Source organism: Cyclopterus lumpus, chromosome 15 (assembly GCF_009769545.1).
Source record: "Cyclopterus lumpus isolate fCycLum1 chromosome 15, fCycLum1.pri, whole genome shotgun sequence".
Classification (NCBI taxonomy): Eukaryota; Metazoa; Chordata; class Actinopteri; order Perciformes; family Cyclopteridae; genus Cyclopterus; species Cyclopterus lumpus.
Genome location: NC_046980.1, coordinates 25,074,446 through 25,146,534, shown reverse-complemented (window position 1 = coordinate 25,146,534; position 72,089 = coordinate 25,074,446). Strand labels below are relative to the sequence as shown.

The following is a 72,089-nucleotide window of genomic DNA, read 5'->3' as shown; positions in this document are numbered from 1 at the left end:
ACACACACACGCGTGCACACACCAAGTACCAACAGAACAACTCCCCACTGGATACTCAATCCAGCGTCCTTTAACTTGCACGGTGAAATCCTTTATGACTCAGCAGGAACTCTTTAATAGTGACCGCTGCAGTCTGAACTCCCGTGTGGAGTTGGAGGGCTCAGCAGCGGCTCCTCCTCCAAAGGTCCGCTGAACCAGATGGGACCGGCCAAAGACAAGGCGGTGGTCAGCCTGAAGGTCCACTCTGTGCGGCGGTGGCCAGGAAGAAGCTGTAGTGGGGCAGCAGGGTCCAGCATGAAAGGACAGTCCCTGTAGACTGGAAGACTCCTGGTTGCAGTGACTCACTTTCTTAAAACACCTTTTATTGCATGTTTGTGCTTCCGTTGACTTCCTGCTGACTCCTCGCTCAATGCTCTTGACTACGAGTGATAACGCAGCGGAGTGCATAGCTGACTCCAGCCTCTGTCCTCGGTGGGCCAAACAAATAGACTGAATGTCTACATTGTTTTGGCTATGAGCTGATAGCTAACGGACCCACACACAAAGGAGGGCTTAGCCAATCACACAGAAACAGATAGACCTGCACTCTACTGCATGTACATGTATTGTTCTTGTTACATTCACTCATTTGCATCCATAATATCTGTCATCTTTATGGTCAGAATTCATCTTGATGCCACAATGTGTTTGAGTTTTGCTTCTCCAGTTTGTGGGTATGTTAGAGAGTTATTTGCGTTGTCTTTTATGTTTGCCGCTCGCCACTCGCCGCTCGCCTCTCTGCCTCTCTGGCTCTCCGCCGCTTGCCTCTCTGCCTCTCTGCCTCTCTGGCTCTCCGCTGCTCGCCTCTCTGCCTCTCTGCCTCTCCGCCACTCGCCTCTCTGCCTCTCTGCCTCTCTGCCTCTCTGCCTCTCAGCTGCTCGCCTCTCTGCCTCTCTGCCTCTCCGCCACTCCGCCGCTCGTCTCTCTGCCTCTCTGCTGCTCGTCTCTCTGCCTCTCTGCCTCTCTGCCGCTTGCCTCTCTGCCTCTCTGCCTCTCTGCCTCTCTGCCTCTCTGCTGCTCGTCTCTCTGCCTCTCTGCCTCTCTGCCGCTTGCCTCTCTGCCTCTCTGCCGCTCGCCTCTCTGCCTCTCTGCCTCTCTGCCTCTCTGCCGCTTGCCTCTCTGCCTCTCTGGCTCTCCGCTGCTCGCCTCTCTGCCTCTCTGCCTCTCTGCCTCTCAGCCACTCGCCTCTCTACCTCTCTGCCTCTCTGCTGCTCCGCCGCTCCGCCGCTCGTTACTCTGCCTCTCCGCCACTCGCCTCTCTGCCTCTCTGCCTCTCTGCCGCTTGCCTCTCTGCCTCTCTGGCTCTCCGCTGCTCGCCTCTCTGCCTCTCTGCCTCTCCGCCACTCGCCTCTCTGCCTCTCTGCCTCTCTGCCTCTCTGCCTCTCAGCTGCTCGCCTCTCTGCCTCTCTGCCTCTCCGCCACTCCGCCGCTCGTCTCTCTGCCTCTCTGCTGCTCGTCTCTCTGCCTCTCTGCCTCGCTGCCTCTCTGCTGCTCGTCTCTCTGCCTCTCTGCCTCTCTGCCTCTCTGCTGCTCGCCTCTCTGCCTCTCTCAGCAGCTCGGCTTTCCCTGTGGGAATTCAGCACTCATGTCTCTACTCTCCGGGCTATTCCAGGAGTGATGGTTAGCCTCCTCTGTCTATATTTGGAAGAGATCTGTTGGCAAAGTCAGTCCCTGGGACAAAGAGCCAGATGGGAGAAGAGGAGGTTGTGATGAAGGTGGAAATGGGGAAGAGGGTGAAGGGCAGCGAACAGAATGAAAACAAAGATCATTTGTTTGTTATGTTCAGTATAATGAGAATTTCATTCCACATTTTACAATCTTAGTTATGGGTCATGGTGCATCCTCGGTGTAAAAAAAAAAAGATAACATAGAAAGTGATTTATTCATGTCATGTTGTGCCTAAATTTAGTGGACCATAACAAATTGGGTATGAAAATAATTCTGCACATGCTCCAGTTCAAAATGAGACAAAGCTCCGAAAATAAGAAGGAATTATCCTTTAACTCTGGAAACAATTTGGTTTGCAGATTGTACAGGACAGACCACTGAGACCTTGGAAAGGACACCTGGACGATAGTATGCAGGGAAACAAAAAGCAATAAATCTATTGTCAGGCCAATCTGTCTCGATGACCCTCATCTCCTTTCCCGTCACGCGGTGACACCGGCAAGGATGCATCATGGATGACGAGAGAACGAGCCAAAACACAGCAGGTGGATGTAGAAGATGTTTTTAAAGAAGTACGGGGACACTGCAGGAGGTGGGAGGAGAAATGGATGTTGAACAGGCCTTCCTTAGCTTCAGCTATCGCACACATACCCACACATACCCACACATACCCACACATACCCACACATACCCACACATACCCACACATACCCACACATACCCACACATACCCACACATACCCACACATGTACATTAGCATTCATGTAATCTCAACAGAGACCACATTAATGCACAACTACATGCTTTCAGTTGTTAAGGGAAGAGCGTGATGCTCGGTGGAGAAGCCCACTTAATGCATTTTGAATATGGAAGAAAACGTCACGAGTGCCTTTGGAGATTTAAATGTGTGCTTGTGTTTGAACCGTAAAATTGAGCCTCTTTCACACATGGTTCCTGGAAAATTACTTTGTAACAAGGTTTTTTATTTGTCATTGTACAAAATAATTTATTTTGCAATATAAGAATTACAACAAAAACTATATTATATATAGAGGGAGGAAGACGAGTTAAGGAATCTCCTAGCCATGGTAAAGAAGCCGTGAAGTCTGGTGCTACATCAGCTGAGACTTCTGTTTCTCTTTCCAGGTTATGGCTGGGGTGGTCTTTTAATATCAGGCACCTCATGTCACCAATATCACTGACGCTCAGTATTTGGGTATCAATGATGTTTTGGGCAGTTTTAATTAACTAACTGGTAAATACTACTATTACTGGGATGAACTTGAACCGTAAACTTTATTACATTCACCATATTACATACATACATACATATATATATATATATATATATATATATGGCCTCTGTATTTAACCCATCCTTAGCACAGGGGCAATGGGCTGCTGTGAAGCAACTGGGGGGTTCAGACAGACAGACAGACAGACAGACAGACAGACAGACAGACAGACAGACAGACAGACAGACAGACAGACAGACAGACAGATAGATAGATAGATAGATAGATAGATAGATAGATAGATAGATAGATAGATAGATAGATAGATAGATAGATACGTTATTCATCCCCAGGGGGAAATTTCTTTGTAGCAGCAGCAAACAAGTTTACAATATATACAATACACTAAAATACTAAAATTTAAAAAATGCAAAATATATACAGTGTATATAAGTGAGTATAAAGTATATAAAGTGAAGCGGTGCAAGGGTTATTGATGTTGATTCAATTTAAGGAGAATCTGGCCAGAGGTGATTTATTGTAAAATCTTATTGCAGTGGTTATGAATGTTCTCCTGTATCAGGAATGTTCTCCTGTATCTGGAATGTTCTCCTGTATCAGTATCTGGAATGTTCTCCTGTATTAGGAATGTTCTCCTGTTCTCCTGTATCAGGAATGTTCTCCTGTATCTGCAATGTTCTCCTGTATCAGTATCTGGAATGTTCTCCTGTATCAGTATCTGGAATGTTCTCCTGTATCAGTATCTGGAATGTTCTCCTGTATCAGGAATGTTCTCCTGTTCTCCTGTATCTGGAATGTTCTCCTGTATCTCACCCTCACCAGTCTGGATTCAAGGCAGACCACTCAACATAGACTGCCCTCCTTGCAAAAAGTCTACAAACTCTGTGTAACAACCACGGAAGTATAAAGACAACAACAAACACATAAAAGCTACTTTGCCCGTCTGAAGTTGAATTGCTGTTGATTTGGTCATATTTCCCTGTTTTGTGTGCTTTTAAGCTTAGATATATAGAATCTTCCATGTTTGCGGTCATAGCTAAATATAAGAAGAAGAGCACTTTAGCAGCACTGACTGACATTTATAGCACATATCAGTAGGGAAATATAAATATTTTATTTCATCATTATTTGTTTTGCCATGGTTCTATAAATCAGTAATCAGTGAACAAATCATGACATCAATATCAGACAATTTGACATTGAAAGACATTTGAATGGAATGCAGCTATTTTTTCATTCTGTTCAAATTCTGCAGTTGCTTATACAAAATAAGAATCCCAAAAAGGTAATTTCCAGCTTCCTCCATATCCGTTGAAGTTTTTCCTTTCAAAAACAAAAATGTTGCATCTGTAATTTGCTGAATCTGCCATGAAGATGGCAATGTGCAGACACATGAATGGTTTAATTCATATTCTGACCAAACACATCTATGATTGACAGACTAAACACAACCCCTTTGCCCAGATTATGAGCTTTAACACAAGTAGCACCAAAGGACATGCACTCTGTTTGAAAAGGGCCCAACATTAACACAACCACAGCAGTATGGAACACGGCTCAGCCATTACAAGCACACACTGAGAAGGACACGTTGCTAAAGATAGAACAGAATAGAAGCTGAGATGATGCAGAAGGCCATAAATAGAGACGTGAGCTGATCTGGAAATCTGCCATTTCATCAACGGAAACACCTCGACAAAGAACAGCGAACTGAACTTCTGTTGTGTGTAGCTGCAGGACACTGGACCCAAACGCCGTCAACGTGGGAAAAGCAACTTTATTGCTCCACAGGATTCAAAACAAACAAAACAGGCTCACACATGATCTTCAATGATCTAGACCAGACAAACCGACAAAGGGGAATGACACCAACAGGACTTAAATACAGAGGGCTGGTGCAGGTGATTGGACACAGGAGGAAACAATCAGGGACAGGGCAGACAATCACAGGGACAGGAAGTGCAGAGAAACAGAGGACACGAGAGACAAGGACTTCAAAATAAAACAGGAAACACGACAACACTACAGATCCTGACAACTTCAAGGTAAGAATAAAGCTAGCAATGTAAAGTGAGTTGGTTAAACAGTCTTTACATGTTAGCAAGTGACCTTAAACTACCGTTAGCCGTAACCTATCTTGTAAATAATGTTTTTTTTAAAACCCTGAAATGTCCATTGATGTTTAGCTAGCTAATGTCCAGCTAGCTAATTAACAGCTAACGTAATAATAAGAAGCGACCGTGTTAACTGGCGACTTTCAACCAACGCGTCCGTTGTTGTCATAGTTAAGACAGCTGTTGAAAATAGGAGAACAGTAGCTGCCCTCGTGAATGCCGCATTGTTTAATTTGTATAGTATATATCATTATGTATATGAGAGGGGTTGACACTTTATTACACAATTAAACCAAGCGGTATTCACGAGGACCGCTATACGTGAAACGTCAACAGTTAACAGGGTCGCCTGTTAAACCGTAACACCGGCTTAGCTGCAAGCCAACGTTGCCATGGGCAGCCTATAAGAAATATAGTGAGGGGGGGAAGGGGGGGGTACATTGGGCTTTGGGTTGAGTCGGTTGGGTTGCCCTAATCGGGCAATGACCTAGAAGACCAGTTAGTCAGAGTGTAATCCGGCAACGGAGCCAGATTCCCGGCTACACATTCGCCGGTACCCGCGGTGGATCTCTGAAAGAAAAGGCTGATCCTCGGATATGCGTTGGCTGTTTCCCTAAGTCTTTCTCTGGGCTGAAACGGACGGTTTCAATGGAGTAAACTGAGCCAACAGTCAGTTTCTGGGCCGCCGTTTTTGAGCAAAATAGGCGGAATTAAACCCCCTGACCTCCGCCGATTTGTAGATCTGCCTTCTCCGCTTCCCCAGATCCATCTCCAGGCTAAATTTGCAGAATTTAACCGGGAGATCTCTGCCTATTTGCCTCAAAATGCCGCACGTGAACCGAGGTCCTGACTCGGTTCACGTGCGGCCTCCTGAACAAGGCTGATTTAAGCCCGCGAACAGTGCCGATCCTCGCATACTCTGCCTCTGTAAAGTGCGACATCAATAACCACTGTGCAATACAAAATAATTCTGAGTAACAATGGCTATCTGATGATCTGAGGCATGATAAGAAACTAAGTTTCTAACTAAACTAAGCACACATCATGTACTTGACTCCTGTCTCTAATTATTTTCTTTCTGTCCTTGTGATGTTTCTTCTCTCTCTTTTTTGGTCTCTCAGATTGAGGAGGAATTTCGGAGGATCACACTGAAGCCACTACTGTCCACATTCCTGGGGAAGTTGGACCAATAAATGCCCAAACTGTTGAGGTCATCAAAGCCAGGGAGGAAGGTCTTGACAAGCAAACAGGACTAGCCATGAGGGAGCAGAGGTGCTTTTTGGTATCTCTGATGTGGCACCTGCTTGTGCCTACATGATGGGCCTTATGTATGCTTTGGAACTCAGCTACCCTAAAAATCTTAAATATACCGTTGAGGTTTTTCAGATCTTAAATATACCTTTTTTTCAGATGATCTTTTTGGAGCAAATGTCCTCAAAGGTCCATGATCTCAAGGTCAGCTTGCAGACCTAAAGGTCAGACAGACATTGAAGGCAGGGAGTTTGAGTGACCTCCCTCTTGTCTAATTTCTCAGGTTCCCATGTTTCTCTTCACTTCATCCTGATTTTTTATCCTTGTGTTTTCTTTTCATTAGTTATCTTTACTTTAAAGGCACAGTCAGCTCAAACTTGTTACCCAGGGCTGGACAATATTTTCTGTGGAATAATATTATGACATTTATATATGATGTGCAGAGAATAAACGGTTTCAATTTGATAATTGAATGGCTTTTTCTATAACTGAAAACACCATTTTTCTAACAGTGGTATTATAACATGTAATAACTTGATATGATATGTCACTAAAAATATCTTGCTTGATCTACTTAACCAAATTGAGGCAAATTTTTGCATAAAATTATTATGTAGAAGAAGCAAAGCTCTCTTTAGTATTAATTACTCAATGTTTTGGACGTAACAAATTCTTATTTTAATGTATATCTAACTTAATTTTGTAGGTTAAGTCAACTAATATTTGCAAGTAAATTGTACTACATTTTTCGGATTACGTTACTTAAGTTTGTAAATTAATTGAACTTAAATTAGTTTGTAAATTTAAGTTGACTTTACTTGAAAAGTCAAGTTGACTTGACTGCACACATTAGGTTGACTTTACTTGGAAAATTGATTTGTTGCATACAAATAATTAAGTAATTAATACACAAACCAGATTTGCTTATTCTATGTAATAAATTCATGGAAAAAGTTGCCTTGATTTTATTAAGTAGATCAAGCAGGATATTGTTATCAGTGTATGTGTGTGTGTGTGTGTGTGTGTGTGTGTGTGTGTGTGTGTGTGTGTGTGTGAGAGAGAGTGAGAGTGTGTGTGTGTGACATGGACAGAGTGAGAGTGTGTGTGTCATCTGCCTTCTTGGCCAATCCTCCACCAAACTAATGCCTCATAAAGTCCATATCAACGCTGTGCACTTGCAATGGGACATAAAGGGCATCAGCTTGGCGTCCACTGTGAATGCTTTCCACTAACACCAGCGCTATGGTTTAGAAAGATTAAAAATCTCTCTTCATCTATTGGACGGATTGCCATGACACTGGGTTCAGACTCTGACAGTCCCCCCAGGAGGAGTGGTCCTCACTGTACTCCTTCGTCAGATCACAATTAGATGACAGCCCCAGGGGACCAAGAGCTCATCAAGTGGACCGTTGTGATGGTCCACAGGTCCAGTGGAGGCTTGTGTTCTCCTTTGAGCTGTTCTTTGTGTATCTAGCAGACACCAACACGTATGTTCAATAGCTGTTTGCAGTGTCCCCATAAGTCAGGCAAGTCAGGGGGCGACTCCCCTGGTTGCATAAGTCCTATTGTATCTTTATGCGGACAGGAGGATCAATGATATTAAAGTAAGTACTTATATCAAGTAAGACTAAGATTGACAAAGAGGACCGGTGGAGACCACCACTTTTGATTCTTTTATCATGACACTCATACAGTGAAACTGATGGTGTTTTTATTTTGGTTTGCCGAGAGGGGGTCGCACTTGGTCTTGACTTGGCCTCGCTCTGCCCTGGTCTCGATCTCAAACCGCCTTAAAGAACTTGTCTCAGGCTCGATATCCTCTGGTCTTGGTCTTGACTCGGTCTCGGTGAAGGTAGTCTCAAACACTGTTGTGTGTATTATGTGCGTTAAGTCCACAAAGTTGTTCTGCAGTGGAGAAAAAATTATTATGAGCTGTGTGTCCACACACGGCAACACACACACACACACACACAGTTCAATCAGGGAGAGACCAGTTAGGTAAAGAAAGGATGCATGTTTATTGTTAACAGATGATATGAAATGATGGAGTCTCAGTCTTTGGCGCTTGGACTCTACGGGGAGATTTGCAATTGAGGGCCGACGCCCCGATCAGCAACGAGATAGACCCCCCCGTGGAGTCCAGACCTGGTGCTGATGAGCTGATGGAATGATGAGTTGATGAAGCTGATGGATCCGTGGAGACTGGGCGGAGATGGGGAGGAGGAGGAGTTTGGGAGGTGGAGGAGATGGGGAGGTGGAGGAGATGGGGAGGAGGAGGAGTTTGGGAGGTGGAGGAGATGGGGAGGTGGAGGAGATGGGGAGGAGGAGGAGTTTGGGAGGTGGAGGAGATGGGGAGGTGGAGGGGTGCGTAACAGCAGCATAAAAGAACTGAAGGTAGACAGTCATATTTAAATGAGACAGCAGCAAGATGATTGGCTAGCCGTGTCATTGTTTCCTTGTGATGATTGGATAGAGGGGATCAGCTGATCTGCGCAGCTGGTGTCATGATTGACGGTGCAGGACGATGACAGCAAGTAAACAATGAGTGAGCATGCTGAGGAATGATTGGCAGGAATAGATGGCGGCTGAGGGGTCTGGTCTTCCTATCTGAACTTGTGCTAGAGCTCCATTTGAACGCATCAACATTACATCTTCTTAGAGCACTCTTCTCCACAGACACACACACACAAACACACACACACACACAAAGACTCACACACACACACACACACACACACACACACAAAGACTCACACACACACACACACACACACAAAGACTCACACACGAACACGCACACACACATACACACATATACACGGACACACACACACACACGTACAAACGCACACACACACATGCACACACAGACACACACACAGACACGCAGACTCACACACACACATAAACGGACACACACACACACGGATGTGACAAACCGACAGACATAGTTCAGATAGGTCTGGATGTATGAGAGGGGGACTTACAGTTTTTTACGATTGAATATACACTTCGATCTGTAATCTGTACCTCACGACCTATCCTGTTAACTCCCGACCCCCCCCCCCCCCCCCCCCCCCCCGCTGTGCACCTGTCCGAAAAGAGTGACAAAAGCGGAAATGCGGGGCGGCGCAAAAAAGGGGAAAAGAGCAGTGGTGTACTTCCGGTCGGACTGAGGTTTTACGTCCGTCAGTGTGCGCTACCGGGAGATCCGAGAGTCGTCAGGACATCCGGAGCATATTCGGACATCGCCGAAGGAGACGCTTCTTTAAAGAAAACACGGACTGGATTACCGGGACCGGACTCACCTGACTGACCGGACTCACCTGACTGACCGGACTCACCTGACTGACCGGACTCACAGACTGACCGGACTCACCTGACTGACCGGACTCACCTGACTGACCGGACTCACCTGACTGACCGGACTCACCTGACTGACCGGACTCACAGACTGACCGGACTCACCTGACTGACCGGACTCACCTGACTGACCGGACTCACAGACTGACCGGACTCACCTGACTGACCGGACTCACAGACTGACCGGACTCACAGACTGACCGGACTCACCTAACTGACCGGACTCACCTGGACTCACCTGACTGACCGGACTCACCTGACTGACCGGACTCACAGACTGACCGGACTCACCTGACTGACCGGGCTCACCTGGACTTACCTGACTGACCGGACTCACCTGGACTCACCTAACTGACCGGACTCACCTGGACTTACCTGACTGACCGGACTCACCTGGACTCACCTAACTGACCGGACTCACCTGGACTCACCTAACTGACCGGACTCACCTGACTGACCGGACTCACCTGACTGACCGGACTCACCTGGACTCACCTGACTGACCGGACTCACAGACTGACCGGACTCACCTGACTGACCGGACTCACCTGACTGACCGGACTCACAGACTGACCGGACTCACCTGACTGACCGGACTCACAGACTGACCGGACTCACCTGACTGACCGGACTCACCTGACTGACCGGACTCACCTGGACTCACCTGACTGACCGGACTCACCTGGACTCACCTAACTGACCGGACTCACCTGACTGACCGGACTCACCTGACTGACCGGACTCACCTGGACTCACCTGACTGACCGGACTCACAGACTGACCGGACTCTCCTGACTGACCGGACTCACAGACTGACCGGACTCACCTGACTGACCGGACTCACCTGGACTCACCTGACTGACCGGACTCACCTGACTGACCGGACTCACCTGGACTCACCTGACTGACCGGACTCACAGACTGACCGGACTCACAGACTGACCGGACTCACCTGACTGACCGGACTCACCTGGACTCACCTAACTGACCGGACTCACCTGACTGACCGGACTCACCTGACTGACCGGACTCACCTGACTGACCGGACTCACCTGGACTCACCTGACTGACCGGACTCACAGACTGACCGGACTCACAGACTGACCGGACTCACCTGGACTCACCTGACTGACCGGACTCACAGACTGACCGGACTCACAGACTGACCGGACTCACCTGACTGACCGGACTCACCTGGACTCACCTAACTGACCGGACTCACCTGATTGACCGGACTCACCTGACTGACCGGACTCACCTGACTGACCGGACTCACAGACTGACCGGACTCACCTGACTGACCGGACTCACCTGGACTCACCTGACTGACCGGACTCACCTGACTGACCGGACTCACCTGGACTCACCTGACTGACCGGACTCACAGACTGACCGGACTCACAGACTGACCGGACTCACCTGACTGACCGGACTCACCTGGACTCACCTGACTGACCGGACTCACCTGACTGACCGGACTCACCTGACTGACCGACACTCTGGGACACGCCGTGAGAGAACCTTTTGCTTTGGTTTCGGGATGTTGTGTTTCACCGTTTGGGAATTGGACTGAACTGAACTGCCTCAGACTGATTTGGGTTGAGATTGAGTAAAAGGGAAATTCTGGAATGGACTTTGGATGGAATTGTGTGTTATTTCACTATGTGTATTGATGTGCGTGTCCATGACCTGTTAAATACAAATGGAGCATTTTGAGCGAACTCTGTTGTGGTGTGTAATTGTTTGGTGGCCGATGCTAAATATTTTGCTTTTGGGAAAATCTACCTTGGAGGGTTCAATATGTGTGATTATTATCCTCTATACTTGAGCCCTGTGTGCGGTTGACTTTAAAGGACAAATAACGACTCCAACCCTGAAGAAACATTGTTAGGCACCGACCGGCTCGCACCCCAAGCAACTGTCATTACCTTTACACACTAAAATCAAAAGTATTACACAATTATCCAAACCGTACAGTCAAGGAGCCTCACACTGTTGGCAAAACAATACACACACTTCTATACAGTACACACAGATGTATATCAAGATGTCACTTCCTTGAAATTGCAAAGCACTGAAAGACAAATGACCACACCTCTGTGCCAATTGATTAAACACAGCAGTCAGGTGCGCAAACACAAGATTGGTTAATTGTAGACACACCAATCAGGTTTATAAGCACAAGTCTGCAGCATTGGTCTTGTGTGGTGTCTAATGTATACTGTTCTAGTGTGTTTAGTGTTATGTAAATCACTCTGTGTATTGTTTTGCAAAAAGTGTGATCAGACATTGTGCTTATAGTCAGTGGCGGATTTAGCAAATTGGGGGCCCAAGGCGAAGGTATGTATGGGCCCCCCATCCGATCTTTAAAAGAGAACGAAAAAAAATGTTACCGACTGAATGGTGGATAGGAAGGTAAAGCTAATCTACAGGGAAGTAAAAACCTTCCCCTTTAAACCCTGCAGACACTTCTTTACTCCAAAATGAAGATGGAAAGCAGAGAACACACAAAGTGTAGCACTACACAAACTAATAGTCACGATGGAACCGAACAGAGAATAAAGTTTCAGATAACACCTGTCTTTGCCAAAATGCCAGGAAAACCAGCACTGTTTATTGTGTGAGTGAGAGAGAGAGAGAGAGAACCTGTAAAATAATAATGATAGTAATAATAAAAAACATTGTCACCAACTAACAATATGGTCTATGAACAAAATTAGCTTCTTTCTTCTATCGTGAAGTGAGAGGATAACAAAAAACAACAGCAGTCCATCATTGGGATTAAGAAATATGATTTTTTGCATTGTTAAATGATTACCTTCTCTCTTTTGTTTCTCTCCCTCATGTTTCTCTTCCTCCGTATGCCTGTTTTTACTCTTTCTCTTCCTCTCCTCCTTTTTCTGCTGTTCTCCTGTTCTTCTTTATGACTGTTAGAGTGCTGAGTGTTCCATCTGCTTTTGTCTCTGTCCCTTCCTCTCGTCCTCCCTCTTTTCCTCTTCATGCATTTGTTTTGTCTTTCTCATCATGTTCATACCAATCTTACTCTAGTTCTGCTAATAGCCCTGTGCTCATCTTTGGCAGCGTTTCTAAATATTTATCGGCGTCTTTTCTTTTTTTTCCTTTAATTGAGCCACTTGGATAACTTTGTTTCATTTGTGCTTTTATTCTTGTCTTCTGAATCGTCTCTGTGTAATTTCCAGTCCTCCTGTCACTGTGTTTATCTTTCGCGCCGCGCACCGTTACGGACTAGTCCATTTCATGGTGAAAGTAGGGGGTGTAGGGACACGACAGATAACCATGAACTGGACATTTTAACTACTACTTCAACGTTTCAACGTATTTCTTAAGAATATGAATACAATTGACCATGTTTTTGAAGCGTTCATGATGATAAGGGGCTTTTTCTTTTCTTTTTGAGGTTGGTTGGGGGCCCCCCTACTACGACCACTGGTAGGGGGCCCCAAGCAGCCGCCTACCTACGCCTCTATATTAAGACCGCCTATGCTCATTCCTATACCCTACCATTCACTACATGACTCATTCCTATACCCTATTAACCTTATTGATGATGTTGAAAGTGCATGGAAATTCTTTTATGATGGTTTTATTTAAATTATTGCCAAACATGCTCCTCTCAAAAAGTGCAGGATAAAAGGCTGTGATACTCCATGGTTCAGTTCAGACTTATCAAGGCAAGGGGGTTCTGGTCTGGAGTCAGATTGGCTGCTTTTTAGGCAACTGTGCAACACTTGCACAGTTGCAATTAAAAAAGCTAAAGCTGAGCATTTTCTCAGTGAAACATCAAGCAACCTAAACAATCCAAGACTGTTTTGGAAGACAATAAAATCTTTATCAGGAAATAGGAATGGTATTGAGCTTCCCCCTTGCATTTTTAAGGACTAATGACATCTCTGTCAAAGCCATAATGCTTGACTGTTTTAATGAGCACTTCATTGCCTCTGGTTCCCTGTTTGACCCTCTAAACCATCTTCATGAGAAATCCCCTGTTTGTTTTGGTCGTCAGGAAACTGTTAGTAAGTCTTTCAGTTTTAAGCACGTTACTGTCACCGAGGTGCACTAAGCCCTTAAACTTTTAGACACAGGAAAACCGGCATATCCGGATAACCTAGAACCATATTTTTTAAAGTTAGCTGCTGATTTCATCGCACCCCCTTTTAACATATCTTTTTAATCTCTCCTTAGTCTAAAACGAAATTCCCCTTATATGGAAGTCTGCCTTTGTTCTCCAGAACCCTGTTTAAAGGAGGAGACCCCACACTTTTAAACAATTACAGACCTATCTACAAACTGTCTGTTTTAGCTAAGACACTAGAATCCCTCGTGAGTGAGCAACTTAAGGATTTTTTAATCACAAACAATATTTTTATCTGATTATCAATCAGGTTTTAGAAAAAAACATAGTACAACCACAGCAACATTAAAGGTGGTAACATATTTTATTGAATCCTTGAACAAGCACAACTGTGCAGCCCTTTTTATTGACTTGTCCAAGGCTTTTGACACTGTCGATCATGGAATAATGAAGCATAGACTTCTTACAATTGGACTGTCAGGACAAACTGTTTGTTGGTTTGAAAATTATTTATCAAACAGATCACAGTGTGTCCAGGCTGAAGGCATCACTTTTAATGTAATAAAGGGCATGCCCCAGGGTTCGGTCCTAGGACCACTTTTATTCACAATTTATAGAAACAGTATCGGTCAAAGTTGAGGTGGTTCGGGCATCTAGTTAGGATGCCTCCTGGACGCCTCCCATTAGAGGTTTTCCGGGCACGTCCAACTGGTATGAGGCCCCGGGGAAGACCGAGGACACGCTGGAGGGATTATATCTCCCGGCTGGCCTTGGAACGCCTCGGGATCCCCCAGAATGAGCTGGAAAGTGTTGCGGGTGAGAGGGAAGCCTGGGTCGGCCTGCTGAACCTGCTGCCACCGCGACCCGACCCCGGATAAGAGGTCATAATGGATGGATGGATGGATGGAGTATCGGTCAAAGTGTGCCAAATGCAAATTTTCACTTTTATGCAGATGATACTATTATTTACTGCTCTGCTACACAGCATCAGGCTCTCTTTCATTTGCAAAAAGCCTTTGATACTGTTCAACACACTTTTTATGAGTTGAAATTAATTTTGAATCCTGACAAAACAAAGCTGATGATGTTTACAAACTCAAAGAAAAAACCGCTAAACCTTCCAGCTATAATTACATTTCAGGGCAATGTGATTGAGTCTGTATCGTCATATAAATACTTGGGATTCTTAATTGATGATTCTCTCTCTTTTAAACTTCACAATCAGCAACTTGTGAAGAAGTTGAAGCTGAGGCTGGGTTTCTATTTCAGAAATAAGTCTTGCTTTTCTTTTGATGCTAAAAAGAGACTTGTTGCTGCTACTTTTATGTCTGTGATGGATTATGGTGATGTTTTATATATGCATGCATCTTCTCAATGTCTTCACTCCTTAGATACTGTCTACCATGGAGCATTGAGGTTCATAACCAATCTTAAGGCTCTTACTCACCATGGCTCCCTGTATGCTAGGGTTGGTTGGACTGCAGTCCATCCGTAGACTGAATCATTGGCATGTCCTTATTTACAAGGCAATTCTTAACGTACTTCCATCTTATCTATGTACGTTAATTCATCAGAAGAATGCTGGAAGCTACCGTCTTCGCTCTGTGACCCATGAGCAAGGCCTCCTCTTGCCATCTGTCCCTAACGTCCATCTGGAAATGGGGAAAAAGGCTTTTAGGTTTGCTGCTCCTGCGGCTTGGAATCTGCTGCAGACTGATTTGGGTCTACGGGAACCGGTGTCTTTAGGTGGTTTTAAAAAGAGATTGAAAGAGTTGGAGGAAGGTTCATCTGGTTGTACATGTTTTTCTGACTGAGGTATGTGCACCTGTGTGAACTGGGATGTGATGACTTGAGTCTTAGTTTTGGTTTTACTAAAGTTTTTATTGTCTGTCACTGTTTTATGTTGTATGTCTGAAACTTTGTTAAATGTGCTTTTGCTGTCTTGGCCAGGACACTCTTAAAAAGGAGATTTTTAATCTCAATGAGGCTTTTCCTGGTTAAATAAATTTAAATAAATACAAATAAATACCCTCCACTACATTCCGCATAGCTTCTCCAGTTTTTACCCGAAATGTTCTGTTTGTTTGCTCCTTATCTTTGTATTTAGTTTTGTTCTGTTTGTCTATGCCTTATGTAAAGCGCCTCTGAGTGTCTAGAAAAGCGCTATATAAATTATTATTATTATTATTATAATTATTATTATATTCTTCCACTGTCCTTTACGCAGTTTTCTTTAGTCAGTATTTTGTGTTGTGAGAATAACCTAGAAATGTTGTTTTTCATTTGTCTTCAAATTCAACCAACAATACGAAACTATCCATGCCAAAGCTCAGAAAAGCAGAAGAAATATATAAAGTAGAGATGCACAGATCTGTTTGGATGCCATCTGAATCCACATGTACATAAATCTCTCGCCCCCCCACCCAGCCCCTTTGACCTATTTAGAGACCCGCACCTGCATGGACATTTCTTTCCCCAGACACTTTTAATCATATATTGCCTCAATGTATAAGTGATTTCTTTATGGAATCATGTTAGTTTTCTCAAAGATATGATCAATTATATCAGATTCTAAACGTGTAAGAATAGATGGGTGAGTAAGTCCTTCTTAAGTATGAGTCATGCAGTCACACTCCTATCTTCACTGCAGCGGTCCATAAACCTGTGATTACATTCCTGCCGCACTGGGACGGTCTTCCCACTATAGAAACAGTTGCTGTGGTGACGGAGTTTGAGTGGAGTGATGGTTACTGCTGCGGGGGGAGAGTCATATTCTGCCTTCTATGAGAACCATGAGCCGTCTCTGGAAGGAACGTCGCCATAAGATCAACTCGTCTCACTGGTGGCTGCTCAGGTTCAAGGTTACTTCCTGTTCATGTTCCCTGCAGATGCTGTGGGTCTCCTCCTTTTATAACGTTTCCATACAACCAAACTGCACTGAATTACATTTGAATGGGAAACATATTTTATCACGATTTATGGTTTTGCAGTTTTTAAACGTTTGGTTAACATTGTGAATTGAAACAAAACAAAAAATGCACAAACAAAACTTGAGCAAGATCAAAAGATGACATTTGGCTTTAAATAAGTATGTTTGTTGTGTGATTTGTGATCACACCGGACTGTAGGTAGTTATTTGTTTTTTCCAAAACCAAACTAAATGGTAAACTTTTGTTTATAATGTCGTTGCTCTGAACTGAACACTGAACCCCAGCTGCTCCTAGTACTCCGGCTAATGATGGTTTAATGCAGAGGCCACATTTCATGTATGTCTGCATGTAAAATTATCATTGGAATAAAGTTTAAGATTGCATTTTGTGACTATTTCATGACCTGTTGTGAGTTTGTGTTTCTTTTTTTTTTTAATGATAAACAAACAAAAGTCAAATAGATTTTGGTCCAAATGAAATTGAGTTTTGTTGGAAGGTCATTTTAGGGCGACGGGCTGAAGATGGAAGACGTCTGAGTAACCCAACCTCCACTCATGCCATCGGTGTCCCTGGCACAGTGTAGAGAATCTATGCTTTATAATGGGATGATGTTATCACACACACACACATTGGGAGTTTGAGTTAGTATTAGACACCGAAGAGTAGACAGGAAGTGAGAGAGCGGATTTGAAATAAAAATGTAATGCGGTTTCTGGTGATTCCTCAATTTAAATAATTCCACTAATTAAAGCGAAGAATAAAGTTTCTTCTTTGGGTCCTGTCTCTTGGTGGCTACACATGACAATAATGGAATAATTAAAAAATTAAAAAACATTTTTCCTTTACAAATGTTCACACCTATGCAACGTCACATATTAATACAAGCTGACCCACAAAGTTGCATACATCTCTCCAACATGCTGTGGCGCGTGATAGCACATATCTGACTGAGCAGATGAAGTAATCAAATCAAATTCAGACTCATTTCTTTTTTTGGGGGGGGGGGGCTTGCTCCATTTACCAAGTGTCTTTTGTTAACCACACCTACAGCACCACCTAGTGTTAGATACCAGGCATCACACTCCAGTGAGCCCTTCACTCCTCAGCCTATTGGTACCTTTTGGGTTCCTCTTTCTGAACACTGCTCACAGCCCTCCTTACGGTCCACATACTGACCCCTACAGGTGGACCAGGGGCACTGGATCTGGTTTCAGAGTGGAAAGGAGTGATAGAGTGTGTGTCTTTGTTCTGTATGTATTGAATGTGTCCTCACACCTGATTGGTGGAGGCCTTTATTCGCGGTGTGGAAACTCCAAAGAATCGACCTCATGTCGAAGAACAATTCCAGTAGTTTTCCGCCTGTTTAGGTACTCATGACAAAAACAACTGCTTTCTCATATTTAAAGACATATTCACAAATTGCATGTTTGAGATCATATTAGTAACCTCCTCCCACAAACAACAACAAGTGAAAGCAGGAAGGCAGAAGTAGATCTCCAGGACATAGTTGTGTGATGAGAGATGTGCCTTTGTTCAGATACACACAGGGAATTCCTACAGAGCGGCCCGGTAGTGAACTCACCAGAGAGGGACGGCTCGTGTCATTGACCACACAAACAAAGATAAAGCTGTCAAATTGTTTATTGTTAGTTTCAAGCAGATATGTGTGGAACAAGAAGCGCCATCAGACAACTACAATGTCATTTATAAAGCGTGAAGGACTGCTGCAACATTCCTGAAAGCGGTTTCTGGCCCTCAGCGGCCGGCCTGCTGGCTCCTGTTACGCCTGATGGCTTCAGCAGCACGGAGGTATGAAGGACGTGTTGGAGCACATTTCACTGGCTTTTCTCCATCCAGATCTCGTTGTGGTGCGTCAGGGACAAATAGGTGTTGTAGCCAGCCCACGTGTACGCGTTGGCATCAGCGACGCTTCTCTCAGCTTTCTTCAAGTCGTCGTAGAGAATCTTCGCGTTGTCTCGACCGCTCTTAATGCTCGGAGTGCCATCGAAGACCCTTTTATGTCACGTGGAAGCAGAGACACAAATCAGATCACCGTGAGGTTTTTATTTCTACATTAACTCTTCTTTCTGTTTTGCTTTGCACGCATGTTATGTCTATCACTGGAATGTGCTAAAATGTTTAATTACTTAAATCTGCTAAATTAATAGTGAGAAGAGTGAATTCCAACCCCAATAAAGGTAAAATCTGGTTTGTTTCATTACTGTTTGGTAGCTTGCGAACTGGAAAAATGACACATAATTAAAGTGTTTAATGAACAGTGAATTGAAAGATACAAGTAGGCACTGTTCACCTGACATAGACGGAGACTTCAGGTCTGCGCCACAGTTTGACTGACGGATCTGTGATTTGAGACTCCGTCATGTCACGTGGAACAAACCAGGAATACCAACACTCGCTGTCATTTGTGAGGGAGATCAGCACCGGCCAGTCAGCACCGGCTGGAGGAGACAACAGGGCACCGATCATGTGACTGCCATCAGCCTCAAAGCTTCCAACATTTCTACATGGAAAAACTTAAAAAGTGTCTTTAGTACAAAACTTAGTAACAAAAAAGCCCAGCTGCCAAAATACCCTAACCCAAGGGAGACCACATTTCAGCAATCCACGACCAGAAATACATCTTTAAATATGTTTTATATCAGCTTTGTATCAACAAAACGACTTAAATATGAACATAATAATGTAACACTGTAACATAAAGTTGTTTTGTTTGCACTAGGTGTGTCATCCTTTATCCCAATAACTACGCAGTGAAATGCCTGCTGCTTTACAACCGTACATTTAGATTAAACCTTATTCTCCCATGACCCATTAAGCACAGGGCGAAACCAAAATGTGTGTTTTGGCTTCGCCCTGACATACTTGCGACCTTCGCCAGTCTTGAACTTGCAGCCATTAAATCAGAGATCACAGTTCCTGCCATCTTGGTGGTGATCCATTGAGCAGAAGCGTACAAACGCTCCTCAAAGTCCTACAGACAGAAACATGAAACAGTTTGTACACGTTGATGCCGAGTGTGTGTGTGTGAGTGTACTGCTGTGGAACATACCTTGTGCTTCTCAACCACTGTGTACTGAGGGCACTCGGTGGAGCAATAGTCCGGAGCGGTCCAAACCCGTCCTCCGCAGGCCGACACCAGGACGAGCGCGAGCAGTGGCAGGTCCATTCTCCAGGACGACTGGAAACGAGTTCTGATTCCTACCGATTGTCCCGAGCGACCTGATGAACCGGTCGCTCTGGAACTCCCACATTGTTGCTCTCTTCGCTTCGATGTTACTGCGGCACGGCACACACACACTTCTGAGGACGGGAACTTGTATCAGATCATAAGGTTCTTCCTTCAGCGATGAGGCAGGGACAAGTAACCAGATGGACTCAGCATTGTCTCTTTGGTTGGTTTGACCTCTTCACAGCGTGGCCTGATATTGTATGGCTCGATGTAACAAAAAGGCTTTGATTTTCAAATAAAATAAAATATTAAACAGTCAACAAAACTCAACTCATTATAATGTACATCACGTTCACACAGCGACATCCAATAATAATATGAATAATATGAATAAATTATACAAATTGTCAATATTTGTGTTTTGGAGATATGGAATATACCCAGTAATATTTGTAATATAGTATATCTGCGTAAAATATATGCTTTTCCTGCACTTCCTCCCTGCCTGTCTGCATGTCTCAGGTTAACTGGGGCCAAATCATTCTGGCCCAGAAGAGGTGGGTCTAAGAAGCAGTTTAACCAATTACTGATTAAATGAGGACACACATGAGAAAATGAGAACACCAGGACACACATGAGAACATGAGAACACCAGGACACACATGAGAACACCAGGACACACATGAGAACATGAGAACACCAGGACACACATGAGAACACCAGAACACACATGAGAACATGAGAACACCAGGACTCACATGAGAACACCAGGACACACATGAGAACATGAGAACACCAGGACACACATGAGAACACCAGGACACACATGAGAACATGAGAACACCAGGACTCACATGAGAACACCAGGACACACATGAGAACATGAGAACACCAGGACTCACATGAGAACACCAGGACACACATGAGAACATGAGAACACCAGGACACACATGAGAACACCAGGACACACATGAGAACATGAGAACACCAGGACTCACATGAGAACACCAGGACACACATGAGAACATGAGAACACCAGGACACACATGAGAACATGAGAACACCAGGACACACATGAGAACACCAGGACACACATGAGAACACCAGGACTCACATGAGAACACCAGGACACACATGAGAACACCAGGACACACATGATAACATGAGAACACACATGAGAACACCAGGACTCACATGAGAACACCAGGACACACATGAGAACACAGGACACATGAGAACACAGGACACATGAGAACACCAGGACACACATGAGAACACCAGGACTCACATGAGAACACCAGGACACACATGAGAACACAGGACACACATGAGAACACCAGGACACACATGAGAACACCAGGACTCACATGAGAACACCAGAGCTCACATGAGAACACCAGGACACACATGAGAACACCAGGACTCACATGAGAACACCAGGACTCACATGAGAACACCAGGACTCACATGAGAACACCAGGACACACATGAGAACACCAGGACTCACATGAGAACACCAGGACTCACATGAGAACACCAGGACACACATGAGAACATGAGAACACCAGGACTCACATGAGAACACCAGGACACACATGAGAACATGAGAACACCAGGACACACATGAGAACATGAGAACACCAGGACACACATGAGAACATGAGAACACCAGGACACACATGAGAACATGAGAACACCAGGACTCACATGAGAACACCAGGACACACATGAGAACATGAGAACACCAGGACACACATGAGAACATGAGAACACCAGGACACACATGAGAACACCAGGACACACATGAGAACACCAGGACTCACATGAGAACACCAGGACACACATGAGAACACCAGGACACACATGATAACATGAGAACACACATGAGAACACCAGGACTCACATGAGAACACCAGGACACACATGAGAACACAGGACACATGAGAACACCAGGACACACATGAGAACACAGGACACACATGAGAACACAGGACACATGAGAACACCAGGACACACATGAGAACACCAGGACTCACATGAGAACACCAGGACACACATGAGAACACAGGACACACATGAGAACACCAGGACACACATGAGAACACCAGGACTCACATGAGAACACCAGAGCTCACATGAGAACACCAGGACTCACATGAGAACACCAGGACTCACATGAGAACACCAGGACTCACATGAGAACACCAGGACACACATGAGAACACCAGGACTCACATGAGAACACCAGGACTCACATGAGAACACCAGGACACACATGAGAACACCAGGACTCACATGAGAACACCAGGACACACATGAGAACACCAGGACACACATGAGAACACAGGACACACATGAGAACACCAGGACACACATGAGAACACCAGGACTCACATGAGAACACCAGGACACACATGAGAACACCAGGACACACAAGAGAACACCAGGACTCACATGAGAACACCAGGACACACATGAGAACACCAGGACACACATGAGAACACCAGGACACACATGAGAACACCAGGACACACATGAGAACACCAGGACACACATGAGAACACAGGACACACATGAGAACATGAGAACACCAGGACACACATGAGAACACCAGGACTCACATGAGAACACCAGGACACACAAGAGAACACCAGGACACACATGAGAACACCAGGACACACATGAGAACATGAGAACACCAGGACACACAAGAGAACACCAGGACACACAAGAGAACACCAGGACACACATGAGAACACCAGGACACACATGAGAACATGAGAACACAGGACACATGAGAACACAGGACACATGAGAACACAGGACACACATGAGAACACAGGACACACATGTAGGTGAGGACATAATATGAGGAAAAGGGGTTGAGATTAAACTAGATATGAATAAGAAAATACTGGAGAAGGCAGAATTCGGAGAAAAATGTCGTCTTTTCTTCCAGCCGCAGCAGATGGCGCAACATGACAAAGATGCGCCATGAGAGAGAGAGCCGGTAGAGCAGAGAGGGGAGAGTCTGTTCTCCACAGTAACTCACCTGCATCCTCATCCTCCTCCTCCTCCTCCTCCTCCTCCTCCTCATCCTCCTCCTCCTCCTCCTCCTCCTCCCGTTCTCTTCCTACCCGGCGGTCGGACAGCGCAGCCTGCGCACTGAGCGGCGGCGGGAGTGCGCAAAAAGGCGGCCGGCATGCACCTGGAGAGACACCGCCCCCCAAGCCGTCCGAGGGCTCAGCCGGAGACGCAGCATGCGGACTGAGGGTCTAGACGACGGGCTATAGCAGCAGGAGCACCTGGAGCTGCAGCCTGGGCGTGGGAGAGAGGCGCCGCCGTGGGTAAAGCGATGTGAGTCCGCGGGCATAGGGCGGCTGGCTGCGGGGACCCAAGAGGCGTTTTGGATCGCAGTTGTCCCGGGTGTATTTTTCTTTCTCTTTTGGGGGACGGGGGGTGGGGGGTTTGGTTTGGGGTCTCGTTCTCCGTAATTCACCAAACAGTACTTTTCTTAAACTGCTGTAGTAGAAAAAGAGATGGAGAAAGGCGCGCAGCTGCTCTCCAAGTGCGCGGAGAGTCCGGCGGAGGACATCTCCAACATGTCCGACGAGGAGCTGCTGAAGTGGGGCAAAGAGGAGCTGGTGCGGCGGCTGCGGAGGGCGGAGGCGGGGCAGAGGAGCGCCATCGTGGAGCACGGCAATCTGATGCGGGAGGTGAACCGGAGACTCCAGCAGCACCTGAACGAGATCCGGAGTTTAAAGGTGATCGGTGTGCGGCATGAGCATACGGATGTGGACGGGGTCAGAAGGAGAGGAAGTGTGCACATGTACAGTCAGTTCAGGCCAAATTACCTCTAAATAATTCATGAAACCTGTTGCATAGCGATGTGCAGACTGGTTGGAATGGTGGATGCTCGTGGCAATTTTTTTCTCATATATCAATGACATATACAATGTCATACAAGTATGCCCTTTTGCCTTGCAGCATAGGGCCATCAGTGAGACATTATTGTGTTTAGAAAATCACTTCTGTCTTAAGTCTGGGCAAGAAAACAACGAAGAGCTGAAGTCATTCAATAAAATAAATAAATAATAATATAATGATATTCTCTGGTTCCGAATTCTCCAATTTAAGGTTTACTGCTTTTCGCTGTATAATGTCATAATCGACTACAAATATTTAGGTTTTTTTCTACGTTGGTCGGACAAGACCAGATATTTGAAGTTGGGATATTTCTGTCATTGCTTTAGATTATTCCTGAATAAACATGTCCACACACAAATACATAATGAAAATAATCCCCTGATTTCATTATTGATTAATCTGACGATAAAATGTCAGCAAATGGTGAAAAAGGCCCGTCACAATTTCCTGGAGTCCAAATCTGATATTTTCAAATTACATGTTTTTCAACGAGGAAAAGCTGCAAAATCCTCGAGAAGACGGAACCAGAGAATGTTTCACTGTGTGTGGATCAAAATCACCTCACAAACAGACAGACAGAAATGCATGATGGGAACACTTCTCACTCACCAAATGATCATGCATGTAATTCCTCACTGTGTTTGTGTGTGCGTGTGTGTGTGTGTGCGTGTGCGTGTGATCCAGGACGTGAACCAGAAACTGCAGGAGGACAACCAGGAGCTGCGGGACCTGTGCTGCTTCCTGGACGACGACCGGCAGAAGGGGAAGCGGGTGTCGCGGGAGTGGCAGCGCCTGGGCCGCTACAGCGCCGGCCTGATGAGGAAGGAGGTGTCCGTATACCTGCTGAAGCTGAAGGAGCTGGAGCAGCGGCAGGCGGAGGTCGTCCAGGAAAACCTGGAGCTCAAGGAGGTGTGCCTCATGCTGGAGGAGGAGAGGGCTGCGTCCGTGGTTGGTGGAGGGCCCGGAGGCCCCGGACGTAGGAGCTCCATTGACAGTCAGAGCAGCCTTTCTCAGCTGGGTGGGGGTGTCCTAGCACCTGGACTGCTGCGGGACGTTGGTGATGGGAGCAGCACCTCCAGTGCAGGGAGCACCGATAGCCCAGACAACCCCCACCTGAAACCCCCTCCGCTGGGCTCCAAGCACACCCACAAACCGGAAGACGGGTGCGAATCCACGGGCAGGAGGCACAGCTCCACCCCAGAATACCACACCTTTCCCCAGTCGTCCCGCCCCCGCGGGGGCTCCCTCACCAACCTGGACCCTCTTGGGCCTCAGGGACGTAGCCCGGAGAAGCACAGCAAGTCCGCCACCAGGCTACCGTGCAAGTCCCACGCCAAACCCTGCAGCTCTGACCTGCTAGCCCACAAACAACTATTGATGTCAGGGCAGGCGTCACCGGGCGGCGCGAAGAGTTCGGCCAAGTCCAGCCCGGAGCTGAGTCAGAGACACCGGTCGGTCAATGTGGCAGGGGCAGGCTGCGGGGGTCCCGAGGCCAAGCTGGCAGCGATGGGGACACCCGAGCACCTGAGGAAAGGGCGGGTGATCGTGGGTAGTCCGGAGTCTATACGGCACCACCACCACTATCAGCACAGCCCAGGGCCGGAGCACAGCAAGGGGAGGTGTGGCAGTGGCTCCCCCAGTCGGCACGGGGGTCAGAGGAGGACACTGGGAGAGGAGATGGCCCCCCACCACCAGAGTCTCTACAACGGTAGGCAGAGGGTAACGCTTATCTTGTATTTCAATTCATAATTCATTCATTCCCCAAAGAAAAACATGATTCAAATTACAGAATGTTATCTGGCTTTAAAATTATGATTATACAGTTTATCATAATTTTACTTCTCTAGCTTCAACACAATAAATCAACAGAGGCCAAGAACCTAGAGTTCTGTCCTGGCCTAAAACCAAGACCTGAACCCGGCCCATATAAAGATTCAAGAGATTCAAGATATGTTATTGTCATATGCACAGTTAACAGACAGTTACTCCGTACAATGACAATCTTACTTTGTTCAGTCCTCCTTCCACACAGAATTACAATAACTTAAAGTTCAGGAACAAATTAAAATAAAAAACAAAAAAAGAGGTAAATGCTAATAGTATAAGCAAATATATAAAATAAGGCACAGAAATGTGAGAACAGTATTGCAAATATGGTAACAACAGTTACGAATATGTAAGTAATGAATATGTGTGTGTGTGGGGGTGGGGGGGCTTGTTGAGGGAGCTGATGACCTGCAGGTAGAAACTGTTTGTCGGACTCGTGGTTCTGGACTTCAGACTCCTGTAGCGTCTGCCTGATGGCAGGAGCCAGAAGAGTCTGTTGGGGGGTGTTCTATCCCCGATGGTGCTGTGTGCTCTCCTGGTGGAGTAAATGTCCTGAAGTGGGTGTCACGCCACATTTCCTCCGCCTTCTTATGAAATCCATTCGCTGCTGGGCCTTTTTAATGTGGTGCAATGCGTTGTGAGACCAGGTGAGGTCCTCGCTGATGTGAGGAACTTAAAGGTTGTCTATGTTAAGTGGTGTGTGCTGCACCTTCTCCCTCCTTGGGTCAATAATCATCTCCTTGGTATTGTCTGCCTTCAGGGAGAGATTATTATCCTGACTCCAGGCCACAAGTTCCTCCAGCTCTCTTCTGTACTGTCTCAGCCCCATCAGTGATCATTCCAATGACCGGAGTATCATCCGCAAACTTGATGATGCTGGTGTTTTCCTGGGAGGCCACACAGTTGTAAGTGAAGAGGGTGTACAGCAGGGGACTCTGTACACAGCCCTGGGGGGTCCCTGTGCTCACACTTCTGGAGGCAGATGTACGGTTGTCAACTCTGACTGATTCGGTCTGCCTGAGGGCAGGTGTCAGACCTATAGAAGGAGGAGTTGTTCAGAGAGCTTGTGTGGGATGACCTTGTTGAATGCTGAGGTGAAGTCTATGAAGAGTAGTCTGTTAGTAAGTATTGTTCTCAAAAGTGTCCTTGCCCTCTAAGTGCGTGAGGGTTGTGTGGATGACGTTGTTGACTGCATCGTCAGTGGACCGGTTCTGGCAATACGCAAACTGCAACGGGTCTACGGTGTCTGCGTCTACGGGACCCAACTGAACCCCCTGGTACTGCCACATTTGAGACTGGAACCCAATCAGAGATAGAGGCTGCATTGTTTAGTGTTATTTCTTCTTTACCTCCAGTTCTGCAGTGAAGCCAATGCTGACGTGTAAAGAAGCATACTGACCACCAGGGGGTGACTCCTCTGGTTGTATAGAAGTCTATGCTTCATGTGTTAAAGCTGTATTCTCTCTCCTGACCACCAGGGGGCGACTCCTCTGGTTGTATAGAAGTCTATGCTTTATGTGTTAAAGCTGCATTCTCTCTCCTGACCACCAGGGGGCGACTCCTCTGGTTGTATAGAAGTTTATGCTTCATGTGTTAAAGCTGCATTCTCTCTCCTGACCACCAGGGGGCGACTCCTCTGGTTGTATAGAAGTCTGTGCTTCATGTGTTAAAGCTGTATTCTCTCTCCTGACCACCAGGGGGCGACTCCTGTGGTTGTATAGAAGTGTATGCTTCATGGGTTAAAGCTGCATTCTCTCTCCTGACCACCAGGGGGCGACTCCTCTGGTTGTATAGAAGTCTATATAAATGACTCTACTTCTCTTGATGTATTCCCTCAGTAAACATTGTAAACATTAGTTTTTGGTCTCAATCTCTAGTTTCAAGTCTTCTTCAATACTGCATGATGTTCATTTAGTAAATTATGGTCATTTAGAGTCAAACAGACCATAAAGCAGGGGATGCTTTAGGGCGGTTAATTAATTTTCCAGTATGTCTAACTTATATACTATATACATTTCTAAAATATAAATGGATTTAAAAATAATTAAAAACATTACAGAAAGATTAATTGGACTGGATTGTCTTTGCCCTGCAGTTTTGAATTCAGTTCATTCAGATGTGAAGTGATAATTATATTCTTCTTATAAGAGAACTTATTTCAGCTGATATGGTTGGGCAGTGAATTAATGTGTTATGATTCATGATCCCATTGAGCCCTTACATTGTTCATTGTTCTATGCCTTCAGTTTTGCTTTGTCTCTTAAGTCTTCAGGCCATAAGAGAAAATGTTCTTGGTTCACGGTTCTGATCTCACGTTTCTTAGCGAACGCAATTTGAAAGAACTTCTGACTCGTATTACTCCGACTGTCCTCGTCCAGTGTCTGTTTGTGTCTCGCCGCGATGCTTATCAGGTTACACATATGTGATTAGCCGAGTAGCATCACGTGATGTGATTTACAATGCGTGCAATTGGTCGGTGTCTTTCCTGAATGAGCGCCGTAAAGGTTAGAAGAGCTGCGCCGATCTGGACACAATGGCGTCTGAGTCCGGCAATTAGTGACCCTGCTTTAGGACGTGGCTAACTTGTGACTCCAGCTGAGCGTCACGCCTCTTCTACACGTTCAAAGGCTTCCTCGAACACAGGGGTTCTTAACCTTTTTGACAAAGTGGCCCGGGCTCATTGATCTCTCTCTATGTTTGATATTTGTATTCAATAACTAAATCAAATCCACTTACAGCTGAACAAGCAAACATCTGATACAATGTGATCATCACAAATACATTTATTTATCATGTGTATGTAAACCTGCACAACAACAACAAAATGCCCAATGTTACGGTTTGTCTCTCACACCAAACGCACAACAACAGAAAAGCTTGGTTTTAGCCGAACACACGCGTAGTTTATTTGAGCACAACAAGTCACTTGGAAAAAGAAACACAAAAACTCAAAGTGTCCCCTTCTCAAACCCCCGTAGACAACGAGCTACTGACATCCAGATCTCTTAAACCCCCGTAGACAACGAGCTACTGACATCCAGATCTCTTAAACCCCCGTAGACAACGAGCTACTGACATCCAGATCTCTTAAACCCCCGTAGACAACGAGCTACTGACATCCAGATCTCTTAAACCCCCGTAGACAACGAGCTACTGACATCCAGATCTCTTAAACCCCCGTAGACAACGAGCTACTGACATCCAGATCTCTTAAACCCCCGTAGACAACGAGCTACTGACATCCAGATCTCTTAAACCCCCGTAGACAACGAGTTACTGACATCCAGATCTCTTAAACCCCCGTAGACAACGAGTTACTGACATCCAGATCTCTTAAACCCCCGTAGACAACGAGCTACTGACATCCAGATCTCTTAAACCCCCGTAGACAACGAGTTACTGACATCCAGATCTCTTAAACCCCTGTAGACAACGAGCTACTGACGTCCAGATCTCTTAAACCCCCGTAGACAACGAGTTACTGACATCCAGATCTCTTAAACCCCCGTAGACAACGAGCTACTGACAGTCCAGATCTCTTAAACCCCCGTAGACAACGAGCTACTGACGTCCAGATCTCTTAAACCCCCGTAGACAACGAGCTACTGACAGTCCAGATCTCTTAAACCCCCGTAGACAACGAGCTACTGACAGTCCAGATCTCTTAAACCCCCGTAGACAACGAGCTACTGACAGTCCAGATCTCTTAAACCCCCGTAGACAACGAGCTACTGACGTCCAGATCTCTTAAACCCCCGTAGACAACGAGCTACTGACATCCAGATCTCTTAAACCCCCGTAGACAACGAGCTACTGACGTCCAGATCTCTTAAACCCCCGTAGACAACGAGCTACTGACGAGCTGCAGCTGTGGGATGAGCTGAGTGGCTTCAGGTGTGAGCCGGAGCTCCCTGGCAGCGCGCTCCGAGGTACCGGGTGTCACTGTGTGACCGGGCTGAGGAGTGAAGTGTCTTCTGAAATGTTTTCTTACGGACTTCAGAAGACCAGCAGAAAAGATCTCAAATGGGTTCTCACACAGTGTTCTTAGTTGTGCTCCCTGGAATGAGGTTTTCGTGCACCTGGATTTGCATACAGAAACGCCCCGCCAGCTCCTTATAAGGGCATGCAACTGAAGAGACGTGTGCACAATCGACAGACTCCACAGGAGCCATAATTTATTTGTTGATGGGTCTGTGACATCATTCTGCATAATAATTAGCCGTGTGCTTCCGTTTGGTGTATTTTCTGAGAAAATGGGCCTTCAGAACAATAGTCTGAAAAATGTTTTCAGACTATTGGCTTTTTCGGGAATAATGGGTCATATTTACATAATTATTTTGAGTTTCAGAGGGATAACATGGTATTTGGGATTATAGTTTTTGATAATTCTTCGTTCAGGTCGTGTCAATTGGGTTCAAATTCTCATTGGACTGGAGACCACTCACGTCATAGGGAAACTCAAAACAGTTGGTGATGAGAGTAAAACATACTGTAGTTTAACAATATAACACTATATTGTTATTGCCACTTAAATATGGGTATATTTAAAGTGGACAATGGATTTTGGCTGGTTAGTTATTAACAATAGTGCTGATCTGAGGGAACATTGTAACGCTCCTCCAATAACGTCAGTTTAGCCGCAGTCGGTTAGCGAGGGTCGGTTAAAGGTCAGAAAAACAAATTGAAATTGGCATCACAATAAGTAGAAAAAAAACACGGACCTGCTAACCACTGACCCAGTTTTGTACTGTACTGTACTACATTGTGTTGTATTGTATTGTATCCTAACCCTAACCCTTCACAATACAAGACATGTCCACACACGAAGGTGGAGGTACCGATGCTGTTATTCCATCACATCACAAGCCTGTAGCGTTTGCTAGCTAACGATGCTAGCACCGTCACCATGCCCTTGTCTTGACAGTAAAGTCATGTATCGATATATACCAAAATCCAGATGGATTTGACAATTATTTGACTTTGTAAAAGGTCTGTCTCAAAGCGCAGACGGAATAACAAACACCAGAGTGATGCATTTAACGTGCAATCATTCATGACCTTGTTAAATGTTATGCCGTTTCGGGATTGACTCACCATGTTCAATGCCCCCACACACCCTCCTCTCTTCTTCGTAGTAAGACGTAGTGCAGATACAGGACCTGTTTAAAGAGAGAAATGGCTGCATCGCTGCAGCTGTGATGGACAACCACTTGCATGTGTTCTGGCTACTCACACCAGTTGGGCGGTTTTGGTCAGAACTCCTGGGAAAGCTGTCCAAGATCCTCAAACTTAGCATATCTCTCGAAAGCGCCTCGCTCAGATCTTCCCAACCCCAATAGGATAACTCATTGTAACCAAACACCACAATACGTCAACATCTTCTTGCTCACCGGCACTTGTCACAGGTTGCCGGTACTCTTTCTCTGCCCTCTCCCAGCAAACGGATGATAAATAATCTTGCCTCTTCATTTTCTCTCGTCTTAATTTCAAGGTTTTTTCACAGCGCCAAATAGGCCACTGTTAATGTCTAAACCATGAACCATCAATAGTGAGCTTTTGTGTGCTACAGCAATATCTCTGAAGTACCGCTAACTTGCACTATTGTTAACTTAACTGGAATTGTATCATGCTTTTTGCACTCTTGGAACTCTTTGGCTCCACATCTTTTTCATCCAATCGCATCACAGGCTGTACCCGATGCTGTACTCTGGTGTCAGTCAGCGGCAACGATTCCTATAGTGCTGAGTGGAGGTGCTCTATAATGCAGCTCAGGCCATGGGAAATAGCTGTGCACCTTGGGTGGATGCTGGATCGCTGACTCGGCTGTTACCAGGAAACAATAGCGTCTGGATGTACTGTCCTGTAAGCCGAGAGAAACGCATGCATATTCATCCCAGTACCATTTGCAGCATGCTATATGCTTTTTTTTCTGGCTCATTGGGACTCTTGGAGGAAAAACGCTGTTCAGTTCAGTAGAAAAACGGATGCGTTCATCAGCACATGACTCATATTGCTTGCTACTCAAGTGTAAAACACTTTGGTTTAAAGAAAACGTCATCTCCAGCTGACATCTATGGCTGTAGGGGACAAAACATGATATTCATTGAGTTAATAATAAGGTGTGTCCCTAGCCATGACTCCACATTTAAAGAGTTTTTAGTATCACGATGGAGCAGAAAAGTCCAGAAAGCTCTGTAGAAGCCATTTATCAAATAGAAGGCCATTAAGCATCGATATTCTCTGATTGCTTGACATATATATATATATATATATATATATATATATATATATATATATATATATATATATATATATATATATATATATATATATATATATATATATATTTGATGTTGGCTGTAGGTCATGGGGAGAGTGGTCGTCCCGTAACCACAAGGTAGCCGGTTCAATCCCCGCTCTCCCCATAGTTCATGTTGTCCTTGAACAAGGCACTGAACCCCCAGTTGCTCCCTGGGCGCTTCACTGCAGCCCACTGCTCCTTAATAAATAAGGATGGGGGAAATTCTGATTATATTAGACATTCCTTATGCTGTCTATCCTGTTCATTCTATGCTTCCGGGACCCGTCTCCTGTCAGATAGCTGGTGAGGAGACATCGCCGACCACATTGACGGGAGAGGTTTAGTTTCACAAATGCATTATGAACAGTTAAGATGATGGCACCTTCAACTTCACCTCAGAATCCAGACCCTACTGCCTTTGTCCACAGGTACCGCCAAAAGCAAAACAAAATTAAAGTTCCTTGTATCTTTGAGCTATACATTCAAATCACATTTAATAGATAAAACAATCGATCGATTAATCAAAAACTGAATCAAAATATTGATAGAAAACAATAGTTACCTTCATCTACACTTTTGTTCCTTTGCCGTTTGATCTCTACGACACGTTTTCTCTAATTTCTAGTCTTAGGCTTTCTCTCTGCAGCCCGATTCCATCCTCTTCCTCAGCTTCATCCATCACCTCCACCTTTTCATTAATTCCACTTCCATTTTCTTCCCATTTCCATCCGTCGGCCGCGTGCCTCTGCGCCCGTACCACCAGCATACAGTAAGCGTAAATCTCCGTTAAGCCGCCTCCATCTAGGACCGGCACTTTTACAAATTGAGGTCATTAACTTCAGTGGTCTCTCTCTGCTCTGCTGCCTTAGTGCACTGAATCATTTAAAAGGCCTTTGTTGGATTTACCACCTTTTTATGGCATCGATACACGCTGTTGCTAAAACTGAAGTGACCCTCAGGCCGGACGCCTGGGTTTGAGTCGAAGGTTCATGAGAGACCCGTGCACCATCAGCTATGATGCAGAAGGATGGGGATTCCCGTAGGCTGCAGAGTTGAGTTCCTTCACTGTCGTCAATGTCCACAGGAAGTGCTGTGACTGCTGGGTTTTCATGCCGTTTAGGAACCATCATCATCAAGTGAAGAGCAGCACTGGAGGTTTGGAGGGACGTGCATAGAGCAGTTAGAACTAGGGCCGGTAATATGTCCAGTTAAGGCAGCTTGTTATTGGAAAAAGCTGACATTGAAAATGTATTATTCTTTCTGCGATATAAATTACCCTATTCCTTTTTTAAGGATTATTCCCCCTACATTTCATAGGGGCTACGTTTTAGTTCAATGGCAGGAGCCAAACATGAACTATTGGGAGAGTTCTGAATGTTAGGAACGTTTTCCTTTCAAACATCCGGCAGCATGAGCGATCAAGTGAAGATAGATTCACTTTAAAACAATAAACCATTTTCAGCAAATACTTTGCTGGTTTAAATTCACGATAATAATAAGCGAAGATATTCCTATGGGAACTGTAGTACTCTTTAAATCACAAATGCAAACGAGAAATGTAGCCTTTGTTTATGTTACACATTGTCAATACATTTTCTGACATCACTAACAATGACATGTCCATGGAACCTGGTTAGTTAATGCTTTGTTTGTTTGTTTATAACTTTGTGAAAAGAAGGATTTCATCAAACAAAGCAAATATGAATGCATTCATCATTTGTTATGAGAAACTGTTCTAAAATGTTGAATTGCTTGTAAACAATGTGCTGTCGGCCTCCACTGACTTTAGGACAAATATTGAAATCAATGAACTATTCTGATTCTGAAGTTATTCAATAATAGCAGCATATGTATCATAAAAGGTAATTGGTACGTCACAATGAAAAACAAATACTTAGTTTTTCATAAAACTAAAAGTAAATGACTTGTTATATTCCTCCTCTCTTCATCAATGGCTTTTTCCATCGGATTATTGCAGAAAATAAGCTCTCTGGCAAACAAAAGTTTATGATACTTTCACGTTTTGTTCAGCAAGAACATCTTCACAAATACACAACCACAGCATTAGGTTTTATTTAGCCACTTAAACTGTTAACACAAGCGTGACCCATTCCTAAACCCATTCAAAACCCATTCCTAAACCCATTCAAAAACCTGTTGACTTCCAGACGCCCTTGACTCATTTGAGTTTTATTCCTGCAGCACTCTATGTGGTTTGTTTTGAAGTATTACTGGTTTGTTTCTGCCACAAATGTTTGAAATCCATACAGTTTAGAGCAAGGGGTGTTGGGAAATGTCATCTCACAGGGTTTAACGTCACATAAGTAAATAGTGAATGTACTTCTACTTCTCTGTTCTAGTCCTACAATCACTCAAAGCTCTTTAACACAACATGTCATCATTCACCCATTCACACAACTCATACACTGATGGCAGGATCTACCATTTAAGGTGCCCAATTGCTCTGATTGAAGGACGACTCTCTCTCTCTTCCAGTTCCGGTGAGCGGTGGTGGTGTATTTGCGAGTGACAGGTTTTTCGAATTTGTTTTGTGAATAGTTTTCAGTCCCTGGTTTCTACAGGGTGTGTACCTGTCTCATGTGCTGACCAGGTGAGTCTCTAACTGTTCACCTGTCTTTGTGTTCGAGTGATTGGAGTTTTGTCGAGGTGCTCTCGGAGGAATGGCATCCTCCGAGACGCCACCACTGTCTCTCCAGCAGGGAGTGGGGATCGTCCCGCCGGATAACGCCGTCACTGTGGAGGAGGTGCTGCTGGCTGTGGGGGAGCAGGTCGGACATGAGAACCTGTCCTTCGCGTCCCGGATGAACCAAGCGGTGGTTGTGTCCCTTAAAGAAGAGATGTATGTGTACCAGCTGATCGAGAGCGCCGTGTTCATCAGGGACACCTACGTGCAGCGTGTCCCTGCTGGCAGCGCCCTCCACGCGGATCAACGTGTCCGATGTGCCGCCGTTCATCCCGAGTGCAACAATATTAATTGAGCTCTGGAGGTTTGGGAAGTTTACCAGTGGATTAAAAACGGTGAGTCTGAGATGTAAAGACCCCAGACTGAAGCACGTCCAGTCTCGGAGGTGGCAGGTGTTCATGTTCCTGGACTCACCTGCGCAGAGCCTGGAGGTGTCCTTCAGGGTGAAGCACGGAGACGGCGCCTACATGGTGGACGCCAGCTCCGAGCAGCTCCGGTGTTTTGAGTGTGGAGAGATGGGCCACAAGCAGTTTACGTGAGAAAGCAGGCTGGCTCTGCGGATGCCGGTGAGGGAGTGGCGCCCGCAACTGGAGGTCCGACGGCCGAGCCCGCGACTGGCGGAGTGGCCACTGGCGGACCTGTGGCAGATTGCGGTATGACCGGAGCAGCTGTGGGTGGCACTGACGCACAGCTGGAGAACGAGCAAGAGGAGAAGCAGAAAAAAGCGAAGGAGCAACAGGTTGCTGTTGCTGCAGAGAACATTAGTTCTCAGTCCATAGAGAACATAGAGGAAGAGGCTTCCACCAGTGTGAAAGACCTCCGTGGGAGTATAAATGAAGGACAGGGGGTCTCCAACAGCCAGGTGTCCTGTGGAGATGATGGAGTATGACTCTGGGTCAGACGCTGCATCTGTCAGTGCACCGATCTTTATTCTCTAGAGGACTTAAACTCGTTTCTGGACGAAACATTTAATAAAACAGCTAAAGTGAGCGTTTTTTTTGGTGACACCAATACATTTATCAGATCAGTGGACATGCTTAAAAAACTGGTCGGCTTTGACCTGCTGGATGAGAGGAAGCGCTTCCGTTTAAAAAAACGCATTACGAGTCTACGGAAAGCACAGAAAGGGAAAGTTGTTCAAAAAGTAATGAGTATGTATGTCGTTGCTTCGTTGCTTGTTACTTCTGGACTGACTCTTCTCTGCCGCCGCCATGCAAAGCATACAAATAGGAACTCTAAATATTAACGGTGGAAGGGATCGAAACAAGAGGGCGTTAATCACTGAGAAAAAGGTGGAGGTTTTATTTCTGCAGTAGACACACGGTGCCAGCAGACGAGGTGGATTGGGGTTTGTGGTGAAGGGTCGGCTTCTTATGGTCAGGTCAGAGAGCTCTATCTTCTGTTTTGTAAATGTATATGCACCGAACCAGGAAACAGAGGGGGTAGGTTTGTTCAGCACACTGGAACATAAGCTGAAGAATCACAATCAGGAGGATTTGGTTGTTGGTGGTGATTTTAACTGCACGGTGGACTTCACTGTAGATCGGACTGGTGAGGAACCACACCCACAGTCAGCTCAGAGCCTTCAGAGGGTTTTCACACAACTGGACCGGTTAGACGCATGGAGAACCAAACATCCACAAGCCAGGGTGAGGGTAAGCAACAACAGGGTGAGTGCAGCCAGATTAGACAGGATATACATTTCACAAAATCTCAGCTCCAGAGTCCTCAACAGCATGATCAGTCCAGTTGGCTTCAGTGACCACCACATCGTCACTGCACAGCTGATCACGTCACCGGGTCAAAGGGTCAATGTAACAAGTCCTGTCACAATCCCCGGGTTTCCCCCCCAATGTGACGGCTTTCAGCCGTTTTTGGGCTGTAGGGGGTTCTCTGCTCTGTGGGGTGAGGGGGAGCTGTGTGTTAGCTTGTAAAGATGGGTTTGTTTGTGTTGTTGTTGTTTTTTTTGTTCTGTGCCTGGAAGAGGTGGTTTTATTTGATTTTTTTGATCGAAGCTGAACTAATCGAAGCTGAACTAATATGATGATGTTTTGTGTCTCCCTGAAAGTGTTGCAATAAACGGACTTTAAAAAACAAACCTCTCTCTCTCTCTCTCTCTCAATTCAATAGGCTTTATTGTCATGGATATTGCAACAACAATATTGCCAAAGCACCAAGACATAGCAACACAAACAATATACAATTCACAAGGATAATAATAATAATATGACTAATATGAATAATTACATTGAAAGAAAGTATAGTTGTGTTTCTTGGCACACAATAAAAGATGTGTGTGTTGGTCACTCACTGTCCCTCAGGTTGTGGCATGATAGGACATATGGTGCAACAAGGTGGGCTGTGTTTCCTTCTCCTAGGAGGATTCTTAGTTGAGAAGATTCTCCCAGTTCTCTGAAACCAGAGACCTGAAACCAGTTCTCTGAAACCTTTTCCATCTGGGAGTTGAGTCGGTCCAATAAAGTCTGTCTGTATTCTGTATATTTATCACACTTGAGGAGGAAGTGCATCTCTGTCTCAACCTCACCTGTCGAACAGTGATCACATATTCGGTTTTCTTTTGGCTGCCAAGATTTCTTCTGTCGGCCTTTTTCGATTGCCAATTGGTCACTGAGCCTGTACCTGTCTGTCTGTCTGTCCTATAGCCAGGTGGTCCCTGATCCGGTACTTGGTCAGGATCTGTCTGTCTGTCTGTCTCTGGTGGTCACTGAGCCTGTACCTGTCTGTCTGTCTGTCCTATAGCAAGGTGGTCACTGAGCCTGTACTTGGTCAGGATCTGCCTGTCTGTGGTGGTCCCTGATCCTGTACTTGGTCAGGATCTGTCTGTCTGTGGTGGTCCCTGATCCTGTACTTGGTCAGGATCTGTCTGTCTGTCTGTGGTGGTCCCTGAGCCTGTACCTGGATCAGGATCTGTCTGTCTGTGGTGGTCACTGAGCCTTTACCTGGTCTGGGTCTGTCTGTCTGTCTGTGGTGGTCCCTGATCCTGTACCTGGTCTGGGTCTGTCTGTCTGTGGTGGTCCCTCATCCTGTAGCTGGTCAGAATCTGTCTGTGCTTCTTATCCCTGACAGAAAAGAGATATTCTGCCAATTCATAATCTCTTTTTAGGTCCAGATAATATTCTAATCTACTTTGACTTTCAGTTTCTTTTTTCCAATGTTCCAAATATGTTTCTTTTCTTTTCTTTATAATGGTGTTTACTGGTATTTGTAAAGCAGTGTTGGTGGGGGACTGGTCCGGGTTCTGCTGTGTTAGTCTCAGCACCAACTGACTCAGGAGACTCTTTTCTGGGTTCATGGTGATTACAAAAATTGAGTGCTCATTTGTTAATGTTTATTATAAGGGGATATCTGCCTAATTCTTCCCTACATGCATTTGTTGGTGTTTTTCTTTGAACGTTGAGGATCGTTCTGCCATCTCTCTCTCTCTCTCTCTCTCTCTCTCTCTCACTCTTTCTCTTTCACTCACACAGGGCTCCATGTAACAAACTAACACTGAAAAACCCATTTAGGCAGTGCTGGTCTAATTTAATTTTAGTTTGCTGCCTGATTGATGTGTGTGTGTGTGTGTGTGTGTGTGTGACTGCATAACATGAACCTCCGTTGCTTTGGTGTCAAACTGGGATGTAATTTGTGCCCTCAAGAGATCCAGCCGGCCTGTAAATATGGCAGATGTCGGCTTTAACACTTTATTCATTTGATAAATATGCTAAATAAGATGCTAATCTGCATGAAAATCAATCACTTTTAGTGATCAATTTGACCGTGACAGTTGTGATCCCTATAAGCGTTTTCCACTGTGTTCAACCCAATCAGCCAACCCGATTTGATACTACATCTGCTCTTGACTAATGTGTGCATAGAGGATGGGCTGGGGCCCCTGAGCTCTTGCAGTTTAAGCTACTGTGCATAGAGGATGGGCAATTAGCCTCAGAGAGCTTTACAATCTGTACACATACGACATCCCTGTCCCAGGACCTCACATCAAATCAGGAAAAACTCCCCAAAAATAACCTTTGACAGAGAAAAAAGGGAAGAAACCTTCAGGAGAGCAACAGAGGAGGATCCCTCTCCCCGGATGGACAGATGAATAGATGTCATGTGACCAGATGAACAGAGTTACAGAGTTACATAAACACATTACATGAATATGACAATGTATGAATGGAACTCCAATCCATGAAACAGAAGGAGGTAGAGAGGAGGGGGGCGGGGCATCAGCAGGGCCAACGTGGGAGACCGGTTCAATGGAGAGATGTACATTTATCCATAAGGAGAGAGAGAAGATGAGATAGGTGCTCAGTGTATCCTAAAACATTCCCCAGCAGCCTATAAGCCTATAGCAGCATATCAAGGGGCTGGACCAGGACAAACCTGATTCAGCCCTAACTATAAGCACTATTAAAGAGGAAAGTCTTAAGTCTATTCTTAAATGAGGTGACTGTGTCTGCCTTCCGGACTGAAAGTGGAAGCTGGTTCCATAAAAGAGGAGCTTGATAACTGAAGGCTCTGGCTCCCATCCTACTTTTTAGGACTCTAGGAACCACAAGTAGCCCCACATTTAGTGAGCGCAGCTCTCTAGTGGGGCAATATGGTACTACAAGCTCCTTAAGATATGAAGGTGCATCACCAATCAAGGCTTTGTAGGTGAGGAGAAGAATTTTAAATGTGATTCTTGATTTTACAGGGAGCCAGTGCAGAGCAGCTAATACAGGAGTCATGTGATCTCTTTTCTTAGTTTTTGTGAGTACACGAGCTGCAGCATTCTGGATCAACTGGAGGGATTTAAGAGACTTATTAGAGCAGCCTGATAATAAGGAGTTGCAGTAATCTAGTCTGGAAGTAACAAACGCGTGCATAGAGGATGGGCTGGGGGCCCCTGAGCTCCCATGTTAAAGTGCCACTCTGGTGTGATCGATACAAATGTCTGGAGCAGAACTTTGTTTTCTTCCTCTTCTTTTTGGGAACCACTGCACGAAACCACCAACTTTCGACCTCAGTTTCTGTGATATTATTCTGATATATCACTATATGATATGATGCATAAAAGAGATACATACATGCATTCAGTCGGTGATGCAGAAAATCAGAGTACACAGTTTTATTTCATTTTCAAGGATGTCACTGAACTGCTAAGTATGACTGTTTGTTTCTGGTAGCGGCAGAACCCTGTCAATCACCTTGTAGCCCCGCCCTAAAGCATCCCCTGCTTTATGGTCTGTTTGACTCTAAATGACCATCATTTACTAAATGAACATCATGCAGTATTGAAGACGACTTGAGACTAGAGATTGAGACCAAAAACTAATGTTTACAATGTTTACTGAGGGAATACATCAAGAGAAGTAGAGTCATTTATATAGACTTCTATACAACCAGAGGAGTCGCCCCCTGGTGGTCAGTAGAGAGAATGCAGCTTTAACACATGAAGCATACACTTCTATACAACCAGAGGAGTCGCCCCCTGGTGGTCAGGAGAGAGAATGCAGCTTTAACACATGAAGCATAGACTTCTATACAACCTGAGGAGTCGCCCCCTGGTGGTCAGGAGAGAGGATGCAGCTTTAACACATGAAGCATAGACTTCTATACAACCAGAGGAGTCACCCCCTGGTGGTCAGGAGAGAGAATGCAGCTTTAACACATGAAGCATAGACTTCTATACAACCTGAGGAGTCGCCCCCTGGTGGTCAGGAGAGAGAATGCAGCTTTAACACATGAAGCATTTTTTTTTGGACCATTGTTAAAGGTTACTTTAGTATTAATATTAATATTGGATTTAGTATTGACATCCTATATAGAGATCACTGACAGGTATTCAAGTTTTGAAACCTGTTTATCCGACTTGCTCTACGTGCTGCTGGTTGTTTTTCTTATTTCATTCGCCATCATTTTGTTATTCATGTTTTTCAGCTCTCACCTGCTTCATCATCACAAACTGCATGGAAGTTCTCACAATGTCCCAATTACTCTGGATTTCCGTACGAAAGGTTGCACTCGTTCTTACAGCATTACATTCGTTCCCTGTCCTCCTCATTCTGATTTGAGTCCTGACCTCTTAGCCCAGGGCAGTAGGTAAAGTAATGTCACCAAAGATGTACTGATTAAAAAAACTAATTATGGTGATTTCATTACATCCTTTCTTATCTAAAATTCCAGCAACCAGCTTAGAGGATTTGCGTCTCTTACATCACAGCCCGGGCGGTATCGGTTCGACAGCCGATTTTAGGAAATGAGAAAGACCTCTTCTGTCATCATTCATCTGCTAATGGAGTTGAACATGCTGAATCCTCCACAGTGGCCTTCACTGCTGTGTGTGAGGTCCCAGAGGAATGAACTGTTTCTATTCACACACAGTTTCCCTGATATAGCGTGACACAAGTTTGAGTGACACACAACCTTTGCTGTGCATAAATGACCTTCCATAATTCATTATTGGCTGTATGTTTGTGTGTGGTACACTTGTGTGTAAAGTGCATGTTTTCTTGGTGTGCTATTGTTGGTTGGAAGGGTCAGGTATGGTGTTGACTGCAACAGATGGCCTGCACGCCTGTGTGTGTGTTGTGTGTGTGTGTGTGTGTGTGTGTGTGTGTGACATCAGTGCCCGAGGTGCACTTGAAGACACAGCAGTTTTTGTTGGGGATCAGCGGGCTCAATCTCACATTACTGTGCATAGGCAGAAAGTATCTTCATGGTGAGTTGAAAGTACACATACACACACATCCTTGTACTTGTATCTTTGTGAGGTCCCTCACCCTAATTATCACAACTGAAAGCCTAAGCCCAACCCTTCCCCTAAACTAAACTTGATTCTAACCTGAGGCTTAAAACGCTCAGAGGCAAAATTGTCTACACCTTTCCTCATTCTGTGGTTAAAAAACTATGTAGCAAGACTAAGAATACACACACACACACACACACACACACACACACACACACAGTCATATGGTTTCTGTCAAGGGAGCACATAATATATTACTCTGCTGCTGCTATTAATAAACATAAGCCACATAGTTCTGGATACATGCAGTTTTTGGGTTGTCACTAAAATAAATACATTTGTGACCATTCGAACTTCTGTCGCAATATTCATCCAAATGATTATTTTTAAGCTCTCCAGAGGTGTCAATTCACCTAAATCAAAAACATAGTAATTATTTTCTCACTAAAGGGTGATTTGTAGTTCTACTTTATGAGGTAAAAGGGTAATAATATGTGCATGAATCTGCTGTAATCTGGATGAAGACGCTTGAAAACGATGACGCAGACACACCGTGTAGGTGTTACAGTCACGACGTGTCCTTCTTCCTAATAAAGATTGAACACAGCACAAAACATTTAAATACAAATTGAAATCAATACAAACCTTTTTTTATGAACTGTATTAGCACATATATGCTTCTGAAATTCATGAACATCAGTGTGATGTTTCCATTGTGTTATATTTAGATGTTACTATTTCCCTGAATTAGAGCAAAATAAGCAGCAACATAAGCGGTTCGGATAATGGATGGAATACCTGAAACCAGACGTTCCATCATTCTTTCTCATTACTGTCTATCTTTTTTTAAGAGTACATGTGTCATGGTCTGGGCTGTGCTTCTCCCATTAATTGACTGGTGCGGCTGGAATTCATTTCCCAATCAAACTCCAGGCTTGATATTCTCCAGCTCTGCAATCATTCCTTGCCAGATCGTCAGTTCGCAACCAGGAACTAATGCTACGGCTCAAACACTCGTTTAACTCCTTTTGTCTGCCTCAGCCTGCCTACCCTTCCTCCAGCCTGCTCACCAGATTTCAGCCCCTGGTTCTTTTCTAATAAATGCCATAAACCCATTTCTGCTCTGTCTGTGTTCTGCTCTTGGGTCCAGCTCCACATACAACATGATAACATGTATTAACAATCTGACCACCCCCCTGGCTTTTTGGCTTCATTTCATTTGGTCCAGGACCAGAAATCCCTAAAATAGATCAAAATAGCTGCCAATGTAATGCTACTGCTGCTGACTTTGCCTCCCATGATGCATTCCTGCCTGGATGGGTTAAGTTTGATCTGCATAATGAGGCCCATCAATAAGGCTGTCTGAAGTGGATGGTCACAATGAGTCACAAGCTCCATCCCCCAATAATCAAATGATCCTAACTCACCAGTAATGGGAGATTTCTTTTAGTGCCTCTGAGACAGAATGTCCCCCTGCCATCATAAAAAACAATTTCTCATAATTGTGTTATAATGGTTTTGTCCTCCAGACAATGATTGCAGATGGAAAAGATAGGAGGCTATCTTTGGATCTTGCAGTCAACGTTGCTGTGTCTCACTCAGGGGCTGGACCTCTGAAGTCTGAACATGTCAGAAAGATGTATTCTTCTTTTAATTGAATCTTAATTCAAAGGCTTGATGCCAAATGTGGAAATGTGAGAAATAGAGTCTTGTTTTGGGTGGATTTGTTTTATGGAGCATTCAGGTGAGGTTAGAAATATATTTTCGCCGTGGATATAGATCATTGAGACTTCTACGATCTTGAACTCACACTTAAAACCCAACACGCCTGTGGTTTGCCCCTTTTTAAAGCAACACTTGAAATGTTTCTTATATCAATAAGAAACATTTCAAGTTTTATACACACATATATATATATATATATATATATATATATATATATATATATATATATATATATATATATACACCAGCGTCGGAAATACACAAGGGCAAAGGGCAAAACTGCCCCCTAAGAAATATAATGTTGCCCCTGATATCACTTGGAGAGGGGCAAAAAATGCCCCCATAATTTGCTCTAATAATTATGATAATTTAATGAACTTGTCAAAAACATCGTAGCCCTGACCCGGTCCAGTTGCTATATCATGTTTTGGATTTTCGCCTCGATGTTGCGTGTGCGTGATGAACCGAGTGGAGCTTCTTGAGCTCCTGTGAGTGGGAGGGGAAATATTCGCCGTCATCCAGCACACGTTGAATTCTTCTGTGGACTTCATCAAGGGGAGCGACAACGTCAAGAAATACGCGGCCAACACCTCCGGTGAGTCAGAACTAGTAGTCATTATTTTGAACTTATTTAGTTCGCTTTAGCTAGCTAACGTTAGCTAGCTAGCTAGCGCCGATGCTGCTTTAGCTCCAAAGGCTTGCTTGCTAGCTAGCTAACGTTAGCCAGAGTGCAGCCACATCCTCATAAGTTACCGCCATCTTGTGGTTCACAACAATCCTCTATTTGGGGATAAATACAATTAGTTGAGACTGCAGTAGACTTCAAGGGTTACATGTTTAGATTAAGTCACTTATCACATGTAACATACTATTGTTGTTTGTGTTTGTTCCATCTCAACACAGTGGAAGACCTCATGGTGATCTCACTGGAGGAACCAGAAGAAGAAGATGCAGCATGTGTAGAATCTGCTGTGAGAAGAAAGCCAGGCGGCCTCACATAAAACCCTCTGAGCAAGGCAGCAGGTCAGACCAGCAACTTCTCCAATGGCTGACAGTGACACAGATAACGATGATGGACTGGTGCTCTTTGACAAATAAGCCACTCATATGTATATGTACATATTTATTATTTGTCTACTCTGTACATATAATTTAATATTTGTTTTCATTTTCCGAAAAATTGGTTGTAAATTGAATTTAATTAATCTAAGTATAGCCCTTTTATTACGTTTTTTTTTTATTGTTATGTATGTTATAATATATAAAAAATGTATAATTGTTAAGAATTGTTTGAAAAATGTCATAACAATAAATATCCACAAAGAAATAAGAATAACATTTAATATGATTGTTTGATTTCTGTGTTAAAACAAATCTAAGAAAACACTTGGAATCTGTAGACTACTACCTAATAGTCTTCTTATTGTCATTTGATGACAGTTGCTCATATACTGTAAGCCTAAATAAGTATATTTATTATTTTGAACAAAGGTTAAATGTTATTTCACAACTTTCAAGAAGTGCCCCCAATTTTTTTATAAATGCCCCTGGATTTCAGTCAGTGGGGGCAAAAATTGCCCCCGAAAAAAAAAGTACATTTCCTACGCTGATATACACACATACACACACAATCCAGGTTAGTTCTTTATTTGTATACAGCAAATTAGAATGGGCAGATCAGAAAACTGGAGGACGCTTCTTACTCACTGCAGTTGAGGTAAAAATAGGCCTAATATTTGAGAATGTATTTATTATTGTATATGTATTATTAGCACACTGTACTGTAACTAAACAGTTTCATTTAGATGCTCCAAGGCAACATCCATAATGCAAATTATGAGTCACTTTACACAATTAAATTGTTAAAGCCCACTTAGCTTCTGGAGCTTTTGGTTGTCATTACAGTGTATGAAGACAAGTATTTGAATTCCACCAATTACATTCCAGTGAAGATAAAGGAATGCTTGAACTGTAATAATTGGATACTGAGGCGTTGACAATGATCTGTGTCAACTATGGAAGCATAAAGAAAAGGCTTGCTGCTGATCTCATATTCCACATTTACCCCTAACACCTGGTGTCCACATTGAGAGGCAATTTAGATCCGCTTGAGATCCGACCGCTCAGTTCAGCCCAAACAACCAAGCGTCGCATGCTAGCTGCTTAGCCATTGCTTCATAAACGGCTCGGTTGCAAAATGAATTTCCAAGATCGATTGCGTACTGTCAACCAAACTGAAAGCAAACACTTTGGTCTTGTCTTCCATCCACGATGAGATTGAATGTCCCTTTTGACAAGTCTTCCTTTCTTCTCTCTCGCCGATAACAATCTAAGTTACATTCTAATCTCCCTAGAGGTATTTTAACGTAAAGTGTTAAGCGGATCATACTGACTGGTTGTTGTTTGTTCATTCCTATCTGGTCTCAGATTGTTGGTTTCATAATTTGACTTAAAATCTGCTCCAGCAAGGATGACATTTCCCCCACAAGCATCATAAAACTTCCATCTCCTCTACACCATGTGGGCGTGTGTGCCATCATCCAGCAGTGGTGTGTTAGGATGGAGGTCCAGAAGGGGAGAATGAATGGACAGGTCACTGCCACTTGCCCGGAGGGGGGTTGGAGCAGATGTTCATGGGCCATCCCCCGTCACTGACATCTGTTATGTCTTCGTGGGTGTTTGATTGAAAACCGGAAATCAAACACGGTTTGTGTGGGCAGAAGTATGAGCGTCCTTATTTTGCACCAATGGAGGAAGAATGTGTGGTGTAACTCCATGGCTTGAGTCTCCATAGTGTGTGGTGGGTGTGTTTAGGCTCAACTGCAGAGGGGATGGAGCTCAGGGAACGGTGCCGTGATGTGTAATCAGCCTCAGCTGGGGTCAATTGTTTTTTTTGGTGTCTCTTCCCTATAAGAGCAGGGGTAGCTGGAGAACGAGAGAAAAGCGGGGAGCAGATGCTGACGGAGCGTTCGGAAGTGGAAACCCGACCGGCAGTAGGGAAACGGAGCAAATAAAGCCAGTTACATTGCACAGATCCTGTGTGTTGCCCTCTTTTGTACCTGCCTGAGACTCACACCTATTAGATCCTGAATAGAGGACGACGATGTGTGTGACGCATGTTGACAGGCTGACGAAGGCTGTGAGTGCGTGTGTTGGAAGAACACTGAGGTGAGGTGTCATAGTGGCCATGTGCCAAGCTGAAGGTTGCTTCGTCTTTCAGGATCACAGTGAGTAGCTCTGGGTTGAAGGTCCCACCTTTCTCTCTTTTGAAGTCCTTCTGCCCAATCCACACCACTATTATTGTCCACAGCGGTCTGTGTTTGTATCTTTAAAAAAGCTTTCAATAAACCAACATCTTTTATTTAGTGGGCGACTGTGGGTCAGTGGTTAGCAGGTCTGTCTTTCAATCAGGGGGTTTGTGGTTCAATCCCCGCCCTAGTCGATGTGTCCTTGAGCAAGACACTTAACCCCTAATGGTTCCCTGTTGCTGTGTCTACAGTAAATGATTGTAAGTCGCTTTGGATAAAAGTGTCAGCTAAATGACATGTAATTTACCTTAAAAGCAGTGGTCTTTATTTCGGATTTCAAACACACATAAATAAGACAAAACCATAGGTGATATTTAAGAAGTGCACATAGACATCGTGATGTCTCCCGTTGGTTTGTGAAATACAGTTTTGGGCCTCAGGTTTGGCATTTTGTCTGTCGCCATCTTGTTTCATGCAACCAGTGAACGGACGTTACCATATTTGGTATTAGAGGAGAGACGCTGTATACGTCTCTGATGTCGAGGTCGTGGGATTGTGTGTGGATTATGTTGTTTAAATGATAGGGCCTGACCTGTGATTGTGAACAGGACCTCTTTTTTTATTAAATGTTCTGGAACATGATGCAACTGTCTTCCCCTCAACATCAAAGGGTTAACACATGTGCTCCCGGTGCCTGCCTCCAGCTCCCTCAGAGACGGATGCTGTCCAAGTAACAGGCAGTCAGAGTAAATGCATCTGCAAGCGTGCACTTTATGTGTGAGAGTAGTTTAATCTCCAGGGTTTCAGGATATTGCTGATCTCTCTGTCAGTCAGCTCTCCAGTGTGTCAGGGCAACAGAGTTGAGCACAGATGAATAAGATGCATTCAAGATGAAATGGAGCTGTTTCACACGCATGCACAAAGCTATAGTTCTTCTCACATAAAGACAGTTGCAACCGCTGGCATACGTATTTCAAGTAATTTTGATAATCCGTGGTTGTAAAAGGCCTTTCCCATGAGTATAAATTAGAACATTGAAGGCCCAAATCACATAAAGCGCAGTGAAAATGCCTGGAACTGAGAGCCCAGGCTATGTCCTTTAACTGCAAAGTTAGCCGTCAGACACTCGTTCTTCCGGGTGCCTGCTTCGTAACGGGCGTAGACCTAAGTCCCTCCCAGTGTCATGATCTTGTGTTACTCTCAATGAGGAATTGCATGACGGCAACAAAAATAACCTTTTCCAAATAGATAATCAAACTTACCAAACTTATACTTAATAATATCATATTATACTCACAATTGATGAACTATGTGCTTTGCAGAATATCTTTTAGCTCATAATTTCCTGTTGAGGTTGAGTCAGCCCCCTCATCAAACTCATTTCCAGCTCCACTTTAAACATGGTGTCATGGTTGTGGACAATCCATGGCAGACACGCACACTCACACTCACACACAGGACAAACGGGGGACCGACGGGGATTCAGACAATGAAGGAAAACTACGGGGGAGGAGAGGCACCGCAGAGACCATGACAATCTGAGCATGCAGCAGCTGAAGGGACAGATATCTATGTCAGTGGTGACCCGACTTAAGGAAAATACATATTGGCCTTACATTCCCTATGATGGCAGAAACACAACTCCATGTTGGCTCGTTTGTGCTGTTCCTCTGCTGAGTCCGTCTTGGCCAGATCGTCACGTTCGCTATCAGTGGCAGAGACTCAGGAGCAGAGGAACACACGGGAGTCGAGGTGACGTGAAAAAACTCTGATGTGAAAAGTCATATGAGGACGAGGAACACACGGGAAGTACAAAAACGATCTGGCACAGAACAAGGAGAAGACAGACTAAATATACAGGGGAACTAGGCACAGTTATAGGGCATGAACAATCAGGGAGCAGAGGAGTGGCTGAGGGCAGGTGAAGGGAATGAACAAGCAGGGACAGGGCAGACAATCACACGGACAGGAAGTGCAGGGAAACAGGACACAAGAGACAGGACTTCAAAACAAAACAGGAAGCACACAGGATGTGACACTCCAGGGAGGAAGTAGAATTAGTAATGTGCAATGGAGAGACGTAAATTCATCCATAAGTAGAGAGAGTAGATGAGATGGGTGCTCAGTGTATCCTAAAACATCCCCCAGCAGCCTATAAGCCTATAGCAGCATATCAAGGGGCTGGACCAGGGCAAACCTGATTCAGCCCTAACTATAAGCACTATTAAAGAGGAAAGTCTTAAGTCTATTCTTAAATGAGGTGACTGTGTCTGCCTCCAGGACTGAAAGTGGAAGCTGGTTCCATAAAAGAGGAGCTTGATAACTGAAGGCTCTTGCTCCCATCCTACTTTTTAGGACTCTAGGAACCACAAGTAGCCCCACATTTAGTGAGCGCAGCTCTCTAGTGGGGCAATATGGTACTACAAGCTCCTTAAGATATGATGGTGCATCACCAATCAAGGCTTTGTAGGTGAGGAGAAGAATTTTAAATGTGATTCTTGATTTTACAGGGAGCCAGTGCAGAGCAGCTAATACAGGAGTCATGTGATCTCTTTTCTTAGTTTTTGTGAGTACACGAGCTGCAGCATTCTGGATCAACTGGAGGGATTTAAGAGACTTATTACAGCAGCCTGATAATAAGGAGTTGCAGTAATCTAGTCTGGAAGTAACAAACGCGTGAACCAGTTTTTCTGCATCTTTTTGAGACAAGATGTGTCTGATTTTTGAAATGTTACGTAGAAGAAAATGTGGTGGAAATGAATGTTCCGTTACCTTGTGAGAAATCAAAAGTACTTTAAGCACGGTTGTCTTATAACACTTTATTACAGGAACAAGTTTACAAGTAATCAACCATGAGTACAGACAAGTCTTGAAACATTCAGCTGAATTGAACAGGAATCTCTGAGCCTCCAAGTGAGGTTGTCAGAAATTACTGCTGTCGTTCAGTCCAACATCTCCATCTTTTATTCGCTTACAGAAGCTCAGTAGACAAATAGCTGTGTTTGATCTACTGAAAAACAGAACAAGCACAATGGGCGTTTTTCTCCCTTTCTACCGTCGCGGGCCTCTATAATCGATCAGGTTTGGCTTGTGTCCACTAAGATGAACCCAGGACATGTCAGTCATCTTTGGTGTCCCGCCACCCCACCTTTGCACCTGTCCTAAAGGAGTTGCACAAGCTACTGTCACCGGAAGGACAAGAGTTAGGGTTTTTGCCCCGACAGAAAAAATGCAATCCTTGAGATTTGCTTAACGTGGGAGTTAAAGGACAAGTCCCGATCAAAGATAACGCCGAGATTCTTTACAGTGGTGTTGGATGCCAAGGAAATGCCATCTACAGAAACCACATCACCAGATAATTGATCTCTGAGGTGTTCAGGGCCGAGTAAAATAACTTCAGTTTTGTCTGAGTTTAACATCAGGAAGTTGGAGGTCATCCATGTTTTTATGTCTTATGTCTTATAATTGAGTATCATTTGCATAAGAATGAAAGTTTATGCAGTGTTTCCTGATAATATTATCCAAAGGAACCATATATTAGGTAACTAAAATTGGTCCAAGCACAGAACCTTGTGGAACTCTGTGATTAACGTTGGTGGTCATCGAGGCTTCATCGTTTACAAATACAAACTGAGATCGATCTGATAAATAGGATTTAAACCAACTTAGTGCGGTACCTGAAATGCCAATCGACTGATCCAGTCTCTGTAATAGGATGTCATGATCAATGGTGTCTAACAAGACCAGGACAGAGATGAGTCCTTTATCAGCACTAAGGTCTAATAATACCAGTACAGAGATGAGTCCTTTATCAGCACTAAGGTCTAACAAGACCAGTACAGAGATGAGTCCTTTATCAGCACTAAGGTCTAATAATACCAATACAGAGATGAGTCCTTTATCAGCACTAAGGTCTAACAAGACCAGTACAGAGATGAGTCCTTTATCAGCACTAAGGTCGAACAAGACTAATACAGAGATGAGTCCTTTATCAGCACTACGGTCTAACAAGACCAGTACAGAGATGAGTCCTTTATCAGCACTAAGGTCTAACAAGACTAGTACAGAGATGAGTCCTTTATCAGCACTAAGGTCTAACAAGTACAGAGATGAGTCCTTTATCAGCACTAAGGTCTAACAAGACCAGTACAGAGATGAGTCCTTTATCAGCACTAAGGTCTAATAATACCAGTACAGAGATGAGTCCTTTATCAGCACTGAGGTATAACAAAACAAGTATAAAGATGAGTCCTTTATCAGCACTAAGATCTAATAAGACCAGTACAGAGATGAGTCTTTTATCAGTACTAAGGTCTAACAAGTACAGAGATGAGTCCTTTATCAGCACTAAGGTCTAACACGTACAGAGATGAGTCCTTTATCAGTACTAAGGTCTAAGACGTACAGAGATGAGTCCTTTATCAGCACTAAGGTCTAACAAGTACAGAGATCAGTCCTTTATCAGCATTAAGGTTTAACAAGACCACTACAGCGATGAGTCCTTTATCAGCACTAAGGTCTAACAAGACTAGTACAGAGATGAGTCCTTTATCAGCACTAAGGTCTAACAAGTACAGAGATGAGTCCTTTATCAGCACTAAGGTCTAACAAGACCAGTACAGAGATGAGTCCTTTATCAGCACTAAGGTCTAATAATACCAGTACAGAGATGAGTCCTTTATCAGCACTGAGGTATAACAAAACAAGTATAAAGATGAGTCCTTTATCAGCACTAAGATCTAATAAGACCAGTACAGAGATGAGTCTTTTATCAGTACTAAGGTCTAACAAGTACAGAGATGAGTCCTTTATCAGCACTAAGGTCTAACACGTACAGAGATGAGTCCTTTATCAGTACTAAGGTCTAAGACGTACAGAGATGAGTCCTTTATCAGCACTAAGGTCTAACAAGTACAGAGATCAGTCCTTTATCAGCATTAAGGTTTAACAAGACCACTACAGCGATGAGTCCTTTATCAGCACTAAGGTCTAACAAGACTAGTACAGAGATGAGTCCTTTATCAGCACTAAGGTATAACAAAAGAAGTATAGAGATGAGTCCTTTATCAGCATTAAGGTTTAACAAGACCAGTACAGAGATGAGTCCTTTATCAGTACTAAGGTCTAACACGTACAGAGATGAGTCCTTTATCAGCACTAAGGTCTAAGAAGACCACTACAGCGATGAGTCCTTTATCAGCACTAAGGTCTAACAAGACTAGTACAGAGATGAGTCCTTTATCAGCACTAAGGTATAACAAAAGAAGTATAGAGATGAGTCCTTTATCAGCATTAAGGTTTAACAAGACCAGTACAGAGATGAGTCCTTTATCAGTACTAAGGTCTAACACGTACAGAGATGAGTCCTTTATCAGTACTAAGGTCTAAGAAGACCAGTACAGAGATAAGACCTTTATCAGCACTAAGGTCTAACACGACCAGTACAGAGATGAGTCCTTTATCAGCATTAAGGTTTAACAAGACCACTACAGAGATGAGTCCTTTATCAGCACTAAGGTCTAACAAGACCAGTACAGAGATGAGTCCTTTATCATCACTAAGGTCTAACAAGTACAGAGATGAGTCCTTTATCAGCACTAAGGTCTAACAAGTACAGAGATGAGTCCTTTATCAGCACTAAGGTATAACAAAACAAGTATAGAGATGAGTCCTTTATCAGCACTAAGGATCCCTCTCCCCGGATGGACAGATGAAATGATGTTTCATTCCTTCACCTGTGGTTACCCCTCATATATACTCCCCTACCTCCCATGTGTCTCCTGATGTTTCATCCCTTCACCTGTGGTTACCTCATATATATATACTCCCCTACCTCCCATGTGTGTCTCCTAATGTTTCATCACTTCACCCGTGGTTACCTCACATATACTCCCCTACCTCCCATGTGTCTCCTGATGTTTCATCCCTTCACCTGTGGTTACCCCTCATATATATACTCCCCTACCTTCCATGTGTCTCCTGATGATGATTCAGGAGGAGTGACATAGAGACACTGTATACGTCTCGGGTGTCAACCTGTCAATTACAGTAGCCAAGCCCTAAAGCCTACCATGTCTTTTCTCATATACTTCTATACAACCGGAGAATTCACCCCTTGCTGGTCAGTAGAGAGAATGTAGGTTTTAAGACACTTCCACATCGACTTCATTCAGCAGGACCGGAGGTTGATTCAGATTTAATTTAGACCTTATCATTGCTCACTATCCAACTCTATCTCATCCTGCAGTGCTGCACATATGTGTTTGTCTTTGAGAATACCCTCCAGAAACACAGTTGCTTTGTTGCTAATTGAGGGGAGCTTTGTCTAGGGACGAATAATTTCTCAGTAGCATTATTGCAGAAAGAGAGAGAGAGATGTAATGAATGCAGTATGTGGGTGTATGCTCTGGACTTAATTAATTTCCTGCTAGAGGCTCACTGTGTGTAGAATACAGTAGTTTATGCTCCACTGGTACTTTCTACCTCAGTGTAACTCAATCCAAACAAGCCTATTTGCAGTACTTACCACATAAAGGAAACAGAGATAGGAAAGCAGTTTGTTAGGAGCAGTTTTTCAGGAACAATAGAGAAAGGGAGAGAGGAGCTGTACAGTAAGCTCTGTGGACTCAAGTGACTGCCACAAAGCATTTTTTAAAATCAAATACTGGCATGTCATGCACCATTGTGCATGTGTCAGCAAAAGGTTCAAATAGCAAGGCTCTTTGAGCCGATTCAACCTGCTGGTATTACAGCTCGTCTCTAGGGCTGTGCATGGTACTGCAGGCTGCTACGAGAACTGATGTAGCTGGTGTTGTATTTAGCTCCCGATATCAAATAAATCAGGATTCTTACTATGTTTGGCTTTTCATCGGAGATCAGTTCATCCCGAGTTTGACACCAGAAGCCGAGGCTCTCAGCAGCATCATCAGTCATCTCCACCTTTCAAAGAGTCCATCAGACAATGTCCCGTCTGCTCCCATTCACAATGTGGTTAAGGATGCCTGACAGTAAATGCAACTTTTTTTAAATGTACCTATTGCATGCTTACTTAATTTCCTCCCAGACTGGCAGCACTTTGTGACGCATGAAAACACTTTGACTAAAAAATGCGCCTTGGGCGATTGGATCCCAAGTGGACAGCGCTAAATGGGAGTGAGAATGGCCACCAAGACGCTTTCTGATCCGATCACTTGGCGAGGGGGTCTAGTATCCATTCGTCCAAATGTCTTTTGGAGTGTAAACGCTACTGCATCCTTAACAAGGACGTAACAGGACAATACATCATGAGCCCCATGGCTCTCTTTTGTTCCTCCTTTTTCTCATCTACAGTTGTTTTTTTAAATAGTCGTCTTCCTTTAATTTCCAGCAGGCTTGGCATGGGAAGTGCATTGCAGTCTGTGGTTGTTTCCAGCTTATCTCCTTTTTTTCTTGTTTCTCATAGATTTGTGAATTCAAATAACATAATGCAAGTAATAAATCTCAACAAAGCAGAAAGACATAACTAATTGATGCAATGGAGACTTTTACAGGGAAAGTGGCTGCATGTTTCCACGGCAATGTACGCAACATCGTAGCGTTTTGGATTTGGCTCCAGATGTTCCAATATGTTCATTGTGTGCCTGCTGTTTCCCACCTGCCCCGAGCCTTGATGCTAAGTTCGGCTAACTGACTCCAGTTCTGTACTCGAGATTGTGACCTTAAACTCCTCTCATCTCACTCATGCAAAGACAGTGAAAATGCATATTTCCCAAAGCATTGAACTATTCCATTAATTAGGAACATTTGCAAAGTTACTATATGCTTTAATGCCTAATGAAGGACTTCATTACCAAGAAGCCACATAAAGTGATGGACCACAGTCATGGTGACGTCACCCGTTGGTTTGTAAACTGCCGTTTTGAAACCTTGAAACGATTTCGCTTTCGCCAATTTGGATTACTGCCGTTGCCATGTTGTTTTTTTGCAACCAGGGAACAGAAATGACCATATGGGGAATGTGGACCTGTCAATCACCTTGTAGCCCCGGCCTAAACATACCCTGCTTTATGGTATGTTTGATTCAAAATGACCATAATTTACTAAATGAACATCATGCTGTATTGAAGAAGACTAGAGATTGAGACCATAAACTCATGTTTACAATGTTTACTGAGGGAATAAATCAAGAGAAGTAGAGTCATTTATATAGACTTCTATACAACCAGAGGAGTCACCCCCTGGTGGTCAGGAGAGAGAATGCACCTTTAACACATGAAGCACAGACTTCTATACAACCAGGAGTCGCCCCCTGGTGGTCAGGAGAGATAATGCAGCTTTAACACATGAAGCATAGACTTCTATACAACCAGAGGAGTCGCCCCCTGGTGGTCAGGAGAGAGAATGCAGCTTTAACACATGAAGCATAGACTTCTATACAACCAGAGGAGTCACCCCCTGGTGGTCAGGAGAGAGAATGCAGCTTTAACATATGAAGCACAGACTTCTATACAACCAGGAGTCGCCCCCTGGTGGTCAGGAGAGAGAATGCAGCTTTAACACATGAAGCATAGACTTCTATACAACCAGAGGAGTCGCCCCCTGGTGGTCAGGAGAGAGAATGCAGCTTTAACACATGAAGCATAGATGTCTATACAACCAGAGGAGTAGCCCCCTGGTGGTCAGGAGAGAGAATGCAGGTTACGCAGTTCATCCTTCCAGATTGAGCTCACTCGTGGTTATTGGCTTTAGTATTTTGCATTTAAGGTTGGCCTTGTCTTGTCCTGTGGCCGTACATTCTTTTACAGCTAATAGCAGATATTTTACTGTATATGACATGTAATGTGGGGCCTCATGTGTTTGTGGGTCAGGAAGGTGGCGGAGCCTCGGAATATTTGGCAAGAAAGTCATTAAGTATTGACCCGAGGGGCCTGGTGGATTATGGGATGCTACAATACAGCGAAATCAGGGACACACACATGCCCAGATGAACAAACAGAAGCACACACACACACACATGCATAATAACATGCAATGGGGAGGTCAACAAAGGTCTCTGGCAAAGTTCGCCTCAAGCTGGCAGCTTGTGTGGGTGTGTTCAAGTACAGGCTGCTTGTGTGTGTGTGTGTGTGTGTGTGTGTGTGTGTGTGTGTGTGTGAGCGTCTGTGATCTTATGTGATCAGAGGTCCTGTGTTAAGCACAGGCCTACTAACTAGGCCAACAGCTGCTTCTCTGGGTATTCATCTCCAGCTTTGAAGCCCCCCCCTTCTATTATTTATTAACACAGGAACATTTTACATATTAATGCAGCTTATATTTTCGTACACTGACCACCACACATACACACACTTATTTAAAACCCCCTTTGTAGAAGCTTGCACATGACACAAGTGTCCAGGTGTCGGTCCTGAGCCTGCTTTATCTATTCAAATAGATGCAGTATATTCACTGTGTGTGTGTGTGTGTGTGTGTGTGTGTGTGTGCGTGTGTTTGTATGTGTACCCTTTGATGGTGGACAGAGGTCTGGTCATCTCCTTCAAAGAGATCCTCAGATTCTCTTATCTGTATTCCGTCTTTCCCGACAAAAAATAAATAAAATATTTCAGAACAAAATGCTGGAAAACACACACACACACATCCACACACATAACCCTCTCTCACTTTACCCCGTCTGACACACTCCTCCACACTTCTTCCATCCTTCCTTCCTTCCTTCCTTCTTCCCGTCCATCACTCTCTCTGTCACACACAGCGAGGTGCATTGAAGCGGAGCAGAGCACGCTGCTGTGAACCAACCCTGAGGCATGCACGTGTGTGTGTGTGTGTGTGTGTGTGTGTGTGAAACAGTCTGAACCACTGAGAAACAACCATAGGCGGAAACAGGTCAATATGAGAACGAGGGCAATATGAACATATGAGAAAGAGAGAGCGAAATATAGGTTGATCCAAAAAGAACTGTTTCGTCAGTAATTAGAATATGCATCACACACACACACACACACACACACGCACACACACAGTGACGTGTTGAGGGTTGATACATGGCCGGTCAGCTCCTCTCCAGCTGCTCTGCACATGCTCTGGCTTCGGCGTGGTAACCGATGGAAGCCGGTTGCCGTGTGTTTCACGCTGTTCGTTCATGCTCATGTGGATGTGCTGAATATCAAAGTCTCCACTTACACTGTGGAGTTGCTATTTGGACCACTTACAGTGTCTCTGATATTATTCTGATCACTAAACGATATGATGCATATACAAGATACATGCATGCATTCAGTCGGTGATGCAGAACATCAGAGCATACAGTTTTATTTTCAATGATGTCATTGAACTGCTGAGTATGTCTGTTAGCGCAGAACCCTGTCAATCACCTTGTAGCCCCGCCCTAAAGCATCCCCTGCATTATGGTCTGTTTGACTCTAAATGACCATAATTTACTAAATGAACATCATTCTGTATTGAAGAAGACTTGAAACTAGAGATTGAGACCAAAAACTAATGTTTATAATGTTTACTGAGGAAATACATCAAGAGAAGTAGAGTCATTTATATAGACTTCTATACAACCAGAGGAGTCGGCCCCTGGTGGTCAGGAGAGAGAATGCAGCTTTAACACATGAAGCATAGACTTCTATACAACCAGAGGAGTCGCCCTCTGGTGGTCAGGAGAGATAATGCAGCTTTAACCCATGAAGCATATACTTCTATACAACCAGAGGAGTCGCCCCCTGGTGGTCAGGAGAGAGAATGCAGCTTTAACACATGAAGCACAGACTTCTATACAACCAGAGGAGTCGCCCCCTGGTGGTCAGGAGAGAGAATTCAGCTTTAACACATGAAGCATATACTTGTATACAACCAGAGGAGTCGCCCCCTGGTGGTCAGGAGAGAGAATGCAGCTTTAACACATGAAGCATATACTTCTATACAACCAGAGGAGTCGCCCCCTGGTGGTCAGGAGAGAGAATGCAGCTTTAACACATGAAGCATAGACTTCTATACAACCAGAGGAGTCGCCCCCAGGTGGTCAGGAGAGAGAATGCAGCTTTAACACATGAAGCATAGACTTCTATACAACCAGAGGAGCTGACCGGCCATGTATCAACCCTCAACCCGGCTCCAGCAGTCACTGTGTGTGTGAGATAAAGACCAGACACCAGACACACTGTTAGACAATGAGTGGAATTGATTGGCTCATTCATCATTTGTTCTGTTTTCTCAGCTCTGATATCTGCTGGTTGCTGCACCAACTCCTGTAGGAGTGTAAAGCTTTGGGACAGGTGAGTCGCATGCACGCACCTTTAGCTCCCGTTTAGGCTCCACCTCCTCGTCTCTTCAGTCAAAACATATTGATACATTCATTAAAACATTGCAGCTTGTTCTAATTAATTTGTGACTACGTGTGAACACACAGCCATGTTTCACATTTTAAAAATTAATTTAACACATTTGTATATATTTTTTATTTTAAAGTCATTTTACAGCTTATACAATGTTTTTTAACACCATGCATACTAATAATTCTGGTCGGGAAATACAAATAAGCATATTGATTCTGGAAATAGCTGAATCCACCCAACCTGTGTGGCCCACAGGCTGCACAATTGGTCCTCATACGTTGTGCATGGGTTCACGTTCATGTGTGAATGTGTTCATGAATCAATAACGACAATAATGATGCCACATAGCATGAAACAGCAAAGCCTGAGCTACAAGAGCATATAAGCCAATTCGACATGCTTCAAAACCCAATTCAACCAGCCAAGATAAACATAACCACAATAATGATTAAAATGACTTGAAAAACGATTTGAGATGGAAATTCTAAATGTTCTTCCCAGTAGCATGATGCTACACGCAATTAGCGTACCTCTTTACAAAGCTTACGACCTACAGAATGAAATCTCTTCTCAGACAAAGCCTTCAGCAAAATATCAACCACTCTGCCTCATTCCAAAACCGTTTTCACCGCGAAGAAACTGAGACTTTTCGATCAAAAATAACTTCCACACGTGATGTTTTGGTCTGTGAATGAGCCCCGTGAACTCTTCCGGAGTGGTTTCAAGCCATAAGTGAGGTCACTTCCAGTCTCAGCAGACTGGTCACAACAACATGTGGTACTTGACTCATTTTGAGTGGCTAACAGGGCTGTCAGTCTTATTCGGACGGCTTTAGACGGCGCCCACAGGCGTAGGACAAAGAAGTGGAAGAAGATATTCATCTGCCAATATCTTATGATGATTTGAGGGCACAGAGCAATATTATGGTTTATTCACTGTATGGTGTATGTGGATGTATTGAACACCATTAGTGATATAAAAGTGAAATAAATGTGTTACATGAGAAAAAGGCAATATCACCCAAAAATAACTAAACAAAAAGGAAAACATGTTTTTCTTCACTTAATCAAAGTCAAACTTTGCACAGAGACATATTACATATTGTTCTATTATATGGTAAAAATAAAAAGCTGTAAAATGCGTAATTTAAAAGAGATATTTGTACTATTTATTTTCTTCTTTTGTTTTTGTTCTATCATTAACAAATAAACTAGTAACACATATACTGATGTATACACATCTTAACTAATGTCACACGTGTTTTTTTGTATATTATACCTTTGATAGCCCTTGTGGTTGAGAAAAATGTATTTAAAATCTTACAAATCTACTAAAAGTTGAACTTTGGAATGAACATCTTTAAGTAGTATAGAGTGGTATAGTAGTAGTATGTATATTATAGTAGTAATGTATGTATGTATGTATGTATATCATCAGAATGTCACTCAATGTCTTAAAGTTAGCCGTTAGCCCCGTTATTAGCCTGTTCTCAATCAGTTCAATCCGGAGCTATAACCCTGACTCATGGAGCAATATCTGGGGAAGGTGGCTTTGGGCGTGTGTGTGTGTGTGTGTGCGTGTGTGTGTATATCACCCCGGGGTGACCCCTGCTTTAATACCTTGGCCTCAGGGTGAGTGATAGCGCTGGGTTAATATTTAATAATGACGCCGTTCTTAATGGGTGAATAAATCAGCCTCCCGTCTTTACCTGGGGAGGACGCCATCCTGCTGGGATCCACACACACGAATACACACACACGCATACGTGCATTCACACGCAGTAATTGCACCTTTTTTTCTTGTCTTCCAGCTTTGATGCCTCCTGACCATGACATGCCTCTTGATCAGATGCTGCTGTGACCCCCCCCCCCCCCCCCCTCCTTCCTCTAGAGACTGAAGAGGAGGCGAGATGGCTAGAAGATAGAGGCATAACCGGATGGAGAAACAATCGTGAAATTCAAAAACCAAGCATTCCGAAGCAGGGCGAAGGGAGCCAATGAGTGAATCAAGGCTATAAAACATTGGACCCACTCGACCACTCTGCTGCTGCTATGCGTTTCCACCGTGGACCACCAGAAAAGACGGAGGGCTGTTGTCAAAAACAAAGAGAGGAAGATAAGCAAGACAGCTGAGAATCTCGGCGTGGCCAACAAACTCGTCCGACCTCTTTGGAGATCCGGAGCCCGTCTGGAAGAATCTGTGCGTGGAAGAGTGACACAACGCCCTGATGATGACTAACATGTGACTAACTACTTTTACAAAGTCATTGCGTCATTTGAATTTATTCAAAAAGATAATTGTCTTCTGTTACAGCTCTGGTTTTAGAAGCTCCATTAAAAGTAGCATTGTACTCACCAATGGCTGAGGTCGGACAATCAGAGAAACACACAAAGCCCATGTTCACGCAACACAGCTGAGGAAAACCTGCACTGACCCACAACCGGCTGACCGGAGCCAGCTCATGGTGCTCCAACATTCCTGTTTCCTACTTTCATCAATAATTAGTTGATTAGTTCATTGAGAACCATTTTGATGATCTATTTAATGTTCTGAGTAATTGTTTAATAGAATGCCAACATTCTTAAATCTCAGCTTTTAAAATGTGAATATTTTGTGGCTTCAGTCTTTTAGATTTTGAACCGTGGGACATCACGTCCTTGGGTTTTGGCAAATTGTGACAAATTCAGACAACAATGAATTGACAAAATGATGGACGGATAATGAAAATGATTGTTGTTGCAGCCCTTCTCTCATCTAACAAATATTGGCCTTGTTACAGTTTACTGACACAGCTGAGATTACAGATTCTTATTCCTGCTGACTCACACTTCCACCAGTGAACCCCTGGAAGGCTTTTATTGTGAAACATTTTCATAAATCCAACTTACCTTTTCCACCTTTTGTTTCTTTTCTTCATCAACCATGGTGAAAAATAATCCACAGTCTCAGGTTTATGCTTCTCTAATGGCAGGATTGTCATTTATAAGCAGTAAACTGAATACCTTTTGGTTTTTATCACTGTTGATCGGAAAAACAGTATATATATATATATATATATATATATATATATATATATATATATGTTAAATAGGCAAAGTAAACATGCATTTCGGGCTCAATGATTAGAGAAAACCTGTAATTGAAATTTCTTTTAACAACCATTGTATTTGTTAGATGCTCTTCTTTTCATTGAATTAAAATACTGACCTGTATTTGTGCTCTACGTCGATGGAAAAAGATGGGAGCATTAATCAAGTCGGATAGAATATGTTTCTTGCGGTTGAAGGTTCTTTTTTTAACCAGTCAGTCACTTGTATACAACCAGAGGAGTTGCCCCCTGGTGTTCAGGGGAGAGAATGCAGCTTTAACACATGAAGCATAGACTTCTATACAACCAGAGGAGTCACCTCCTGGTGGTCAGGAGAGAGAATGCAGCTTTAACACATGAAGCATAGACTTCTATACAACCAGAGGAGTCACCTCCTGGTGGTCAGTAGAGAGAATGCAGCTTTAACACATGAAGCATAGACTTCTATACAACCAGAGGAGTCGCCCCCTGTTGGTCAGGAGAGAGAATGCAGCTTTAACACACGAAGCATAGACTTCTATACAACCAGAGGAGTCGCCCCCTGTTGGTCAGGAGAGAGAATGCAGCTTTAACACATGAAGCATAGACTTCTATACAACCAGAGGAGTCGCCCCCTGTTGGTCAGGAGAGAGAATGCAGCTTTAACACATGAAGCATAGACTTCTATACAACCAGAGGAGTCGCCCCATGGTGTTCAGGGGAGAGAATGCAGCTTTAACACATGAAGCATAGACTTCTATACAACCAGAGGAGTCACCTCCTGGTGGTCAGGAGAGAGAATGCAGCTTTAACACATGAAGCATAGACTTCTATATAAACAGAGGAGTCACCCCCTGGTGGTCAGGAGAGAGAATGCAGCTTTAACACACGAAGCATAGACTTCTATACAACCAGAGGAGTCGCCCCCTGTTGGTCAGGAGAAAGAATGCAGCTTTAACACACAAAGCATAGACTTCTATACAACCAGAGGAGTCACCTCCTGGTGGTCAGGAGAGAGAATGCAGGTTTTCTTCCTTCAGCAGAACCGGAGGTTGCCGCCTTGTTGGGATGAATAACAGCAGCAAAATGTTATTTAAGTGACTCTTGTGCAGTCGTCATGTACATACTCAAGTTCACGTCAACCACTCTGAGGTTTCTAAGTAGTTATAATCTTTTGAGTGACAGAACTAAAGCTCTATTCACCATGGGTGGGTTAGCGGAGACCTTTTGGATTTAAAGAATATATGCGCCCACATAAACATCCCTAACTCTGTTTTGTGCTTTGCTTTGACGGAGGAAATGTCCAAGGTCAAGAGGTAGATGTGTAATGACTCACAGACGCAGCGGAACAGAACTTGAGGTTTGTGTGGAAAAATATATATATATTTTGTAATCATTTATTCTAGATGCACCAGGGCATGTTTCTGGACAGGAAGCTTGGTTCCAGCAGGAGGACGTCCTCAGTCTGTCCTCACCAATTATTCATTTGGTGTATTTTCACCACCAGATGAATAGATCAGGGCGAGTTGTCCCAATGAAACTGAATGCTTGGACGTGTGGAAAATGTGACATTTTTAATCGGTGAACACACAGTGGCTCATAACTATACACATACACATAGCCCGATAGACATCCACCAATATTTATCATGAATCCAAAATGTATAATCTCTTCACCACCTTTTTTTTTAAATTGAAGAATTATAATATCAAAGTCAAGAGCATTATATCTGCTTAGTTTTATAAATATATACAGTAAATGCAGTATTTGACTTCTGGGGTATTATATAACTAATTATTATAACCAGAGATGTATGTTTCAGCTAATAAAGTGTCTTTCTGTAAAATCCACTCCTTTGTTTATTGTGTCCTTTTTGTTGGTGAATATGAGTTCTTGAAGGAATAGTTTGGTGTCCGAGGCTGAGACGAGAAGCTCATTACTAATCTCATGTGTGAATAAATGATGGAGCTGGAGTTAGGATAGCTTAGCGAATGTCTATTTGTCTGTCTGCTCGTCTGTCTACTCGTCTGTCTACTCGTCTGTCTGCCCTTCTGTCTGCCCTTATGTCTGCTCGTCTGTCTGCCCTTCTGTCTGCTCGTCTGTCTGCTCGTCTGTCTGCTCGTCTGTCTGCCCTTCTGTCTGCCTACTCGTCTGTCTGCCCTTCTGTCTACTCGTTTGTCTGCCCTTCTGTCTGCCTACTCATCTGTCTGCCCTTCTGTCTGCCCTTCTGTCTACTCGTCTGTCTGCTTGTCTGTCTGCTCGTCTGTCTGCTCGTCTGTCTGCCCTTCTATCTGCCCTTCTGTCTGCTCGTCTATCTGCTCGTCTGTCTGCCCTTCTGTCTGCTCGTCTGTCTGCCCTTCTATCTGCTCGTCTGTCTGCCCTTCTGTCTGCTCGTCTGTCTGCCCTTCTGTCTGCTCGTCTGTCTGCCCATCTGTCTGCTCGTCTGTCTACTCTTCTGTCTGCCCTTCTGTCTGCTCGTCTGTCTGCCCTTCTGTCTGCTCGTCTGTCTGCCCTTCTGTCTGCTCGTCTGTCTGCCCTTCTGTCTGCCTACTCGTCTGTCTGCCCTTCTGTCTACTCGTTTGTCTGCCCTTCTGTCTGCCTACTCATCTGTCTGCCCTTCTGTCTGCCCTTCTGTCTACTCGTCTGTCTGCTTGTCTGTCTGCTCGTCTGTCTGCTCGTCTGTCTGCCCTTCTATCTGCCCTTCTGTCTGCTCGTCTATCTGCTCGTCTGTCTGCCTACTCGTCTGTCTGTACTTCTGTCTGCTCGTCTGTCTGCCCTTCTGTCTGCTCGTCTGTCTGCCCTTCTGTCTGCTCTTCTGTCTGCTTGTCTGTCTGTACTTCTGTCTGCTCGTCTGTCTGCTCGTCTGTCTGCCCTTCTGTCTGCTCGTCTGTCTGCCCTTCTGTCTGCTCGTCTGTCTGCTCTTCTGTCTGCTCGTCTGTCTGCCCTTCTGTCTGCTCGTCTGTCTGCTCGTCTGTCCGCTCTTCTGTCTACTCGTCTGTCTGCCCTTCTATCTGCCCTTCTGTCTGCCCTTCTGTCTGCTTGTCTGTCTGCTCGTCTGTCTGCCCTTCTGTCTGCTCGTCTATCTGCTCGTCTGTCTGCCCTTCTGTCTGCCTACTCGTCTGTCTGTACTTCTGTCTGCTTGTCTGTCTGCTCTTCTGTCTGCTCGTCTGTCTGCTCTTCTGTCTGCTCGTCTGTCTGCTCGTCTGTCTGCTCTTCTGTCTGCTTGTCTGTCTCCTCGTCTGTCTGCCCTTCTGTCTGCTCGTCTGTCTGCCCTTCTGTCTGCTCGTATGTCTGCCCTTCTGTCTGCTCGTCTGTCTGTCCTTCTGTCTGCCTACTTGTCTGTCTTCTATTCTGTCTGCTCGTCTGTCTGCTCGTCTGTCTGCCCTTCTGTCTGCCTACTCGTCTGTCTGCCGATCTGTCTGCCGGTCTGTCTGCTCTTCTGTCTGCTCGTCTGTGTGCTCGTCTGTCTGCCCTTCTGTCTGCTCGTCTGTCTGCCCTTCTGTCTGCTCGTCTGTCTGCCCTTCTGTCTGCTCGTCTGTCTGCCCTTCTGTCTGCTCGTCTGTCTGCCCTTCTGTCTGCTCGTCTGTCTGCTCTTCTGTCTGCTCGTCTGTCTGCCCTTCTGTCTGCTCGTCGGTCTGCTCGTCTGTCTGCTCGTTTGTCTGCTCGTCTGTCTGCCCTTCTGTCTGCTCGTCTGTCTGCTCTTCTGTCTGCTCGTCTGTCTGCCCTTCTGTCTGCCCTTCTGTCTGCTTGTCTGTCTGCTCGTCTGTCTGCTCGTCTGTCTGCCCTTCTATCTGCCCTTCTGTCTGCTCGTCTATCTGCTCGTCTGTCTGCTCGTCTGTCTGCCCTTCTATCTGCCCTTCTGTCTGCTCGTCTATCTGCTCGTCTGTCTGCCCTTCTGTCTGCCTACTCGTCTGTCTGCTCGTCTGTCTGTACTTCTGTCTGCTTGTCTGTCTGCTCTTCTGTCTGCTCGTCTGTCTGCTCGTCTGTCTGCTCTTCTGTCTGCTCGTCTGTCTGCTCGTCTGTCTGCTCTTCTGTCTGCTCGTCTGTCTGCTCGTCTGTCTGCCCTTCTGTCTGCTCGTCTGTCTGCCCTTCTGTCTGCCTACTCATCTGTCTGCCCTTCTGTCTACTCGTCTGTCTGCCCTTCTATCTACTCGTCTGTCTGCCCTTCTGTCTGCCCTTCTGTCTACTCGTCTGTCTGCCCTTCTGTCTACTCGTTTGTCTGCCCTTCTGTCTGCCTACTCATCTGTCTGCCCTTCTGTCTGCCCTTCTGTCTACTCGTCTGTCTGCTTGTCTGTCTGCTCGTCTGTCTGCCCTTCTGTCTGCTCGTCTGTCTGCCCTTCTGTCTGCCTACTCGTCTGTCTGCCCTTCTGTCTGCCCTATCTGCTTAGTTTTATAAATATATACAGTAAATGCAGTATTTGACTTCTGGGGTATTATATAACTAATTATTATAACCAGAGATGTATGTTTCAGCTAATAAAGTGTCTTTCTGTAAAATCCACTCCTTTGTTTATTGTGTCCTTTTTGTTGGTGAATATGAGTTCTTGAAGGAATAGTTTGGTGTCCGAGGCTGAGACGAGAAGCTCATTACTAATCTCATGTGTGAATAAATGATGGAGCTGGAGTTAGGATAGCTTAGCGAATGTCTATTTGTCTGTCTGCTCGTCTGTCTGCTCTTCTGTCTGCCCTTCTGTCTGCTCGTCTGTCTGCCCTTCTGTCTGCTCGTCTGTCTGCCCTTCTGTCTGCCTACTCGTCTGTCTGCCCTTCTGTCTACTCGTTTGTCTGCCCTTCTGTCTGCCTACTCATCTGTCTGCCCTTCTGTCTGCCCTTCTGTCTACTCGTCTGTCTGCTTGTCTGTCTGCTCGTCTGTCTGCCCTTCTATCTGCCCTTCTGTCTGCTCGTCTATCTGCTCGTCTGTCTGCCCTTCTGTCTGCCTACTCGTCTGTCTGTACTTCTGTCTGCTCGTCTGTCTGCCCTTCTGTCTGCTCGTCTGTCTGCTCGTCTGTCTGCCCTTCTGTCTGCTCTTCTGTCTGCTTGTCTGTCTGTACTTCTGTCTGCTCGTCTGTCTGCTCGTCTGTCTGCCCTTCTGTCTGCTCGTCTGTCTGCTCTTCTGTCTGCTCGTCTGTCTGCCCGTCTGTCTGCTCGTCTGTCTGCTCGTCTGTCTGCTCGTCTGTCCGCTCTTCTGTCTACTCGTCTGTCTGCCCTTCTATCTGCCCTTCTGTCTGCCCTTCTGTCTGCTTGTCTGTCTGCTCGTCTGTCTGCCCTTCTGTCTGCTCGTCTATCTGCTCGTCTGTCTGCCCTTCTGTCTGTCTGCTCGTCTGTCTGTACTTCTGTCTGCTTGTCTGTCTGCTCTTCTGTCTGCTCGTCTGTCTGCTCTTCTGTCTGCTCGTCTGTCTGCTCGTCTGTCTGCTCTTCTGTCTGCTTGTATGTCTGCTCGTCTGTCTGCTCGTCTGTCTGCCCTTCTGTCTGCTCGTATGTCTGCCCTTCTGTCTGCTCGTCTGTCTGTCCTTCTGTCTGCCTACTTGTCTGTCTTCTCTTCTGTCTGCTCGTCTGTCTGCTCGTCTGTCTGCCCTTCTGTCTGCCTACTCGTCTGTCTGCCGATCTGTCTGCCGGTCTGTCTGCTCTTCTGTCTGCTCGTCTGTGTGCTCGTCTGTCTGCCCTTCTGTCTGCTCGTCTGTCTGCTCGTCTGTCTGCCCTTCTGTCTGCTCGTCTGTCTGCCCTTCTGTCTGCTCGTCTGTCTGCTCTTCTGTCTGCTCGTCTGTCTGCCCTTCTGTCTGCTCGTCGGTCTGCTCGTCTGTCTGCTCGTTTGTCTGCTCGTCTGTCTGCCCTTCTGTCTGCTCGTCTGTCTGCTCTTCTGTCTGCTCGTCTGTCTGCTCGTCTGTCTGCTCTTCTGTCTGCTCTTCTGTCTGCTCGTCTGTCTGCTCGTCTGTCTGCCCTTCTGTCTGCTCGTCTGTCTGCCCTTCTGTCTGCCTACTCATCTGTCTGCCCTTCTGTCTACTCGTCTGTCTGCCCTTCTATCTACTCGTCTGTCTGCCCTTCTGTCTGCCCTTCTGTCTACTCGTCTGTCTGCCCTTCTGTCTACTCGTTTGTCTGCCCTTCTGTCTGCCTACTCATCTGTCTGCCCTTCTGTCTGCCCTTCTGTCTACTCGTCTGTCTGCTTGTTTGTCTGCTCGTCTGTCTGCCCTTCTATCTGCCCTTCTGTCTGCTCGTCTATCTGCTCGTCTGTCTGCCCTTCTGTCTGCCTACTCGTCTGTCTGTACTTCTGTCTGCTCGTCTGTCTGCCCTTCTGTCTGCTCGTCTGTCTGCTCATCTGTCTGCCCTTCTGTCTGCTCGTCTGTCTGTACTTCTGTCTGCTCGTCTGTCTGCTCGTCTGTCTGCCCTTCTGTCTGCTCGTCTGTCTGCCCTTCTGTCTGCTCGTCTGTCTGCTCTTCTGTCTGCTCGTCTGTCTGCCCTTCTGTCTGCTCGTCTGTCTGCTCGTCTGTCTGCTCGTCTGTCCGCTCTTCTGTCTACTCGTCTGTCTGCCCTTCTATCTGCCCTTCTGTCTGCCCTTCTGTCTGCTTGTCTGTCTGCTCGTCTGTCTGCCCTTCTGTCTGCTCGTCTATCTGCTCGTCTGTCTGCCCTTCTGTCTGCTTGTCTGTCTGCTCTTCTGTCTGCTCTTCTGTCTGCTCGTCTGTCTGCTCTTCTGTCTGCTCGTCTGTCTGCTCGTCTGTCTGCCCTTCTGTCTGCTCGTCTGTCTGCCCTTCTGTCTGCCTACTCATCTGTCTGCCCTTCTGTCTACTCGTTTGTCTGCCCTTCTGTCTGCCCTTCTATCTACTCGTCTGTCTGCCCTTCTGTCTACTCGTCTGTCTGCCCTTCTGTCTACTCGTTTGTCTGCCCTTCTGTCTGCCTACTCATCTGTCTGCCCTTCTGTCTGCCCTTCTGTCTACTCGTCTGTCTGCCCTTCTGTCTGCTTGTCTGTCTGCTCGTCTGTCTGCCCTTCTGTCTGCCCTTCTGTCTGCCTACTCGTCTGTCTGTACTTCTGTCTGCTCGTTTGTCCGCCCTTCTGTCTGCCCTTCTGTCTGCCTACTCGTCTGTCTGTACTTCTGTCTGCTCGTTTGTCTGCCCTTCTGTCTGCCTACTCATCTGTCTGCCCTTCTGTCTGCCCTTCTGTCTACTCGTCTGTCTGCTTGTCTGTCTGCTCTTCTGTCTGCTCGTCTGTCTGCCCTTCTATCTGCCCTTCTGTCTGCTCGTCTATCTGCTCGTCTGTCTGCCCTTCTGTCTGCCTACTCGTCTGTCTGCCCTTCTGTCTACTCGTTTGTCTGCCCTTCTGTCTGCCTACTCATCTGTCTGCCCTTCTGTCTGCCCTTCTGTCTACTCGTCTGTCTGCTTGTCTGTCTGCTCGTCTGTCTGCTCGTCTGTCTGCCCTTCTATCTGCCCTTCTGTCTGCTCGTCTATCTGCTCGTCTGTCTGCCCTTCTGTCTGCCTACTCGTCTGTCTGTACTTCTGTCTGCTCGTCTGTCTGCCCTTCTGTCTGCTCGTCTGTCTGCTCGTCTGTCTGCCCTTCTGTCTGCCTACTCATCTGTCTGCCCTTCTGTCTACTCGTTTGTCTGCCCTTCTGTCTGCCCTTCTATCTACTCGTCTGTCTGCCCTTCTGTCTACTCGTCTGTCTGCCCTTCTGTCTACTCGTTTGTCTGCCCTTCTGTCTGCCTACTCATCTGTCTGCCCTTCTGTCTGCCCTTCTGTCTACTCGTCTGTCTGCCCTTCTGTCTGCTTGTCTGTCTGCTCGTCTGTCTGCCCTTCTGTCTGCCCTTCTGTCTGCCTACTCGTCTGTCTGTACTTCTGTCTGCTCGTTTGTCTGCCCTTCTGTCTGCCCTTCTGTCTGCCTACTCGTCTGTCTGCCCTTCTGTCTACTCGTTTGTCTGCCCTTCTGTCTGCCTACTCATCTGTCTGCCCTTCTGTCTGCCCTTCTGTCTACTCGTCTGTCTGCTCGTCTGTCTGCTCGTCTGTCCGCTCTTCTGTCTACTCGTCTGTCTGCCCTTCTATCTGCCCTTCTGTCTGCCCTTCTGTCTGCTTGTCTGTCTGCTCGTCTGTCTGCCCTTCTGTCTGCTCGTCTATCTGCTCGTCTGTCTGCCCTTCTGTCTGTCTGCTCGTCTGTCTGTACTTCTGTCTGCTTGTCTGTCTGCTCTTCTGTCTGCTCGTCTGTCTGCTCTTCTGTCTGCTCGTCTGTCTGCTCGTCTGTCTGCTCTTCTGTCTGCTTGTATGTCTGCTCGTCTGTCTGCCCTTCTGTCTGCTCGTATGTCTGCCCTTCTGTCTGCTCGTCTGTCTGTCCTTCTGTCTGCCTACTTGTCTGTCTTCTCTTCTGTCTGCTCGTCTGTCTGCTCGTCTGTCTGCCCTTCTGTCTGCCTACTCGTCTGTCTGCCGATCTGTCTGCCGGTCTGTCTGCTCTTCTGTCTGCTCGTCTGTGTGCTCGTCTGTCTGCCCTTCTGTCTGCTCATCTGTCTGCTCGTCTGTCTGCCCTTCTGTCTGCTCGTCTGTCTGCCCTTCTGTCTGCTCGTCTGTCTGCTCTTCTGTCTGCTCGTCTGTCTGCCCTTCTGTCTGCTCGTCGGTCTGCTCGTCTGTCTGCTCGTTTGTCTGCTCGTCTGTCTGCCCTTCTGTCTGCTCGTCTGTCTGCTCTTCTGTCTGCTCGTCTGTCTGCTCGTCTGTCTGCTCTTCTGTCTGCTCTTCTGTCTGCTCGTCTGTCTGCTCGTCTGTCTGCCCTTCTGTCTGCTCGTCTGTCCGCCCTTCTGTCTGCCTACTCATCTGTCTGCCCTTCTGTCTACTCGTCTGTCTGCCCTTCTATCTACTCGTCTGTCTGCCCTTCTGTCTGCCCTTCTGTCTACTCGTCTGTCTGCCCTTCTGTCTACTCGTTTGTCTGCCCTTCTGTCTGCCTACTCATCTGTCTGCCCTTCTGTCTGCCCTTCTGTCTACTCGTCTGTCTGCTTGTCTGTCTGCTCGTCTGTCTGCCCTTCTATCTGCCCTTCTGTCTGCTCGTCTATCTGCTCGTCTGTCTGCCCTTCTGTCTGCCTACTCGTCTGTCTGTACTTCTGTCTGCTCGTCTGTCTGCCCTTCTGTCTGCTCGTCTGTCTGCTCATCTGTCTGCCCTTCTGTCTGCTCGTCTGTCTGTACTTCTGTCTGCTCGTCTGTCTGCTCGTCTGTCTGCCCTTCTGTCTGCTCGTCTGTCTGCCCTTCTGTCTGCTCTTCTGTCTGCTCGTCTGTCTGCCCTTCTGTCTGCTCGTCTGTCTGCTCGTCTGTCTGCTCGTCTGTCCGCTCTTCTGTCTACTCGTCTGTCTGCCCTTCTATCTGCCCTTCTGTCTGCCCTTCTGTCTGCTTGTCTGTCTGCTCGTCTGTCTGCCCTTCTGTCTGCTCGTCTATCTGCTCGTCTGTCTGCCCTTCTGTCTGCTTGTCTGTCTGCTCTTCTGTCTGCTCGTCTGTCTGCTCTTCTGTCTGCTCGTCTGTCTGCTCTTCTGTCTGCTCGTCTGTCTGCTCGTCTGTCTGCCCTTCTGTCTGCTCGTCTGTCTGCCCTTCTGTCTGCCTACTCATCTGTCTGCCCTTCTGTCTACTCGTTTGTCTGCCCTTCTGTCTGCCCTTCTATCTACTCGTCTGTCTGCCCTTCTGTCTACTCGTCTGTCTGCCCTTCTGTCTACTCGTTTGTCTGCCCTTCTGTCTGCCTACTCATCTGTCTGCCCTTCTGTCTGCCCTTCTGTCTACTCGTCTGTCTGCCCTTCTGTCTGCTTGTCTGTCTGCTCGTCTGTCTGCCCTTCTGTCTGCCCTTCTGTCTGCCTACTCGTCTGTCTGTACTTCTGTCTGCTCGTTTGTCTGCCCTTCTGTCTGCCTACTCATCTGTCTGCCCTTCTGTCTGCCCTTCTGTCTACTCGTCTGTCTGCTTGTCTGTCTGCTCTTCTGTCTGCTCGTCTGTCTGCCCTTCTATCTGCCCTTCTGTCTGCTCGTCTATCTGCTCGTCTGTCTGCCCTTCTGTCTGCCTACTCGTCTGTCTGCCCTTCTGTCTACTCGTTTGTCTGCCCTTCTGTCTGCCTACTCATCTGTTTGCCCTTCTGTCTGCCCTTCTGTCTACTCGTCTGTCTGCCCTTCTGTCTGCTTGTCTGTCTGCTCGTCTGTCTGCCCTTCTGTCTGCCCTTCTGTCTGCCTACTCGTCTGTCTGTACTTCTGTCTGCTCGTTTGTCTGCCCTTCTGTCTGCCCTTCTGTCTGCCTACTCGTCTGTCTGTACTTCTGTCTGCTCGTTTGTCTGCCCTTCTGTCTGCCTACTCATCTGTCTGCCCTTCTGTCTGCCCTTCTGTCTACTCGTCTGTCTGCTTGTCTGTCTGCTCTTCTGTCTGCTCGTCTGTCTGCCCTTCTATCTGCCCTTCTGTCTGCTCGTCTATCTGCTCGTCTGTCTGCCCTTCTGTCTGCCTACTCGTCTGTCTGCCCTTCTGTCTACTCGTTTGTCTGCCCTTCTGTCTGCCTACTCATCTGTCTGCCCTTCTGTCTGCCCTTCTGTCTACTCGTCTGTCTGCTTGTCTGTCTGCTCGTCTGTCTGCTCGTCTGTCTGCCCTTCTATCTGCCCTTCTGTCTGCTCGTCTATCTGCTCGTCTGTCTGCCCTTCTGTCTGCCTACTCGTCTGTCTGTACTTCTGTCTGCTCGTCTGTCTGCCCTTCTGTCTGCTCGTCTGTCTGCTCGTCGGTCTGCCCTTCTGTCTGCTCTTCTGTCTGCTTGTCTGTCTGTACTTCTGTCTGCTCGTCTGTCTGCTCGTCTGTCTGCCCTTCTGTCTGCTCGTCTGTCTGCTCGTCTGTCTGCTCTTCTGTCTGCTCGTCTGTCTGCCCTTCTGTCTGCTCGTCTGTCTGCTCGTCTGTCTGCTCGTCTGTCCGCTCTTCTGTCTACTCGTCTGTCTGCACTTCTATCTGCCCTTCTGTCTGCCCTTCTGTCTGCTTGTCTGTCTGCTCGTCTGTCTGCCCTTCTGTCTGCTCGTCTATCTGCTCGTCTGTCTGCCCTTCTGTCTGTCTGCTCGTCTGGCTGTACTTCTGTCTGCTTGTCTGTCTGCTCTTCTGTCTGCTCGTCTGTCTGCTCTTCTGTCTGCTCGTCTGTCTGCTCTTCTGTCTGCTTGTCTGTCTGCTCGTCTGTCTGCCCTTCTGTCTGCTCGTCTGTCTGCCCTTCTGTCTGCTCGTATGTCTGCCCTTCTGTCTGCTCGTCTGTCTGTCCTTCTGTCTGCCTACTTGTCTGTCTTCTCTTCTGTCTGCTCGTCTGTCTGCTCGTCTGTCTGCCCTTCTGTCTGCCTACTCGTCTGTCTGCCGATCTGTCTGCCGGTCTGTCTGCTCTTCTGT

At 45.4% G+C, this 72,089-nt stretch overlaps 2 protein-coding genes across 2 annotated transcripts; one reads left to right on the top strand and one right to left on the bottom strand.

Moving 5' to 3' along the window:
• Nucleotides 1–18,340: 18,340 nt before the first annotated feature.
• soul2 (heme-binding protein soul2) lies at nt 18,341–19,948 on the bottom strand. The gene is made up of 4 exons (XM_034552318.1): nt 19,786–19,948; nt 19,599–19,707; nt 19,027–19,174; nt 18,341–18,728 (listed from the first exon to the last, which is right to left on the bottom strand). The coding sequence occupies exons 1-4, from the start codon at nt 19,900–19,902 to the stop codon at nt 18,551–18,553; spliced, it is 552 nt and encodes a 183-aa protein (XP_034408209.1). The 5' UTR covers nt 19,903–19,948; the 3' UTR covers nt 18,341–18,550.
• Nucleotides 19,949–23,444: 3,496 nt separating this feature from the next.
• Nucleotides 23,445–59,514, top strand: LOC117744352 (coiled-coil domain-containing protein 85A-like). Its single transcript, XM_034552556.1, has 4 exons — nt 23,445–23,669; nt 24,517–25,540; nt 57,571–57,628; nt 59,499–59,514. Exons 1-4 carry the CDS (start codon nt 23,445–23,447, stop codon nt 59,512–59,514), a joined length of 1,323 nt encoding a protein of 440 aa, XP_034408447.1.
• Nucleotides 59,515–72,089: the final 12,575 nt, after the last annotated feature.

Bases quoted from the DNA above. Each gene is read 5' to 3' on its own strand.
- soul2 (XM_034552318.1), bottom strand. From the start codon at position 19,902: ATGGACCTGCCACTGCTCGCGCTCGTCCTGGTGTCGGCCTGCGGAGGA. The intron at 19,175-19,598 runs GTATGTCAGGGC...TGTCTCCTCCAG, and splicing joins AAGACTGGCGAAGGTCGCAA to CCGGTGCTGACTGGCCGGTG. The intron at 18,729-19,026 runs GTGAACAGTGCC...GTGACATAAAAG, and splicing joins GAAGTCTCCGTCTATGTCAG to GGTCTTCGATGGCACTCCGA.
- LOC117744352 (XM_034552556.1), top strand. From the start codon at position 23,445: ATGGAGAAAGGCGCGCAGCTGCTCTCCAAGTGCGCGGAGAGTCCGGCG. The intron at 23,670-24,516 runs GTGATCGGTGTG...CGTGTGATCCAG, and splicing joins ACGAGATCCGGAGTTTAAAG to GACGTGAACCAGAAACTGCA. The intron at 25,541-57,570 runs GTAGGCAGAGGG...CTGTTTTCTCAG, and splicing joins CCACCAGAGTCTCTACAACG to CTCTGATATCTGCTGGTTGC.